The sequence below is a fragment of the Alexandromys fortis genome, unplaced genomic scaffold (assembly GCF_014885135.2).
Source record: "Alexandromys fortis isolate MF-2015 unplaced genomic scaffold, M_Fortis_MF-2015_v1.1 scaffold_28, whole genome shotgun sequence".
Lineage (NCBI taxonomy): Eukaryota > Metazoa > Chordata > Mammalia > Rodentia > Cricetidae > Alexandromys > Alexandromys fortis.
Window position 1 is genome coordinate 364,271 of NW_026067901.1, and position 62,953 is coordinate 427,223.

At 51.6% G+C, this 62,953-nt stretch overlaps 3 protein-coding genes across 8 annotated transcripts in view; 1 reads left to right on the top strand and 2 right to left on the bottom strand.

Moving 5' to 3' along the window:
* The first annotated feature begins 8,354 nt into the window (after positions 1-8,354).
* On the top strand, positions 8,355-37,211 carry Col2a1 (collagen type II alpha 1 chain). Of its 2 annotated transcripts, XM_050129458.1 has the most exons (54): positions 8,355-8,439; positions 12,174-12,377; positions 13,713-13,729; positions 14,110-14,142; positions 14,233-14,265; positions 14,369-14,422; positions 14,543-14,644; positions 15,566-15,643; positions 16,242-16,286; positions 16,389-16,442; positions 16,805-16,858; positions 17,537-17,590; positions 17,911-17,964; positions 18,090-18,143; positions 18,422-18,466; positions 19,001-19,054; positions 21,686-21,730; positions 22,106-22,159; positions 23,594-23,692; positions 23,993-24,037; positions 24,128-24,226; positions 24,381-24,434; positions 24,787-24,894; positions 25,263-25,316; positions 25,403-25,501; positions 25,650-25,703; positions 26,169-26,267; positions 26,638-26,691; positions 27,071-27,124; positions 27,406-27,459; positions 27,693-27,746; positions 27,949-27,993; positions 28,168-28,266; positions 28,512-28,619; positions 28,932-28,985; positions 29,318-29,371; positions 29,719-29,772; positions 30,090-30,143; positions 30,441-30,548; positions 31,048-31,101; positions 31,450-31,503; positions 32,153-32,314; positions 32,484-32,591; positions 32,826-32,933; positions 33,149-33,202; positions 33,336-33,443; positions 33,618-33,671; positions 33,776-33,883; positions 34,123-34,176; positions 34,623-34,730; positions 35,030-35,318; positions 35,657-35,844; positions 36,139-36,381; positions 36,843-37,211. In XM_050129458.1, the coding sequence occupies exons 1-54, from the start codon at positions 8,355-8,357 to the stop codon at positions 36,987-36,989; spliced, it is 4,461 nt and encodes a 1,486-aa protein (XP_049985415.1). In that variant the 3' UTR covers positions 36,990-37,211. The 2 variants fall into 2 exon arrangements, with proteins under 2 accessions (XP_049985415.1, XP_049985424.1); XM_050129467.1 differs by lacking the exon at positions 12,174-12,377.
* Positions 37,212-42,779: 5,568 nt separating this feature from the next.
* On the bottom strand, positions 42,780-50,873 carry Tmem106c (transmembrane protein 106C). 5 transcript variants are annotated; one of them, XM_050130855.1, is made up of 8 exons: positions 50,717-50,873; positions 47,731-47,924; positions 46,436-46,499; positions 45,708-45,867; positions 45,476-45,616; positions 45,008-45,057; positions 44,495-44,548; positions 42,780-43,499 (listed from the first exon to the last, which is right to left on the bottom strand). In XM_050130855.1, exons 2-8 carry the CDS (start codon positions 47,912-47,914, stop codon positions 43,403-43,405), a joined length of 750 nt encoding a protein of 249 aa, XP_049986812.1. In that variant the 5' UTR covers positions 47,915-47,924; positions 50,717-50,873; the 3' UTR covers positions 42,780-43,402. The 5 variants fall into 5 exon arrangements, with proteins under 5 accessions (XP_049986812.1, XP_049986790.1, XP_049986797.1 ...); XM_050130833.1 differs by lacking the exon at positions 50,717-50,873 and adding an exon at positions 48,411-48,563; XM_050130840.1 differs by lacking the exon at positions 50,717-50,873 and adding an exon at positions 48,422-48,511.
* A 164-nt stretch (positions 50,874-51,037) lies between these two features.
* LOC126494045 (uncharacterized) overlaps positions 51,038-62,953 on the bottom strand; it is a 15,316-nt gene continuing 3,400 nt past the window's right edge. The window contains exons 3-6 of the mRNA XM_050131251.1: positions 58,791-58,919; positions 57,430-57,509; positions 54,782-54,896; positions 51,038-54,001 (exon numbers count right to left, since the gene is read on the bottom strand). Coding sequence (XP_049987208.1) covers positions 53,927-54,001; positions 54,782-54,896; positions 57,430-57,509; positions 58,791-58,919 — 399 coding nt within the window. The 3' untranslated portion in view covers positions 51,038-53,926. The remainder of the gene's footprint in view (positions 54,002-54,781; positions 54,897-57,429; positions 57,510-58,790; positions 58,920-62,953) is intronic.

The following is a 62,953-nucleotide window of genomic DNA, read 5'->3' on the forward strand; positions in this document are numbered from 1 at the left end:
GTTTCAGAGAGGCTACTAGAGGAAAATCCCAAATTCGCTCAGAGGCTTGGGGAAAAAGAAAAGAAAGCCTAGCTGGGTGGGGCTGGGACCCCACATGCAACTCTGACCTGGACTGGTGGCTAAAAAGCCACAGGCAAATGGCTTTTTTGTGAATTTGTACCCCAAATGTTAGGCGCCTATTATAGAACAAATAATAAAACCCAGACACAGATATTGAGATTCAACCTGAAGATCAGAAAAGCAACCAAGCCACTAGAGAGAGTTCTTGCCTCCATGAAATTTCAGATTGAAAGAGAGAGCAAGTCCCTCTCTTATCCCGTCTTATATTCCTCTCCAGTGCTGGGATTAAAGGCATACACCACCACCACCTGGTCTTCATGGCTAACTATTGTGGCTGCTGGGATTAAAGGTGTGTGCCACCACTGCCTGGCCTATATGGCTGACAGGTGTGGCTGTTTTGTGTTCTAATTTTCAGGCAAATTTTCAATTTCAAAATTTCAAATTTCAAAATGTGGGAGTTGGTTGGTGTCTCAAAACAAAAGCCTGGTACAGGGTCTCTCTCTCTCTCTCTCTCTCTCTCTCTCTCTCTCTGTCTCTCTCTCTCTCTTACACACACACACACACACACACACACACACACACACACACACACACACAGGCATCCTGCCCCCCTCCTCCCCGCCAGCCACCTCTTCTATCCATGGAGAATTTGAGCCGTAGAAGAAGGCAGGTTGACCAAGATTACAGGGACAGTGTGAATGTTCTCTCTCCCTGTTGAATTGGGTCTTCCAGAGTCTCTTGCCAAACTAATGACCATGCAGATAGCTCTTCCCCACTATGAATCGTCCCGGTTTTATCCATCTTGTTTCAGGCTGGCAGCCACCGATTGCTGTTTGATCTTCTAGGCTGCTGGACAATCTTAAATGTTGTTATCCTTCCTGTGGGGGATCGTGTTGGAGTACTGACCAAAGAATGGGTTTTCATGACTCTAAACCTCTCTCTGAACCTCCTGGGTACAGCCCCGGGTGGAAACATCCCACTTGTTGCTTCTGCACCCATCATACATTGTCAGGGGAGGGAAGCGTGGTGCACAGTGTGCTTGGCTCTTAGCCTCATGAGAATGCAGTCCCGATACAACTGGATGAACATTACAGCGTAAGGTCCAGTCCCCCAAGAGATCGGGAGCAAAAGCCACCAAGGGGGCCTTGTTGGTACCCCAATATTTCACCCAGTGGGCAGCATGCTGAGAAGCAAGTCTCTGAAGGTTTTAGATATCGGTTATTTCAGAGGACAAATGCAAAAAAGTTGTGTGAGGAAGTTCAGCTCCCAGAGGCAGACAGGTTGTCATTGATGCTGTTCCATAGCAAAGCAGACTGCATCCCGCCGCCTCACAGACTGCATCCCGCCGCCTCACAGACTACATCCTGCCGCCTCACAGACTACATCCGCTGCCTCACAGAAAGATACATTACAACTTGTTTGCCACCGAGTTCGACTCCTGCGACTCTCTCCCCTCTCCTGAGAGGGCTATCAGCTTCCGGAAAGGATCCACTCGTAATAGATCACTTCTGTGTCCCATACTGCCACATGGCTGTACTCTTGTACAATGAAGCCTGGTGTGCATGGGGGAGTGTGTGTGTGGAGGAAGGAAGGCAGAGTGAAAGACACAGTCGAGGAGGGACAGACTCAGAACTAGTTGTGAGCACTAGCATGGGGTGTGGGGGCAAAGAGGACACATTGGCTGCCCCAAACAGGTGCCTGGAGTAACAACAGGCAAGGGCCCCTCCTGAGTTTGTGACACTGTGTCCTTCTGCTTCCTTTCTATGTTGTTTTTGGCAATAGAATCTACTAGACACTTACCAAATGTTCCCTTGAGCTTTTTAGGGACTTCCTGGAAGGCCAACCCCACCCTGGAGTAGGATGAACATGATTTGTAGGGAGCTGGCCACAGTGGGAAGGGGTACTGCAGGGAAATCTTGTCTCCTCCTCCTTCTTCCGTGACACTGAGGAATATACAAGTCAAGGCCTCATTCTGTGACAGTTTCTCTCCCAGCCTTGACCTCCCCTTTCCCACTGAAGAAATGGAGCACGGAAGTGACTTGTCACCCACTTGTAAAGGAGGGAATGTTGTGAGAGGTGTCAAAGCCATGCCTCCGAAATGGGCCTTGTCTTCAACACTCTCTGTCCATTCATTTTCTGTTGCTATAACAAATCGCTGAGATGTTCTCAGGAAAGCTGCTTTGGCTCACAGCTCTGAAGACTGGGAAGTCAGTGTGTGGTGCCAGCAAAAGCTTCCTATGACTGCTTAGCAGAGAAGAGGAAGACACGCAGGAATGGGAGACAGAACATGACAGGATTCCTCTCTTTGTGATGGCTTACTCCTGGGAGAACAAGCCCATTCCCTTACCGTGTCCTAAGGGGTCACCCCATTTCCAAACACTGCCGCAAGGGCGGGCTCCATGAGCTTTAGGTAAAGAAGTCATATTCAAACCACAGCACTCTCCCGAGCTCCTCTCTGCACTGTTAGCTCAGCACCCACGCTTACCCTCTGGCCCGTCTGCATCTGGGATGCATGAACCCGGGGATCTATCACACTGGTCATCCTGACCACACCTTAGCTGTTTCCAGGGCTACACATAGCTACCTAGCCTCCAGGATTTATTTCTCATGGTGTTAGTGTGTGTATGTGTGTGTGATTTTTTGAGACAGGGTTTCTCTGTAGCTTTGGAGCCTGTCCTGGAACTAGCTCTTGTAGACCAGGCTGGCCTCGAACTCACGGAGAATCACCTGCCTCTGCCTCCAGAGCGCTGGGTTTAAAGGTGTGAACCACCAACGCCCGGCTGTCAACCCAGCTTTTACATGGCTGCAGGGCACTGAGCTCAAGTCTTCATGCTGTGTAGCAAGCATTTTACTAACCTGAGCAGAGGGAGAGAGGCCGACTAAGGCACAGCACCATGGTGCTTGCCCGGCACAAGACATGAAGAGTTCAAAGGAGCTGGAGAGAAGGGAAGTAGATGCCTATTTAGTCCCTTCAGAGGTGTGTCCTGGATCCACCATGCTATGTGGTTGCTTGATGCTCTCTGGCTCTAGGAACCAACAGAATTTTATGCAGAGCCAATTCCTTCATGTCCAGCTTCTGTTGGGAGTCTCCTCTTTGAGACTTTTGCACTTTTCCGTGTACCCCTAGAACCATTGAGAGTCAATGAGAGATACATATTCCTAAAGCCAGAAGGCCACCTACTTCAAGAAAGTGCAATGTTTGGTATGGAAGGGTTTTGTTTAAAATAAACAAAAATAAGTAAATGAATAGCACGGGAAAATCCTTACAGATTAAAAAAAAAAAGTGCCAAAATGGCCTTCTTTCCCCCCAAAAAAGGAAGTCTAAAATACCAGACATCTTTATTTCCCCATCTTTATTCTCCCAACCCCATCCAAAGGTCTGGCTCTCACCAGATAAATAGAAGTGGGTAAAATAGAATTTCCTCCCTTATTTCTATGTCTTATTCCCCATCCTGTCCTTTGTAGTTTACACTGTTCTGGTCCCCCTGCCGTGTCCTCTGGCTCCCCCATCCTTCTGTGCTTCCACGCAGGACTTTACTGTATTCTCATCCGACATCTGCATTTCCAAGCCCAGGTATCCTCAAGCTCGCCTCCCCCAGGAGACTGGCTTCTGCTTATTCTTTGTTTCCTGCGACATTCCCCTTTCTTTGCCACCCCTGCACATCGTCACTGGGTGATGATGTTCCTTCCCACCTCCCCTCCCTTTGACACAGACCTTCTTTCCTATATTTTTAATCATCTTATTTCTCTTGTGTCCCCTTGGATTCAGAGGTAGCATCTAAATTTACTCTGCTTCTTTGTGTTGTGGAGAAATAGAGGTCTAGTGTCAGCCCTCTGCTGGATTTGTGTGGCACCGGGACAGACCTGAGTTTGGGTGGGATTCTTAATGCTATTTGCATCTGAGAACACATAGTAGCTCATTTATGCTCCTATGGAATGGAATGTTCGCCATAAATATGGAAAAACCCTATCCTGGACAGTCATGATCCTGTTACACTGGCCCAAAAATGCCAAAGGAAAACATAAACACGCCTTGAAAGGCTGTCTGAACGGAGCCCAACCAACAGAGGCTGAGTGTCGGGGGAGCCAGGCCCACTCCTCCTCCAAGGCAGTGTGAAGCCTGTCATTCACCACCTGCCATATTTGGGGCGGGCTTACCTCTGTGGAATGTGGGCCCTTCCTTACTTTATCACTATTTTTAAGTGGATTTAGGTAGAGGAAGAGAAAGGGATCTTTTCTTTACGGTATTCCTATTAATATCCCTCCCAATAAGGTAGTGTCTACATAAGTCTAAATTTGGTAGAAGAATATAGCTCAGTGCTAGCGTGCTTGTCTAGTACATGTGAGGCCCCAAGTTCAATCGCCAGCACCACAGAAAAGTCTAAATTAATGTCCTCATAAAAGAAATAAAAAATAGTTGCTTATTGTCTAAGCAACACAAAGCCACCGACTTGAGTATCTACTCCGTTGGGTTGTCTGAGTTAGAAGAGATACTAACTGTGTCTGTTTACTCTTTAACTTCTGGACTCCTATTGTGTGTACTCCTCCTAAAGGTGTGAGCAAATGATGACGTCACATGGAGCCCTCACTCTCTGACAATCAGGTCCTTTTTCCTCCTGGATGGGGAAGAAAGAAATTCTTTATTCCAGCTCTATCAAGAGACTGTGACGTCTCCTCATCTCTCTGATATTGGCATAAAAGTTTTTCATATTAAGAAAATGTGTGTAAAGTGCACATCTTTAATCCCAGCACTCTGGAGGAAGAGGCAGGCGGATCTCTATGAGTTTGAAGCCAGCCTGGTCTACAGAGTGAGTTCCAGGACAGCCAGGCTTACACAGAGAAACCCTGCCTCGAAAAACAAACAAACAGTGTGTGTATGTATTAGAAATACATAATTATAACTTGCTTAGTTTGTATAAGGTTACTTGCTTGTTATGTTTTTAGGGCTGGCTATTTGATTGAATAACCATTTGTGTGTCCTCTGGGGAAGACTATTTCTCCCACTCTCAAGATTCCTTATTGTTCTATAGTTTTTTGTGGGGGCTGAGGCTTCCTGGGCTCTGCCCCGCCCACCCACCCTCCCTCACCCTATGCCCACACTCTTGTTAGCCTGGCTATCATTGTTCTCTTTCAGCTCAACTTGAGTTAGCCATGTTGGTGAAACTTTTTGAGCTTAGCTTCTGACATTCTCAGGACACACAGTCTCACAGTCAACTCCCTAGTCCTCTGAGTCTTACAGTCTTTCAGGCCTCCTCTTCTGCAGTGATCTTAGGTGAGGCTTAGGTGAGTATAGTCTTAGGGAAGCTGTGTAGTAGATGTGTCCATTGGGAGTGGGCTCTACAGGTCTGCCCTTTGATTGATTGTGGTTTTCTGTAATGGACTCTGTCTCTTGCAAAGAGAAGTTTCCTCGATGAGGGGTGGAGACTGCACTTATCTCTGGGTATAAGGACAAATATTTAGAATGTAGTTAGGAATTACGCTAGTTTAGTGAAGTGGTGGTTGTAGGCTCTCCTCCAAGATCTATGATTTCATTAGCCCTAGGTAATGAAATCATACCTAGCTAAGTTTCCAGTACCAGGCATGATTTCCCTCTTTTTAAGAAGGTCTTAAATCCACTTAGCGGCTGGTTACTGACCGCCAAGGTGTTCTTGCCATATTGCACCCTTAGGGTTACCATGCCAACTGGTCATTGTGTTCATAGCCATCATAGCTGTGTTCAGGACTCTTGATTGCTCTCTTATCTGGAAACTTGCCCTGTGCCTTCTGTTACCATGAAAGCTTGCCCTCAGGAATGAGGCTTGAAGGTCAGTCTCCATCATAAGAAAATGCAGGAAGCTATACATCAGGATTTCTCTAGAGCCTTTGCCACTGTTGCTCCATAGACCCACTTCCTTGCTGGTCCTAGGAATTCATCTTTTATAATCTCCTTGTCAATGTCACATTGCTTCTCTGTCTGTCTCGGCTCCATTTACTGGGTGTTTTTGTTTGTTTGGTTTGTTTGTTTGTTTGTTTTTATCAGCAATGGTTCTTTCCACCTTCTAGTGTTAGGGATAGAACTCAGGACCTCAAGTATGCCAGGCAGACTCTACCTCTGAACCACATTCCCAACTCTCCTGCTGTATTCACTGTGTTGTCTAGAAAAAGTTTCTTTATTTGTGTGTATCAAATTGGTGAGGTCAGGTGACACCACCTTTGGTGCAATGTGTTAACATGAACCGATAGAAACCTAGTAAAAAGGATGCATAACTTCTCACTACTTAGGTGTTTGCATTTCCATTCTTTTTGGTCCCCTCGCTATCCTCTGTATAATGAGATTCTATAGCTGGCTGTGGAATTTAAATAATTTCTACTTATTCTGGCTTTATCCATTTAAACTTTAACTTGATTTTACTTTAATCAGTTCCCATTTCTGATAATTCTGTTTTTAATTAAAGGGAACAGAGAACTTGGTCCAGAGTTGTTGTTACATAGATGCTGCCCTTTGGTCAGAATGAATCAGAGTTAGAGGAGAAATCAAGAATATCCCACTTTTCTTTCTGACTGACCTAGATCGTTTTCATATAGGTTTCCGTTTTCTTCATCTGCTTTAGCATTTTCTTCAGAACTTTACTGTCGAGTTGTCTTGATCATGTGCATTGAGACCAGTTGTCTGAATGGCTACCTTTACTATGTGTTACTCTATCCTAAAATTCTGTTTTGCAGGGGCTGGTGAGATTGCTCAGGCATAAGGATCCTTCCCACCTTCCATCCTCGGAGCTCGTGTTTTAGTTAGAAGGAGAGAACCAGTATGTGCACACACGAAAATAAACATGTAAAATAAAGTCTGTGTTTTTAACTAAGCAATGTAGTCCACAACAGCTCACCAAAATTGTCTCCTTTGTGCAGAAAATTGTCCTTGGTCCAGTTGTGTTCTCAGACCTCCCAGGCTACTCGGTGAAGCAAATTCAGTGGAAATAGGGGAGAAAATGAAAATTATACAAAAGGAAATGGCTGGGTTGAGCTTAGGACCCTGGCAGTTCGGGCTAAGGTGGGGGAGGGGGCGGGGAGGGAAGGTGAGTGAGGCTGGAAGCCCTGGGGTGGGGTGGGGGGGGCTCCGTAGGGAGTGAGTGAGGTGGGGACAACTAGGAAACTCTGGCGCGTTCTCTGCCCATCACTAAACCGAGTCCAGCTGGAGCAGCTTCCAGACTCTTGGCTACCGCCTCAGAGTTGCCAACAGTCCCTGGCCAGCGCTGCTCCATCTAGGTTAAGAGCGCCCACTTCCCCAGAGATTCCTGGATCTGGGCCAGAAAGAGCCGACCTAGACAGTGTCTCCAATCCCGTTGCGAGCACCGTTTTGTCCCTGCCGCCTTGATTCTCTGCGGTTCCTTAAGTCCCTTCCCTGGCCTGCTCCGTCGTCCTCCCCCTCCACACAGGTCTCCCTCCGTGCAGGAATACACCAGACCCTGTCCTAGCCTCCCGCTCAGTCCCGTGTCTGCTTAGGCTACAGAGGAGGCCCTTTCGTAGCAACTTGAATGGGGGGAATGAGGGAATGGGTGAGGAAAAATGTCGTTGTGAGCCTCCAGGTGGGAGTCCAGGGTCAGGTACTCTGCAAAGGGGCTAGAAGGCAGATCTGGACAACCGTTCCCCAGATTTGGTATTCCTTCCGAACAACCTTCCCGGCTCATTCTAGGATCCCCCGACTCACTTCCCTGTCCCCTAAACGTTCCATCCCCACCTTCCTTGCCCCTTTCAGTCGCTCCGTCTTTTCCCCTGTCTTTGCAGACCCAGGTCTAGAGCTTCAGCCTCTGCAAACAACCCCCTCCCCTGTAACCCCAGCAGAACTTCGAGGGGAGGGGCCGGAGGCCCACCTTCCCGCCTGTGGTTGGAGGGGGCTGTCCAGCAGTCCCAATGGGGGCAACCGTACGGTCTCGGTGCCCCGCCCGATCAGGCCACTGGGCACATGGGGGGCGGGAAGCTGGGCTCACGAGAGGGGAGTCTGGTCTTGGCAGGTGTGGGCTCTGGTCCCGCCTGGGCGGGCTCCGGGGGCGGGGACTCAGGTTACAGCCCCGCGGGGGGCTGGGGGCGGCCCGCGGTTTGGGCCAGTTTGCCAGCCTTAGGAGCGACCGGGCGCATATAACCGGAGCCTCTGCAGGGAGAAGACGCAGAGAGCTGCTGGGCTGCCGGGTCTCCTGCCTCTTCATCCTGAACCTAGGGCCTCCTGCATGAGGGCACGGTAGAGACCCGGACCCACTCCGTGCTCTGCCGCCTCGTTGCGCTTCGCCCGGGCCAGGCTCTGCCAGGCCACGCGGTGAGCCATGATCCGCCTCGGGGCTCCCCAGTCGCTCGTACTGCTGACGCTGCTCATCGCCGCGGTCCTACGGTGTCAAGGCCAGGACGCTGGTAAGTCGCCCAAGTCCTCTACCTGTTTCCCCTGACGTGTGTCCCTTCTCCTCCTCCTTCCCAGCGCCGGTCCGGGTTAGGGCGCCGAGACCCAGGCGCGCAGTACACAGGAGTCCACTGAGCCGAATTCTGCGAGTGAGAAACTCTGTCGCAGCATCCTCCGTGAGAGTTGTGAGTGGAGACATTTGCAGGTCCCTGCGTTAAGGAAGGATATGAACTTGCAAAGTGTTGGATGCGACAAGTTTAAACACAGATGTAAACGCGACCCCTTTTACCAGCTTTGATCGAGAGGCAAAAGAAGCCCCATACTTAACAGGAGGAGAGAGATCGTGAGACGCCTACGGGTTGACTTCCCAGCCTAGTCTAGGGGTTAGAGGCTGCGGGGCTGAAAGAGGCACTAGACAAAGGACTAACTCTGACACTGATGGGTTGAAATCTGAGGCCACAAAGGAAAAGAGGTTCTCGGCAACCTCAGTGCCGCTCTCAGTTCCCTCCCCCTCCAGGCTGGCCCAGGGTAAAGTGCCACCAGCCGGCCTTTCTCTAAAACTACGCTCTCTCCTCGCTTCCCTTGGGCTGCAGGAACTTGACGTCTGAAAAACGTTGAGACTCCGAAAAACGTTGACACTCCAAACAGACCTGCTTTCCGAATGGTCCCCCAAGAGCACCCCCTCCACTGTCTAACCCCTACTTCCTGAGGGTCTACAATGAGTTACTTTACTGTGTGTGTAGCTGCGGATGGAGGGTGGTGATGTCAAAAAGCTGCTTATGGCTATAGCTGCAGCCTTACAGCCCTGGTCCAAGGGCGGTTCCCCGCACCTTTCCACCTCCTCCCTGGGTAAGATCCACTGTCTGGGATTATATTCAGGACAAACGAAGCCTGGAAAGTGTATTAGGTAGAGAGAATTTTCTTCCACGAGTTTGGGCACGTTTCCGACGGCTAGGATTCCAGCCTTGTCTTTTTATGTTACAGACTGTAAATCAATTGCAGGTGAAACTGGGTAGTGGGTGGGTATCAAAGACCTTCTGCCTCTGAGACTGTGCGCTTTCCCTGCCACTAGGCTGTCTCGAGGGATGCTTTGGAAGGCGGCGGGCCCTGGCGGACTTTCTTCTCCTTAGCCCGGCGGGCGCAGCGGGGACAGGGCTGGATCCGAGAGCACAGCAATGTGGAGCCCCAGGATAGCACATTCCGGGCCCCGCCGCTGCTCAGAGTGGCGAGCGAAGCCGGGGTCGTGCGCTGGAGCTCTAGGGGAATGTCGAATGTTCGTTCGCTCCGCCTGACTATATTTTTCTCCTAAATGTAAAAGCACACATCCACAAAGTTGTGGTATTGACTGGTGTTCTCTATAGCGAGCAATGGAGTGTACTGTCTAAACTACTTCCCTAATTCTCCAGCGGATAGTAAAGGTTCTCGCTTTAGTGGCGAAGAGCTCTCGGCGCATCCTTCTTGGCAGAGTGAATTCTGCCGCTTTGGAGGGAATCTAAAACTTCCAGTCTCCTCCTTCTAGGAGAAATAGATTCTGCAACCGACCGGTTGATTTTGCACCCCAGGCTGTCCCATCTTTGCAAACACCCCCACCCTCCATGGTTTCACAGGACCTGATGTCGGGAAAGGCGTAGCCTGCATGGACGTCAGCAATGTCAGAAACCTAGAGTCAACCACGCTCCTCCTCTCCATCTTTCCACGAGTTTGGGAAACTTTTAGGCCGCGGAGATTTTGACCCACATCTGCATTTCTCAGCCCTAGCTTCCAAAAGTGCTGCTGGCTGGCGACGGGGGTGGGGGGGTGTGGACCTCAGTCCTTCTTTGTGAAGCGTGTTTGCGTTGGGGGATTGGCAGCGATGGCTTCCAGATGGGCTGAAACCCTGCCCGTATTTATTTAAACTGGTTCCTCGCGGAGACCTGTGAATCGGGCTCTGTGTGCGCTCGAGAAAAGCACCATTCATGAGAGGCGAGGCCCGGTGGCTCCCCCCCCCCCCGCACTCCCCGACCCCCTCTCCCACAATGCCCCCCTGTGCCCGCCTGCCGCCACCTCCCGGGCTCCGGCCCCGCGCGCGCAGCGGCGACGAAGCAAAATAGTTCCCCGAAAGAGGTAGCTTTTTAATTGGCCAGCCACAAAGAATCACTTATGCCGCGCGGCGGTAACTAGGGGAACCCGATCGGGCGGCCAGGATGCTATCTGTAGTCCCTTACGTGCCACAATTAGGGTGGTGCTGGCTTCCTCCAACCGCACCTAGAGGATCTGGTTACGGTTGGCTCCTTTCTGGGGGCAGTTATTTAATCCCACTTTTTACTCTCTGGGTGTCTGTCTGCCGAAGGGCAGTGTCCCGAACCCCAGCCACAAAGAATCAGCCAGCGGCTCTCACACCCAGCGCGGCCCGCCCCTCCCCTGGTCCTCGCCGGCCCCGGGGTGCCCTTCCTGGGGAAGGCGATCAGCTTTCACGACGCACCCTCCTCCGGCCTTCCTCGGGCTCCTATAGGCAGTCTTGGGCGAGAGAGCGCTTTTTCTTAGTCAGGACTGGACATCATTAGCCGACTCTACGCACTCGTCACCTCCAGCTGTTTTAGTGCCTGCTGGGGAGGGGGCGGGGTAATCTATCAGCTTCGACATTTTTTTTCCCCTGGGATCCCCTCACCTTCCCCTTGATAGTCTTGCTTAAAGGATAGATGGGTTTCTTCCAGTGGAAAAGAACAGGGAGACTTTGATCTTTGGATTGTCGCTCTCCTGAAGAGCAGAAGGCAGGCCCGTTTCTCTCCACGCCCCTTGGGTTTGTGGCTCTTCGCTATTATTCCTCCTCAGCTTTTGCCATTGCTTTTGAGATTTTAATGAGAAAAACAGCGCCGGGCGCTGCCTAGCACGTGGTGCAGGCTCTTCAGGCCCTGGCTCTCTGAGAAGCTCTCTTGCTTGTCAGCAGAGTTTACAAGTGCAGGGCGAATTCCAGACGGCAGGGCACTGGTGGAGAGGGTCCAGTTCGAACTGTTCCTTTGCATTCTTGAAGGACGCAGGTCTAGACTGGCCGCTCTTAGCCAAGGCCAGGCATTTAGAGCCTCCTGCCCCTCGTATTTGAGTTGCCATCTTCAGACTAAGGCAAGACTTCTGGCAGCAGTATCACCGCAGGAGGAGGGCCCAGCTTGCCTTTTAAGTTATTGTTTATATACTGTTCGTGTCTCCTAAAGATTGTGGGTAGAATTTTCATGCACTTCCTCTGCTCTTTAGCTGCCAGCTGTATTTAGAAAAATCTCATTCCTAGAGGACGACAAAAAAAAAAAAAAAAAAAACCGATATGACTTTTTCTTCTTCAGCCAGAGTGTTTCCCCATTTTTTTTCTCTCCATCTTTACTGCCCCTAGGGTTCCTGCTCAGAATGTCACCTCCTCCTACCACCCACTTTCACTTCCAACTCACCCTCTCCATCTCCAGCCCCCCTCCTCCCATGCAGTTAAAAAGAGTACAGTAGATAACAGTCCTCCCTTATTGGTGGGTCATGATTCCCACCCCGCCCCCAACATACCCATCTTGCACAGTACAAGACACACAAGAGATATCCTAGAATACACAGAAAGGTGAATTAGATTTTCCAAAACCAAGGTGTAAGTTTAGCCTGTCTGGTGTGGTCTGACTGCCACCATCCCTTAGCATCTGAATCACGTCAAGTTGATGGCAACCTCTCTCTCTTTCTCCCCGGCTCCACTCCCTCCCTGCTCTGGCACTCGCCACTCCCACCCCTCTTGGTGCAGAGGATGCTGGCAGCTGCTTTCAGAATGGGCAAATGTATAAAGATAAGGATGTATGGAAGCCCACACCCTGCCGCATCTGTGTGTGCGACACTGGGACAATCCTCTGCGACGACATTCACTGTGAAGAAAAGGACTGCCTCGACGCCGAGGTCCCCTTCGGAGAGTGCTGTCCCATCTGCCCAGCTGACCTCACCCCTGCCAGTGGTCGTAATTTATTTATTTATTCTTCAACATAAATAAATTACTCGCAGCAGCTAGCTTTCCATGGATGGTGGTCTTCTCTTGAGAAGCTGCCCATCCATCTGATCCCATCAGCAGGGGCAGGAAGGCAAGGCTGCTTCTCGATTGCAGGCTGAAACCTGGTGAGACTGAGTCACCAGAGAGAGAAAGACTCTCCCGCACCTAACACCTCAGGAGTATGTCTCTGAGACTTTATGGAATTACAGATATGGTTCCACAAAAGTTTCCCCTCATGAGCCAAGCCTGCTCATCAGCAGACCCACACGGCGGAATCAGGCTCTGTCTAGCTACAGCACGAATTAATTCATCCAGTGTCACCCACATCCTGTCTTCTCTATAGAAAACCTTCAAGGACATGGTTGTCAATGTGGAGAAACCTCTGTCAGGAAGCAGGGGCACAGAGTGGGCTCCTACTTTGGAGTAGAGTAAAATGGTGGTATTCCCTCTATGCACTGACCTCCGCTTGGTGTTGACCACCACTTAAGAAGCAGAAAAACTGAAGGAGCCCCCTGGGCTCTGGGAGTTGATTCTTAAGCTAGTGACTGTTATTAACTCCCAGCTAGAACCAGTGCTGACCAGGAGCACAGGTGCCTGCTTCCCAGCACTCACACAGTGTCCCAGCCCCCAACAGGGAAGGTAGAACACGCACAGCCTTTTGGATGGCTCATTGTTGTTCCCTTCCTACTCAAGTAGAGGAGAGTTGAACAGAGAATCGAGAAGTTGCCTTTTCTGAATGCTTCCCCAACACTGATGCCTTGCACGGCAGCAGACTCTCAGACACCCTCAAGTGTCTGAGGGGCCCATGCCAGTACAGTGGTGATGGCCCAAAGGCCTTTGCTGCTAAGGTGGGGTAGGGACTTGTTAGTTTGGGATGGCCCTGGCTGCAATGCTCTTTGTAACTTCTGTGTCCTGCTCTTTTTTGTGCTTGCTTCAGGAGACTCCACGCTAATGTAAGGCTTCCTCAGCTGTAACTCTTCTTTGGGAGGGCATGGGTTGGGAAGGGGCCAGACTTCCGGGTCTTCTCTGCTTTGCCCCCGTGGTCTCTTTCTTGCTCTCAACCATTCCTCGACACTATGCATGCTTTTTGACTAATAAAGTTAGAGACACCTCCATTCCTTGTGAGTCCTCAGCAACAAAAGGGCTCTGGGACCCTAAGCCCCCCACAGAGGGATTGGGGGAGCAGCGGAGGAATCTGCTCCTGTCCTTGGTTGTGTTCCTTTCCTTTGTTTGATCCTCCAAAGAGAGTTTGAATGATAGAAATGGTTCCTGTCTCACCTTCTCCTCTGTTTTCCCTTGCAGGACAACTAGGGCCAAAGGTAAGCACACTGTTTTTAATTCAATTTAATTAAATCCCCCTCCCCCATATGATGTATGTGAGTGTGGCCACAGTTGTGCTATGGTGCACGTGTGGAGGCAGGAGGATAACCCTGTGGAGTTAGCTGGTTCTCTCCTTCCAACATAGGTCATCAGGCTGGAGCTGCAAGAGCTTCTAGCCACTGGGCCATTTCACTGGCTCTGTGTGTTTGCTTTCCCATGTTCTTCTTCAGAAACAGAGATGCCAATCTGGTCTGTGGCTCTTTAGATCTCAGAAGATGTCAGTCTAGAGGACAAGAGCAGGCTCAGGTGTCAGGGTGGGGTTTTTGTTGGGGCAAATCGGTTCCACTCAGCTTATTTCTGTCAACATTTCATGTTGCAGGGCCAGAAAGGAGAACCTGGAGACATCAAGGATGTAAGTATACATTATCCCCACCACAACCCATGCATCTGCTGTCTGAAATGTACCCCTCTAACCAACAGTCTGTGGCTCTCCCTCACACAGATCGTAGGACCCAAAGGACCACCAGGCCCTCAGGTAAGAAAGGGAAAGATCCCTTGCTCCGTTCTTCCCTTACTGCAACTGAGCCATCGTGGTTTCTGGCCTCATGGCATCACACCATGCTCCTCCTCACCTTCAGGGACCTGCTGGTGAACAAGGACCCAGAGGTGATCGTGGTGACAAGGGAGAAAAGGTGAGTCGTCGTCGAGATGAAACGTTCCTTCTGTATTCCCTGGTGGCCTCATGGGAGGTGCCTGGGGAGCATGGTTCTAAAAACATCCTTCCACTGATGCCTTTTTCTCTTCCTGGCAAGGGTGCACCTGGACCTCGTGGCCGAGATGGAGAGCCTGGTACCCCTGGAAATCCAGGTCCCCCTGGCCCTCCAGGCCCCCCTGGTCCCCCTGGCCTTATTGGAGTAAGTGTCCTTATTTCTCCTTTCTCCTGGCAGTCCCCTTAGAACTGTGGCTTCTAAATTGCTACTTTCACTTACCTGACTGGCCCCAGGACTGTCAGCAGTATGTACATAGTCTGTTCATAGGCTTTGCCTCAGGCCTGTAATTGAGTGTGATCACATATGAGGCTTGAGGCCGTGGCGCTAAAGGCTAGCTTTTCTTCTCATTGGGTTTCTCTAAAGAAGGCCTTCAGCTACCTGGCTTCCTGGCACCCATCATGCGGTTGAGTCTTGGGAGTGGGTGTAGGGGTGTGGGAAAAGAATGACTGGGCACTTGTATTTCTCTGGAAGAGCAGTGACCACTGTCCTTGGAAGACATTTGTCCATGGTCCTTGCCAAGTACATTCCAAGCAACTATTCATTCTCATGAAAGAGCCCCACTGAGTGAAGGTGTGTGGCTACTGTCGTGTTTGGAATCACACCAATCAACAAATTATAGGACTGCCCAGCTTTTGTAGGTGTGCCATTTGGAAGTTTGCTAAGTCTTAAATTCTTCAACCTAAGTGAGCTCACAGACGCCTACTACGGCCCCTCCTGAAATATTTCAAGACCAGGTTTCAGGCCTTTGCCAGACATCAACAATTTGAAGAACAAAGAATGCCTTTTAAATTTGACATTTTATTTATGTAGCATTTTAGAATATAAAAGTTTACAGAGTGTGATGGTCTTGGAGTACTACAAATAACACTTGATTCTCCAGGGAAGTGATTCCGCCACTGTGGCGAGAACACGGTCCTGAAACCTCGTCAGTGTCTCTTCGGTAATTCTGATCAAAACGCAGCTGGTCTCTGATAACTAGAGAGGATGTTGAATTCTTTCTCTCCCTGGCAAACAAGACTGACCCCAGGCCCCGCAGCCTCCTAACACTGTTGCCTTGGTTTGCAGAACTTCGCCGCCCAGATGGCTGGAGGCTTTGATGAGAAGGCTGGAGGTGCCCAGATGGGAGTGATGCAAGGTCCGATGGTAAGACAACCGTTCTCAGCTGCCCAGACGGGAGGAGGTCATCCTTGGTCCTCGGCCTGGTGGATAACTGTCCAGAGTATCTCCATCGGTTCTGTAAGACCTCTTATCTAGTTAGCCGAGGAGTTCGCCGGTTTTTAACGGTGATGGATGCCAGTTTGAAGGACGCTCTGAAGTGAGTAGGAAGGATGAGGATGGAGAGATGCATAGAAGGCCAGTTGCTATTGCTTTTGGATTGAGAACTGAAGAATGCAGACAGCAGCTACTGTTCTCCAGCATCCACAAGGCTTCCAGCAGGAACTCTCACCCTGCGGCGCTGGCTTGGCACATGCTAAATGAAATTCAGACTTTAGTAAACATGGCTGCCATCCAGGAGAAAGCAAGGCCAGCTTCTCGGTTCAAACGGTGCCTATAAATAAAAAATAGACGTTTGAGTGGGGAGTGGGAAAGAAGAGGGAGCAGCCACGGAGGCCTTTGGCCCCTGCCCCCACCGCATCTTCTTATCCTTTGTCTGGCTGCTGGGTGGGTGGAAGAAGAGCAATCCTGAAGCTGATGATACCGCAGACTCAGTAAGTCTCCCGTTTTTTCTGTTCCAATGCAGGGCCCCATGGGACCTCGAGGACCCCCAGGCCCTGCCGGTGCCCCTGTAAGTGTTCATTCCTTTCCTCTTGGCACCATTACAGATGCCCATCAAGCTTTGACAGCACAGTTTGGGGTGTCAACACGATGTCATTACTTTCCCTTCTAGGGCCCTCAAGGATTTCAAGGCAATCCTGGTGAACCTGGCGAGCCCGGTGTCTCTGTGAGTACCATAGGCTGCCCTCTCTCAGGGGTCTCTGGGGACGGTCTACCAACCCACTTTCCAAGCTCTGCCAGCTCTTTCCCACGATTGGAAGGTCATAGAAAATCCAGATGTAGATGTTATAACCCACCTTCGGAGCACCCTTCTAGAGAACCAGTGTGGCAGGAACTCCCATCATGACACTTCCCCCTCTGGGGACCACCAGCCTGTGCTGCCCCTCCCCCCACCATGATCTCCTTTACCATTTTGTCCTGACCTTTTTGCCTTTCTTCCTCGTAGGATAACTAGCTTCCAAAACTACCATCCTGATTTCTGTTCCTTGTGTTTCCCTTCCGACGATCTCTTAAATACTCTGTTTGCAGGGTCCCATGGGTCCCCGTGGTCCTCCAGGCCCTGCTGGAAAACCTGGCGATGATGTGAGTAGGCCTGAGAAGCCCCCCTACCTCAGGGAGGGTGTGTGCTGAGGCTTCTGGGTAGAGAGATTTCCTGAGGAGCAAGGCTGGCCAGTCCTAAATTCCAGCTGTCTACCACCCACACACCCGCTTGCGATTTAGCTTGCCAGGTCTCTGGGGACGGTTTCAGATCTTATGAAAAGAAGAATAATTAAAACATCATTAACTTCAAGAAGAGAAATTGAGAAGTCAGAGAAGGGACAGGAAAACGTAAGGCTTAAAGGCACAAAGCTGTAGAGTAGAAAAACAAAGAAAGAATCGTCCACCAAACACCCGCACATCATCTCCATTGGTGATGAGGTAGGAAAGCTCAGCCTGAGCCAAGATGTCTACAGAGGATGAAAAAAACGCAGAGACGGGAGCCGGCTTTCTTGAACTCTTTTCACGACTGGCATCGCACAGTAAAACCTCCTGCGGTCAGGACATACAGGCCAGCCCTCAGAGCTCTGGGCAGGAGAGCAAAAGCTTGCTGGAGAAGTTGGAGACTAGTGAGGACCTAGGAATGTGCCAGAGAATAAGCCGTGACCCGGAACAGGCATCCTGGGAGGGGGCACCTGCAGGAGGTGGGCGGATGCACGGCCGTGGAACACACCAGTTATGCTCATGGGGCTACCAAGAAAAACGAGATCTCTTTCTGTGCAGGGTGAAGCTGGGAAACCTGGAAAAGCTGGGGAAAGAGGCCTTCCTGGCCCTCAGGTAAAACTCCACCTTTCCTAACCACACACGCTTTTCCAGCCTCTCCCCATACAGTGACCATACAGCTCACTTAGTTTGATTAACTCAGTGTGAAACTGGGTACTAATGGTTCCTTCGTTTATCCTGCCTTCAAGTTGGCGAGCATAGTTGTGTGAGCACAAGGTGATGGTCTGGGTTTGGCTGAGGAAGCTGTGCAGATGCCTGGATGCCTACTTCTTACTGGTGGCCCGAGGGAGCTGTACCTGCGGGCTCTCCAGCAGCCAACAGCAGCCTTTGTCTGGTTTCTTCTTTCCCCTGAGTATTTCCCCTTTGCATTGCAGGGTGCTCGCGGATTCCCTGGAACCCCAGGCCTTCCTGGTGTCAAAGGTCACAGAGTAAGTATCAGGGGTAAGGGTGTTGGAGAGCAGGGGCTGACTAAAGAGGAAACATTTGGGGGTATGCATGTTATTTTCTGTGTGGGTTCCCAGATGTGTGATGGAAGCTTTCTCTTGTTTCCCAGGGTTACCCAGGGCTCGATGGTGCTAAGGGAGAAGCTGGTGCTCCAGGTGTGAAGGTAAAGAACCAGGAGACACACAGGGGTTGGCGATGAAGCAAAGGAGATGTTCTGTCCAGCCGAAGGGCTTAGGCAGTTGGAACGTAATTGGGAACGCCCAAGTCTACATCGTGGTAGATGAGCAGCGGCCTGGGAGCCTGGGAGGATTGACTCCCCTAGAGTTGAAACTGGCATGTTTCAGCCCTCACCGAATAACGCAGATCTCTCAATGACTTACTGGGAACTTTCTGGGAACTATGACTTCAAGCATTGACCCTATGTGTGTGTTTTTTCCCCAGGGCGAGAGTGGTTCTCCCGGTGAGAATGGTTCCCCTGGCCCAATGGTGAGTCTGAGTCGCCCATGGGAAAGTCACCACAAGCTCTTCAGACCCCCAACAGCTGTCAAAGGGCCACATCACAAACCATAGCATCCATCCCTTCATGCATTCGTGCAGAGCAGATACAGGGCTTTGCAGATTTATCTGATCATGAGCAAAACCAACTTGCAGGAGACAGGTTGTTCAGAATTTCACCTGCCTGCACTTCCTTGAAACAAGAGGTGTTAGACACACTTAAAGTATATTTCAGGTGTTTTTTTTTTTTAAATCTGTTTGTCTTCAGTGTTTTGGGGCACTCATCTATCTCAAGAAATGAGCCCAGTCAGCAACAGGAACACACATGGGTCTGCCTGCAGGAAGCTCTGTGCTTTGCTGTGCTCTGGGAACAGGACCCAGGGGCAGGACAGTACTACCAAGGTTGCTCAGCTTTGCTTCCTGGTGCAGCAGGCAGGGCCCCCGTGGGTGGGAAGGGCCATGCTGTCGAAGTCATCACGCAGCCCACCATTGTGTCAACTAATGCTGGAACCATGTTGGTTGCAGGGTCCCCGAGGCCTGCCTGGTGAGAGAGGACGGACTGGTCCTGCTGGTGCTGCTGTGAGTAACCTCCAAAGTCAGCTGCCCTTACACGTTGAACACTTTACAGATTACCAGTAGATTTCTCTTGACTCTCAGAACAACTCTGTGATAAGCTGGGCTAGGAGGTACAGCTCTATGATCCTAGTACCTGAGAAACCCAGGCAGGAGAATCGCAAGTTCGAGGCCAGCTTGGGTCACTCAGTGAGACCTTTCTCAACCCTCCCCAACTCCTAACAAAGAAAATCCAGCTTGGTGTGATATAGTGAGCATTGTTATACCAGGAGTTTCCATCCCAAGTCTTCCCACTCTCGAGCTTCAGGTGGGGTGGGGCCTGCAGAGCAGAAGGAGGGGTGGGGTGTAAGAGTAAGGTTCTCTTCAGCAGTCTGGATTCTTCAGGTCATCCACTTTAGTAGCCTTTACCTCTTCCCAATCCGTGCAGCTAGAGTTCAGGAACAGGCTTAGCTCATGGTAGCTGTCTAAGCTATGGATTCTGCCCTTTCTCTTGATTTGCATGACAGTACCCTAGAAAAAGAGAAAAGAGGCTAGCCTTGGCTCACAGGCCTCCATGCTTGATGTTGCCCTGAGTTGTGTCAATACAACACCAGTGGCCTCCATCTCGTGACCTTTTCTTGGTTGAGGACCTGGCATGCTTTTCTTTATCTAATCTTGCCCTCTTCCTGTGATGTAGGATCTGTTATTCTCATTTTAGAGAAGAGGGAATCGAGGCCCAGGAAAAATAAGCAGCTCACATTGAGGGTCCAGTCTCTGCTACCTCTAGTTAATGTGGGAAACCATGGGCTGGCAGACTGGCAGGCGATGGCGGGTATAGGGGCCAGATGAAGCAGTTAGCTCGGATCTCCAGGCAATAGAGAGGCCTTGTGGGTGCTTGGTCAGGCGAGTGATGTGATGAAAAGCGTGTTGAAGAAAGATTTCGGTTTTCTGTTGGTCTGCGCCCCGGTTAACCAAGCTCAGAGACCCCTCCTCCTAGGTCCTTGCAGGGCAGCTGAAATAAATCAGCTTCATTGCTTGCTGCTGCTTTCCAGAGGGGCGTCTCTCAGTAGCAGGTCTGTGAACAGAGCAGCCGTGACCCCTACTGCCAACAAGAGCTTCCCAAGGCCCTCGCCCCGGGGTCATTTTGTGTGAGGAGGAGGAGGCTTGGACCTGTTGCTTCTGCAGAGTCCCTAGCCTGGGACTTCTAATGAGACTCAGAACTAGAGGGGCTCCCTTGTGAAGAGGTCAAGAGAGCCGGCCCCCTCTTGCCCCTGACACAGCAGGTCCGGGTCTTGGTTCTCTTTGGTGGTTCTTGTCCACACAGCGGTCATGCTGGCAGCGTGATTATGAGATTCGGTTTAGAACATTCTCTGCATTGTGCTGATGCTTTCTCTGGCCCTCCTCACTCTGCCTTGGTCTCTCCAGGGGCCTTGTGAGCCTAGGAGTTCCTGCAGGCCTTGCTGCCTGACTCCTGAGGGAAGGTACTCTAAGGTTGCCAGAGCAGTTGGCTCAGTCAGGAAGCTCTGCCGGAGAGCAGACTCTGCCGTCCCTCTGCCATTTTGTCCACTGAGTCTTGCTTTTCTGCCCCCTTCCCCTGACTGTCAGGCTGGAGGCTCCACAGGAGAGGCAGCCCACACCAGGAAGGAGGCTGAGTCCCACAGAGCATCCATCCCTCAAGCTTCTGAGGAGAAACAGAGGCTTGTCAAAAGTCTCCCCCTTAGCCTAGTGGTTCTCAACCTGTGGGCCACAACCCCCGACAAATTTCTATCTCTAAAAGCTGTTATGATTCGTAACAGTAGCAACATTACAGTTATAAAGTAGCAACACAAATAATTTTATGGTTGGGGGCAACACAGCATGAGGAACTGTACTGAACAGTCGCAGCCTCAGGAAGGTTGAGAGTCACTGCCTCAGCCTTCTGGGTCCCCTGCCAGGTTCCAGGCCTGGCTGTACCCAATGTAATGGCTCCTGGAGTTAGAGTAGAATTCCTCATAGGCACCTGAGAGAGAACCTTTGAGGCCCCCAAACTAGTGGAACTCTCAAAGCCCAAGTTCTGCTGAGAAGGAACAGCTTTGATTGCTTGGCAAAGACAAGTCTCAGAGATAAGAGCTAGGTATGGTTGGTTACGCATCAGGGTTAGTGGCCTGTCCTCATCAGGGAGCAGCCTCCTAGCCCAGGAGTAGGCATCCTGTGGGTGTGGCTACTGTCCTGAACTGCAGTTGTCTGGGAGGGGCCAGAGGTCACCCAGGAGTTCATGGAGAGGAGGCTTTGCCTTAGCCCGAACCCAGGCTACCAGCACAGAAGCAGGTTGCTGCTTACCTCTGATGTTTTCCTTTTGCCCAGTTCATGGCTTTCTGAATGGTCACTCAGCTTCAAGTCAGGGACACTTGGGACCTAGCTGAAGTTTTAGAAGTGACAGGGCTACTGGGAAGTTGCCCAAGCTTCATTCCCCCAAGAACAAGACCCCTATTGTTTTCTGTTCACCAAGTCATGTGGCTGTCCCATAGGGAGTCCCCTGCTGCAGACACACACCTTGCTTGTGCCCAGCCCAGGGCACCCCAACACCATGTTCCCACATTTTATGTGAAGGTGGGCTGAAGTGGGCACAGCTGGATCTGTGGGCACCTCTTCCATTGGCTCCTTTTTTCTCATACACAGGGTGCTCGGGGCAAAGATGGCCAGCCAGGTCCTGCTGGGCCTCCGGTAAGTTCCCCTCATCCTTAGCAGGTGACGGTACCTGTGTAGCCCAAGGAGCAGCCCTGAGGTCTGTACTTGTCAGGAAGGAGGTGACAACTCCCTTAAGAGTTTTGGAAAGACCACAAGCAGCTTGCCCTCAGCAGTCTCTTCTGTGAAGAGGTTAAAGCCTTGTGACTTCTTATATGTAGACTTAGAAACTTACCAGGCAAAGCTAAGCATCTCTCTGGAGTTCCCTGGGGGCAGCAGCTGGGACAGTTTCTTCTAGTCACAATGGGCGAGAGCAAAAATTAAATTAATCCAAAGTGAGGAAGGAGTGTGAGATGGGGTGTCTCTCTTTGAGGTCTGGACAGTGTTCACCCTTTATCCTCTTCTTCTCTCCAGGGTCCTGTCGGTCCTGCAGGTGGTCCTGGCTTCCCTGGAGCTCCTGGTGCTAAGGTGCGTGCGTGCATGCATGCATGCATGCATGGTTGACTGAGTGTGGGATGTGCTGGTCAAACTGAAAATCTCAGAGAGTCAAGGCACTTTCTCACTCATAGCCCCTGCTAAGGTCCCTTGTTACACCTCCTTCCTAGCCTCTGTGGGTATTTCCAGAGTCTGTCTCTCTCTCTCTCTCTCTCTCTCTCTCTCTCTCTCTCTCTCTCTCTCTCTCTGACAGAGAAAGGTTTGACAATAGAGGCTGGAGGTCTGCCTTGTAGATAAAGAGGGGAACCTAGGGATCTGCGGGAGAAGACAGGGGAGGAAAGGAAAGAAAAAAATGAGCCTGGAGTGTCCAAATGTTTAAAGCTGACAAACCCAGAGGGAGCTTGAGGTAGAGAGGGGGGACAGAGGCAAGGGGACAGTTCAGTTCTGTGCACTCTACCCCCTTCCTATTTCTACTTCTCTTGGGTTCTGGGCCCTTGTTAATATGACTCTTCTAAGGATTAATAGAGGCCAGTGGGAGGCCAGCCAGTTCAGGGGAAGGCCCCCGTGGCCCAGGAGGGATTCCAGTGTGACCATTCCTGGGAATAAATAGGGAGCCTCCCTGTGTCACTGGCATCAGGTTGCTTTTCCACTCCTGGGGGTTTCCATGGCAACCAGACAGTGTCTGAGGCCTCTGGGAGCCTGGTGAAGGAGACCCATTGTGAGGAGGGACAGCGGAAGGTGAGAGGGCCTGACCTTTAGAAAATAATAATAACCAAAGTGCAGCAGGAATGCTGTGTGCAGAAACCGGAGGAGTTTCCGACCTCTCTCCAGGTCAGCAGCCTTCCCCAGGGACTCCAGTCCAGAGAACAGATCGTAGCACGCTGTGACTTTTAGGAAAAAATGAAAATAAAAAGAGAGGTTTTATATGGGAGAGGCCTGCCAGTTAACTTAGAGAAAAGTAGAACCGGGGAGCCTGCCCCAGCTTGCTTCTGCCCTGGCTTACTGGCACTTCAAACAAGCCAAGGCAGAATCCTGGAGCAGACAGAAATGAAGCCACTTCTGAGCTGAGATGCCGAAGGAAACAGAAGGCCTGGGAATCGCCCTCTGGCTTCTGTTCTTCCATCAGAGAGAAATCACAAAGGGAGCAGGGAAGGGACTTCCCATCTGTCCATCATCCCATGGCCCTAACATCCCCTAACCCAGGCTTCTCGAGAGAGGCTGCCTGTTGCACTAGGCATCTGCGTAGTTGCTTGGGGCTCACAGGGCAGAGGTGAGGGGCAGAGTAGAAAAGGCAGGTGTGGGGTGTTATCTCATCATGCTGGGCCGGGTGGGAGCAGAAATGACAGACTCCCAGGCGAGCAGGCCTGCCCATTTACAGGTGTGTGAGCACGTGCAAGAGTCGTGCACACAGCTGGCCGTGAACTGCTGCTGCCCTTCCCTCCCTTCACCCTCCCATTCTCTTCCCAGGGAGAAGCTGGCCCCACTGGTGCTCGTGGTCCTGAAGGTGCTCAAGGTCCTCGTGGCGAACCTGGCAACCCTGGGTCCCCTGGGCCAGCAGGTGCTTCTGTAAGTTCATCTCTTTAGCCTGGAAGGTCTGACATCTGTGCCCCTGGCCGTCTTGAGTGCGTGTGTCCCTTGAAGAGGTCCTGGGGCCCAACTGCTAAACCTTCATGCTGGCAAGGCCCCTCCCATTGGCCCCTAGATCTGTCTCCTTCCACCCAAAGTCCACCTGCTGAGACACACAGCGGGAATGATGCTTAGTGACAGCACTCGTCCCTGACGCCGAGATTGCGGCTGGCCTGGTGGGTGGGATGGTTGGGTTGGTTCTTGGCTGTTTATTTTATGGCAATATTGTTTCTTCACCAGGGTAACCCAGGAACGGATGGCATCCCCGGAGCCAAAGGATCTGCTGTAAGTACTGTCCCTAGGCTGAGTCCTCAGGATGCTCAGGTCCTCCTCATCCTCTCTCCTCACGCTCCTCTCTTCTGTTCATACTGACAGGGTGCTCCTGGAATTGCTGGTGCCCCTGGTTTCCCAGGGCCCCGTGGTCCTCCTGGTCCCCAAGGTGCAACTGGTCCTCTGGGCCCCAAAGGTCAGATGGTAAGAGCCTGAAATGATCTCCATGTCCTACCCACAGGTCCCCTTTTTCTGTGCCCTCAGGCCCTGGCTCACCACAGTAGATTCCGGGGGCGGGAGGAGTAGGCCAGCTCTTTGGAGAGAACCCAGTGTGAGCACTTTTATTTCTCTCATTTAGGGTGAGCCTGGCATTGCTGGCTTCAAAGGTGAACAAGGCCCCAAGGGAGAAACTGTGAGTATTTCCTTCAAGTCTGTCCTTACTGTAGTTCTGCCCAACAGATGACCCTTTTGGCCCACTGCCCCTTGCCCCAAGCCGTTCCCCATCCTAGTACTGGTATTCCTGGAGAAGGGAACAAAATACAGTAGAGGAGACCTTGCTATGGCTTTCTCTCCCAGTTAGAATAGCTTGAGTTCCACTTGGGACTTCTGCTCCTCTGTGGCTGATCCCATCTGGCCCCTCTTTGCCCAAGCCATCCCCCACACCAAAAGAACAATCCCAAGGCCACTTCCTCTGCACACTGGGCCAGTGCTTTTCTCAAGGTAAGGTGAAAACCTTACCCTGTTTCTCTTATGTTTGTTATCAGGGTCCTGCTGGGCCCCAGGGAGCCCCTGGTCCTGCTGGTGAGGAAGGTAAAAGAGGCGCTCGAGGAGAACCAGGCGGTGCTGGGCCCATCGGTCCCCCTGGAGAAAGAGTAAGTAAGCTAGGGGTCCCAGGTTCACAAGTCCAGTCCGGGGGCTCTCTGATTTGGCCATGCCCAATGACTTCTCTGGATAATGTTCTCTTCTCTGCTCCTTCCAATGCCAGGGGCACAGGCATCTTTAACCTGTCTGCGCCCCCTGTCCCGAGAGTGCCATAAAACAGTGAGCTTCTTCCTAGAGAGGCAGGAACAGATTCTAGATAGTAGGTTAGATTCTCAGGGTCTTGCAGGCTATGGCTACTGCCCCAAAGATAGTGTGGAGGGAAGTGGATAGATGGCCCCTTGGAGCCTGGTGGGACACCTTTCAGGCATGCTGGTGAGCTGCCATCCTCACCCTCTGCCTCTTGCCTACTTCTCCCTAGGGTGCCCCTGGCAACCGTGGTTTCCCCGGTCAAGATGGTCTGGCAGGTCCCAAGGTGAGTAGAGAGAGAGGGGAGCTTGGTCTCTCCCCATTTCCCTGGTTATGAAGCATTCCACTGACTTTCTCCCTCTTCTTGTGTAGGGTGCTCCTGGAGAACGAGGGCCTAGTGGCCTGGCTGGTCCCAAGGGAGCCAATGGTGACCCTGGTCGTCCTGGAGAACCTGGCCTTCCTGGAGCCCGGGTAAGAGGAGGGCACTGCTGTTGTCCTTGACTTTGGATGCTATACAGACCATCATACCCCCCCCCCATCATCTAAGTTGTGCTGCTAGAATTGGAGATTTGGGGCCTGCCCCTGACTTATATCAGTCTCTTCTCTTTCCCATATGAAGGGTCTTACGGGTCGTCCTGGTGATGCTGGTCCTCAAGGCAAAGTCGGTCCTTCTGTAAGTCAATCATCCTGAGTGGGGTTTCTGGGAGAGTAGGGGATATCCTTCAGGAGACGATGGGAAGAAAGGAGTCGGGGGGAGGCAGCTAGGATTCAGTACATTTTGAGAATGGCAGGAGTAGGTTTTATGGCCAGATGAGACTTGTACTATGAGCTCTGAAAATCACACACACACATGCACACACACACACACACACACACACACACACACAGCATGCATACATGCACACATAATGCATTTGAGCATCTTCTAGGAGGAAGAGTGGGGACAAAGATTCAGGGAAGACTTCTGAGCTTGAGCACCTTCCAGTAGATGGGTCCATCTGTGTGGGGTTGGTCAACCCTAGATATCTGTACATGGCTAGTACTTTGTTCCATGTCTGCCACCCAGCAGGCACTTAGATACTGATGGGGAAAGATGATTGGAGGGACAATGTTCAGAGAATGGCATCCTGTCTTTCAGGGAGCCCCTGGTGAAGACGGTCGTCCTGGACCTCCTGGTCCTCAGGGAGCTCGTGGGCAGCCTGGTGTCATGGGTTTCCCTGGCCCCAAAGGTGCCAATGTAAGTAACAGTTTTCTCTGTCATCTCCTTTGTCTTCTCTATCCTTTGGAGAAAGGGCTGGTTTCTGAACAGTTAACTCAGGGAAGGACTCTCAGTGTCATGGACAGCTCTGTCTTCCATGCCCTACCATGGATGTGTGTGATCTGGGAGAGAGTTGTGTGCCTTAGAACCTCAGGACATCATCTCTCTGACATTATGTCATAGAACCTGGTGGCCTGGATGCCTCTGAATATAAGAGAAGGGGCTGATGTTTGATGTTCCTTCTGTGGTGCACTGGGATGAGGCTTTAGACCCCAGGCTCCTCGATCTACTCTATGCCTCACTCCACCCTTAACCGTCCACCTCACATTTTTTCCTCCCCTTCTTTTAGGGCGAGCCTGGCAAAGCTGGTGAGAAGGGATTGGCTGGTGCTCCTGGTCTGAGAGTAAGTGTTCTCCTTATTGCCTATGGCTTGATGTTGGTGGAATACCTATCAGGAATGGGAGGGGTGAGCCCCAGACATGGTCCTCAGAGCCTTGGTTATCAAGAGTTGATTCCTGTGGCTGAGCATGTGCTAGGTTACACCTTCTGGGATCCTCCCAGAGAAACTACTGGCTGCTGAGTGCTTACAGAAGCAAGGCTCAGGTACAGAAGTAGATGTCTGTGTAGAGAAAGGCAAGGAAAGTAGCGGTTGCAACAAGAGGTGCAGGGAGGGGGGTAAAAGTGGAGTTTCATTGGGGACCTTAACCCAAAAGCACATCTGCTGGTCTTAGGTGACATCACAGGACGTAAGTCATTACAATTCCTTTTCCTCTGCTCTGTAGGGTCTGCCAGGCAAAGATGGTGAGACAGGTGCCGCGGGACCCCCTGGCCCTGCCGTAAGTACCTACCCAGTTTCTCCGGGTGTCTTTGTTGGGAGCTAAAACAGAGAACCTAACATCCATTGAGTAATGGAGGTGACAGACATGGACCCAGATGAGAGAGGATGTCCTGGAGGCAGTGGGGCCTGCCAAGAAGAGGGCAGTGGGGGTAGACGAGGGAGGTGAAGTGTCCAGCCACATTTCGGCTGGTCAGTCCAGGAAGACTTCTCTAATCTACTCCCCAGGGCCTGAGGTTCTCCAGACTCCTGACTTAACTCACCTTCTCTTTCTTTCTGCAGGGACCTGCTGGTGAACGAGGCGAGCAGGGTGCTCCTGGGCCATCAGGGTTCCAGGTAGGTGGCTGGTGGCTGGACCAGACTGTCTATGTAATCCATCCCCATGACTAGAGCTCTCTGGGCATGCACTGTGGGTAGCAAGTTCACTCTCCTCATGGGAAGCCAGGAGATGAGGCTTCCCCGCCTGGCCCTCATTGCTATCTCCTTAGGGTTTGTCCCGTGCTGCGCCTCCCTGGAGGCTGAGGCAGCAAACTTAACTCTTTGCTAATCCATGTCACTTTGGCTTCCAGGGACTTCCTGGCCCTCCCGGTCCCCCAGGTGAAGGTGGAAAACAAGGTGACCAGGTGAGTGTGCAGCTCTTTGACTCTGTTTAGCTGACATCCAGGAACCAAAGGGATGGGTGCATGAAAAGCCCCTCTGTGAGTGTCCCAGGCCTGGGTCCCGGCTCTCCCAACAACCGTCTAAGCTATTGCAGCCACCGTGGAAGGGCTGTCCTGGGGTCTGGGGCAGGCAGTCTTCACTCTTCCATACTTTTTTGTTCTCAAGGGTATTCCTGGTGAAGCTGGAGCTCCTGGCCTTGTGGGTCCCAGGGTGAGTGTCCTGCCAGCCATTGCTGGGGTCGTCTTGGGCCTGCCTTCTCCCCCATTCAGTTGTCCTTGCCTCTCAGCTCTGCAGCCTGCCTAGGGTTTTGGGGGATATGCACCCCTCCCCATCTCATATTCCCCACGGCTTTGGCCTGAGTGCTGCCTGGTGTCCCTCTCACAGGGTGAACGAGGTTTCCCAGGTGAACGTGGATCTCCTGGTGCACAAGGCCTCCAGGGTGCTCGTGGTCTCCCTGGTACTCCTGGTACTGATGGTCCCAAAGTAAGTGATGCCAAGTCCTGCAGGGGTCTTCCATCCAGCCCTGGGGAGACATGCTGAGAGGAGGGAGGGAGGGAGTGGAGGGAGCACAGAAGGAAGGAGGACCAGGAGGGATTTGAGGGAGGTGATGCCGGGAAGGAGATGGAAGAAAGGGAAAGGTGTTTGGGATACTGGTTTCCCAGGCTGTGCACAGTGGGGCCATGAGAGAGGTCTTGCTCACTACAGACTCATCTTGTCTTCCACTCTAGGGTGCACCTGGCCCAGATGGCCCCCCTGGGGCTCAGGGTCCTCCCGGTCTACAAGGAATGCCTGGTGAGAGGGGAGCAGCTGGTATTGCTGGACCCAAGGGAGACAGAGTAAGTACTGGGCTTACCCAAAGCCACAATTGCCACACTTCTTCTGCTCCTCACACTCATTCCTTGTCCTGAAGACGAGGGTCCTGGCTGCTCTTTGAGAAACTAGAAGTCCCCCCCCACACACACAAACCCATCTGCCAAGGTGACAGCCATTTCTGTGTTCTTTCACTACTTGTTACTTTGTCACCAGCCCTAAAGCCACAGAAAACAACTCTTAGGCAAAGACTGGGTTCCAGAACCTCAGCCAGGTAGGGCTGAACTGGCAGCTGGTCCCAAAGGGCCCCCTAAAATACTTGATTTTCTTTCCCACAGGGCGACGTTGGTGAGAAAGGCCCAGAGGGGGCTCCTGGAAAGGACGGTGGACGAGTAAGTGAATGCTGGATTAGGAGCCGGCATGGGGGCTTAGGAGCCAGCATGGGGACTTAGGAGCTGGCATGGGGACCAATACAGGCATTCCCATCAGTCTCTAGCACTCAAAAAAGGGGGTTCTGGGAAACCATGGAGACTTCCTTTTCTTACTTCCTGGTGAAGCTGGAGCTCCTGGCCTTGTTGGGGACCAGGCAGTGAGTGGGAGGCTCTGAGACCATGGAAAGGTCCACCAAAGTCTATTGGGCATGGGGTCCCCAGAATCCTTGAGGAACCTCACAATACTGGCCTGACCCTGCCTGCCTCCCTTACCTCATTTTTTCTCTCTCCAGGGTCTGACTGGGCCCATCGGGCCCCCAGGCCCGGCAGGTGCCAATGGCGAGAAGGTGAGTTGTCATTGACCTTCCTCCCTCTCTCCACCTCTTTCCGACCTTCTTCTTACCTCCTCCCAGACACAGCCAAATCTTCCTCATAAACCATCACCTTCCTCAATGGAGTGAAGTGGGGGTGGGGAGTCCTGTTAGCGTATGTCTTTAACATGGGGTGGCCAGCCTGGTAGAAGAGGACCCTCAGCCAAGGCCTTGAAGAGGCAGATGGGGCAGCTGAGCCCAGAAGAGAGCTGGATGTGGGGGAAGGGTTCTAGGAACCCAGAGTGCCCTTCTCAACATCAGGGCTTCCTCAGTGCACTTGGTACCTCGGGGCCCACCCTGACCTTTGCCTTCTCAACTCCTAGGGAGAAGTTGGACCTCCTGGCCCTTCAGGAAGTACTGGTGCTCGCGGCGCTCCGGTGAGCATGCCCCTCTTGATCAGGCTCTCCCTGGACCCAGCAGTGAGGAAGCCAGGCATGCCCAGCCACCTGGCCCTGTGCTGTGGGGTTAGGGGTGAGAGGAGAGAAGAGACCCAAGGGAAAGTCACAGAGGCCCAGGCACAGCCAGTTCTCAGGACCTTTGAGCCAAGAGAGACTTCCTGTTCTGGGTCCCTGGGCCTCAGACACCTCTGTCTGGGAGAGGCTGGCCATGAAGCTGGGCTGTGCAGTGGGCTCTGGCTCTAAGAAGAGCACATGGGCAGGGCAACAGGACCTGACACCTCCTGGTCCCCTCACAGGGTGAACGTGGAGAAACTGGGCCACCTGGACCTGCTGGATTCGCTGGGCCACCTGTGAGTACCTCTGTCTACCCTACTCCCTACTGACTGCATACAGTCTGGCTCTATGCCAGAAATCAGGGGCATCTTCTGATGGGGGAGAGAGGAAGGGAGGGCAAGAAGGTAATAGAGGAAGAAATGGACTTTTTCTTCTCCTCCCTTCATTTTTCCTTGGCAACATAACAACACCATATTAAACCCAGTTTTCAGGCCCCTGCTAGGTAGGTGCGTGCATGCGTCCTGTCTAACCTGTGGCAGAACCTGGAGCAGTCAGCTTGCCTCTCCTTCATCTATCCCTTCTTCCCATTACAGGGTGCTGATGGCCAGCCTGGTGCCAAGGGTGACCAAGGAGAGGCCGGACAGAAAGGAGATGCTGGTGCCCCCGGCCCCCAAGGCCCCTCTGGAGCTCCTGGGCCACAGGTGAGTATTGCTGAGTTCATGAAGCGGAGGCTGCCAGGCCAGGAGAAGGGCCCTGGTAGATGGGGCAGGCAGAGTCTGGAGCTAGGAGAGCACTGGGAGCCTGGAGGAAGTCAGCTGTGTAGGGAGGGGCTTTTGTTAGGTTAGGTGCAGGGTGGGGGGGGCACACAGGTGGGGTATTGGGTCACCAGCACCAAGTATAGGCTGTGTTCCCTGACCACAGGCGACAAAGCAGCTGCTTCCCTGGGGGAGCAGAGAGCAGGTTTCCCAGGGGCTGGAGCTCCGGGGCTGTCTCTAAGAGCCTTGCCGAGTCAGGCCCTGGAGTCTCCCTGTGCTGTGGCACACAGAACTGCCTATGATAGCTTTTGTAGACTGGGTTCCTAGTGTTGAGAAACTGAACTCTGACAGCCTGGCTCTCAGGAGTCCTGTATTAAAGTTCAGAAAAGGCTGACTGCCTTCCCCAGGTCCACCAGACCCCACCATTGCCTTCTTTTCTTCCCAGGGTCCTACTGGAGTGACTGGTCCGAAGGGAGCCCGAGGCGCACAAGGCCCCCCAGTGAGTGAATCCTTTGTAAAAGAGTTCTGGCCCAGGATTTCTGCAGTGGGTTACCTTCAGGAACCTCCATATCCTCCTCCCCAGCCCTAACCAGGCCTGAGTCTAAGCCTGGCAGGAGAGGGCATCTCACGCTGCTGTGTGCTTAGTCCTCCCAAAGTCCCCAACTCTCAGCTCTGCCACTCAGCTCCCTGAAGGCTGGAAGGCTCCAGCTCAGGCCTGATTATGTGGCCACTTGCTACTTTGTAGCCCCTGATCCTTCCTTGGCTCCCTACCTGAGACATATGCTCTAGCCCTACCAACTTGATTCTCCTCCTTGCTAAGAGCCTCCCCACCCCTCCGTGCCCACAGGGAGCCACCGGATTCCCAGGAGCTGCTGGCCGTGTTGGACCACCAGGCTCTAATGTAAGTGCCATTCCTGGTTTAGATCTGTCTTCTTCCTGGCATGGGAGGCCCAGCTAGGATCAGCCCCATCTGGAGTAGTCCACCAAACACAGGCGTCAGAAGCCTATAGCCCTGACCCCTCTTCTCCATTCCTGCCAATGGGAGGCACAGCTGACTGACCCCTGGCAGCTGGGAGCAATGGGGGGACCACTTGGCATGCTGGGAGGGTTGGCATGATGCCTTTTTTATTTTTTGGTCTGGGACCCATGTCCTAAGCATGTTCGACTCACACTCTATAGAGAAGCCCACAAGCCCCAGACCAGATACTTGGGGATGGGGGGGGTCTTCAGTGAGGGGGGAAATAAGGAAAAACTCCATTCGCCATCACTGGGGTGCTGGGCAAACAGAAGGCTAGGGTCAGAGGGGCAATGTTGGAGCTGTTTCTGGAGGAACCCGTTATACAGGGTGCAGATGATCCAGCAGGAGGAACCCCACATGGGTGAGCAAAGGCAAAGCAGGGTGACAGAGCCACAATTTCCTGCCCAGATCTGTCAAGGGAGAGAAAAGCACAACTGGGCAGTTTGGAATGCCTGGCCCCCGAGCCACATGGCTTCCATAGCTTGAATGAGGATGGTGACAAGTCACCACCTTCCATATCTGCTCCTCCTAGGGCAACCCTGGACCCCCAGGTCCCCCTGGTCCTTCTGGAAAAGATGGCCCCAAAGGTGCTCGAGGAGACACAGGTTCCCCTGGCCGAGCTGGTGACCCTGGACTTCAAGGCCCTGCAGGACCTTCTGGCGAGAAAGGAGAACCTGGAGATGACGGTCCCCCTGTAAGTACCCTACCCGGCCCATGAGAGGCGCCTGAGCTCCTTTAAACAGGAGGAAGAAGGTGAGGTGCTGTGGGAATTGTGGGAAGGGAGCCACACAGAATCCACACAGTGGGTGAGAAGGGCCAGGGCCAGGGCAAGCCTCTGTGTCAGTTCTTTCTTCTTCTTCTAGGGTTCTGACGGTCCTCCAGGTCCCCAGGGGCTGGCTGGTCAAAGGGGCATTGTTGGTCTTCCTGGACAGCGTGGTGAGAGAGGATTCCCTGGCCTTCCCGGCCCATCGGTGAGTGAAGAACACTTTCCCCTTCAGCCCTGCTAGGCCAGGCCTGGTTCAGGCTCAGGCTCAGTCCCAAAACTCTTAACTAAGTGTTCTTGTCACAGTGGCACCCCAAGTCTTCCTCTGACTCAGTGTCCTTGGAAACATCCCTCTGTCCGCTGTACCCTCTGAAGGGGATGGTAGAATCTTGGCAGGGGTGCCTAGCATGGACACTCATGGTCCTTGTCTATATCCTTTCAGGGTGAGCCTGGCAAGCAGGGTGCACCTGGTGCATCTGGAGACAGAGGTCCTCCTGGCCCCGTGGGGCCTCCTGGCCTGACAGGTCCTGCAGGTGAACCTGGACGAGAGGTGAGCCCCAGAGCTTGGTGTCACCGGTGGGAGGATCTGGAGGGAAGGACACACGCAGAGCCTAGGAAGTGTACAAGGAGAAGGGAGTGGAAGCTCACAGGGGATGGATGAGCCCCAAAGCCTTAGCTAGGCAGACGTGAATAAGCCTAGGCTTCAGATCAGAGTGAGAGAGCAAACGGAGAAGATCTAAGTGAATTCTTATGTCCCTTGTCCAGGGCAGCCCTGGTGCTGATGGACCCCCTGGCAGAGATGGTGCAGCTGGAGTCAAGGTGAGTGACAGGTGTCTATCCTGGGACGGGGGCTGGGGGACTGTGCTAACGTGCCAGTCTGAGTAGTAATGGAACTCCCCCCCCCACCTCTTCTGAAATCTTCTTGGCTGAACCTGATACCTTGCTCCTACAGGGTGATCGCGGAGAGACTGGTGCACTGGGCGCTCCTGGAGCTCCTGGGCCCCCAGGTTCTCCTGGCCCTGCTGGCCCAACTGGCAAACAAGGAGACAGAGGAGAGTCTGTGAGTATACAGAGTTCAGAGGTGGCAGGGGGTATTTCATGTTTGCTTTCCCCTGTGTTGAGCTACCTAGAGGTAGCGCCTGGCTCTGGGGGCCTCGGGGCCCCTAGGCAGGTGTGAAGAAGAGCCTTCATGTCCTGATCTTTCCCTGATGTTGTCCGCTCTCTCCCCTCACAGGGTGCACAAGGTCCTATGGGCCCCTCAGGACCTGCTGGAGCCCGTGGAATCCCAGTGAGTATTGGAGCATCTTGAACTGAGTCCCTACAGAGAAGGGACACTGGGTGAGATACACACGAGCCCAGACTTGACTGAATGCATGTTTTCCTTGTTCATAGGGCCCTCAAGGCCCCCGAGGTGACAAAGGAGAATCTGGAGAGCCTGGCGAGAGGGGACTGAAGGGACACCGAGGCTTCACTGGACTTCAGGGTCTGCCTGGCCCTCCGGTGGGTATCACTGCATGTCATTGTCCCTGAGGGGATGGCCCAAGGTCTCCCATTATTCAGTCCATTGAGCCTCCCTTGTTACTAAAAAGGCTTGGGGTCTTCCTCAGAAGCCCCTAGGCTCTGTCAGGTGGAAGGGGTGAGACAAAGGGGCAGGGGGCACATGCTTGCTTCCCATTCTGAAGGAGACAGATTTCTATATCCAGCTGTGTTGACATCAACTATGTTCTTCTTATCCACAGGGTCCCTCTGGAGATCAAGGTGCTTCTGGCCCAGCTGGTCCCTCTGGCCCTAGAGTAAGTGAGATGCTTCAAGGGATGGAGTAAGCCTTTCTGCTGGCAGGCCAAGGCCTTGGTTGGGGGATGGGTGGGGGTGTCCATTGCTTCTGTGGGGAGTCTTGGACTGAGCCGTCCTCACTCAAGAGGTACCCTGAGAAAAGTAGGACTTTCTTACGATGACCATGAACACAAGCACCTGAAGTCACAGTGACCGGAAGACAAACTGATAAAAAAAAAAAAAGATCTCATAAACATGACTTAGGAGGGTCAGAGAAACATGGAGATGCCTGCTGGTTCTTGGCTAAATGGAGATGGATTTAGGGCGCATGGCCGAGCATTTCATAGGACCCCAGCAGAGTGGCATGACCAGTGTTGCTTGATGGCCGCCTGTACAGTCGTGGCTGGTCTGCAGCTGCTCCTGGGATGGACGGTTTTCTCACGGTCTCCTCTTTCTTGGACTGCAGGGTCCACCTGGCCCCGTTGGTCCTTCCGGCAAAGATGGCTCTAATGGAATCCCTGGCCCCATTGGGCCTCCTGGTCCCCGTGGACGTTCAGGCGAAACGGGCCCTGCTGTAAGTTTCCTCACCCCTCCCTGCCACTGGAAGTATTCCTAGCATGTTATAGGTGCTCAGGACACCTTTGAGGCATCAGCATGCAGCTAGTAGTGATGGCGTCCTGGAGGCTGGGGGCCCTTTAGAGGGTCACACGGCTCATGGTGGATTCTGGGAAGTAGGAAAGAAGGGTCAGGAAGGAAAGGGGAAGCTGCTGTGGGTTTCTTGGTCCTGCTGCCCTTTGTCCCTATCACAAGGTCGGATACGAGGGAAGACCTCTCCCCACAGTTCCTTGCTTACGTCTCTGCTTCCTGCTGCAGGGTCCTCCTGGAAATCCTGGTCCCCCTGGCCCTCCAGGTCCTCCTGGTCCCGGCATCGACATGTCAGCCTTTGCTGGCTTAGGCCAGAGAGAGAAGGGCCCTGACCCCCTGCAGTACATGCGAGCCGACGAGGCAGGCAGCTCCCTGAGACAGCACGATGTGGAGGTGGATGCCACCCTCAAGTCACTCAATAACCAGATTGAGAGCATCCGCAGCCCTGACGGCTCCCGCAAGAATCCAGCTCGAACCTGCCAGGACCTGAAACTGTGCCATCCAGAGTGGAAGAGCGGTGAGCCTGGAGCACAGGTCCCCTGCCCCAGAGAGCAGGGAGTTACATATAAAGCCCACCTTTGGTAGCCAGGCAGACCCAACCCATTGTATCTTAGTGCGGGGCAGGATCAGATCTGGAAGGTTCTGCTGAATGAACGTGACAGAAGTGACTCCAGGCGAACACTGCTTCTGTCCCCATTTCTTGGCCCCCTCTTTGGCACTAGGTTCCCCATACAGATTTGTCCCTGGTCCTTCGGTCTCCCCTGACCTAGCTTCCCAGTAGGCTCCCTGCTGTTAGCAGCCAGCCTGGCCCTCAGCTTTGAATTTCCTGATGGGTGCCGCCTCCGTTCCCCGCAGGAGACTACTGGATTGACCCCAACCAGGGCTGCACCTTGGACGCTATGAAAGTGTTCTGCAACATGGAGACAGGCGAGACTTGCGTCTACCCCAACCCAGCGACGGTGCCTAAGAAGAACTGGTGGAGCAGCAAGGGCAAGGAGAAGAAGCATGTCTGGTTTGGAGAAACCATGAACGGCGGCTTCCATGTGAGTGCCCGGTGCTTGCCCGGCTGTCCCCCCTCACCTTTGCCCTTCTTTCTCCTCAGACATTTTAGAGCCTTCCCCACATTCTCCACCAGTGTTCTCCAGGCTTTAGAGGAAAGAGGGGAAAAAAGAGCATTCCCCCATTGTAGCTGGAGAAGTGGCCCTCTGAGCTTGCTCCACTCCCTAGAGTCCTCCACGCCACCCTAGCACCCCCAACAGTTGGAGTCTCATTAGCCCCCCCATCCCAGCAAATGCCAGTCCTCAGATCTCATACCCGGACCCCTCTGCCTACTACAGTTCAGCTACGGTGATGGCAACCTGGCTCCCAACACCGCTAACGTCCAGATGACCTTCCTTCGTCTACTGTCCACCGAGGGCTCTCAGAACATCACTTACCACTGTAAGAACAGCATCGCCTACCTGGATGAAGCTGCCGGCAACCTCAAGAAGGCCCTGCTCATCCAGGGCTCCAATGATGTGGAGATGAGGGCTGAGGGCAACAGCAGGTTCACGTACACGGCCATGAAGGACGGCTGCACGGTGAGTGGGGCCGAGGCTGTGGCAAGTGTCATGTGCCCAGAGGGATGGGTCAGCAGGGGCTTGAGTCGAGGGGACATGTGAGGGGACACGCTGAGCGGCAGATGAGGAAGAGGTATATATCGTATCAGCTTGTCCACTTCCTCATTCAGAGGGAATAAAGACTTGCATGCCCAGGGACACTTAGCAAAGTATTCCTAAAAAAAGTGTATGAGAGTACCAGCAAGAGGGAAGAGGCTATCACAGGTGGGAAACCCTTTGTGGAAATGGGAGACGGGGGGCAAGAAGGGAGAGGAGGGCTCTGCCATTAAGGAAAGAACTGGAGAGGGCTTGGGCAACCAGGAAAAGTCTTAAGGAGCCCCCCTAGCATAGTTCACACTGTGGTTGTTTGGTTTGGGGGTATTGGGCAACTGGCCTTGGTTGCAAGACATCCACTGAATAACATCTCCCCCCTTCCTCCCTAGAAACACACCGGTAAGTGGGGCAAGACTGTCATCGAATACCGGTCACAGAAGACGTCACGCCTTCCCATTGTTGACATTGCACCCATGGACATAGGAGGCCCTGAGCAGGAGTTTGGTGTGGACATAGGGCCTGTCTGCTTCTTGTAAAACCCTGAACCCAAAAAACAACACAATCCATTGCGAACCCAAAGGACCCAAGGACCTTCCAACCCCAGTCACTCTAGAATCTGCACTGAATGGCTGACCTGACCTGACGTCCATTCATCCGACCCTCGCAGCTCGGACTGTTTTCCCCTTTCTGAGAGACCTGAACTGGGCAGACTGCAAAATAAAATCTCGGTGTTCTATTTATTTATTGTCTTCCTGTAAGACCTTTGGGTCAAGGCAGAGGCAGGGAACTAACTGGTGTGAGTCAAACGCCCCCTGAGTGACTGCCCCCAGCCCAGCCAGAAGACCCCCACAGGTGCTGGGCGTAGGAACTGTGCGTCCTACACAATGGTGCTATTCTGTGTCAAACACCTCTGTATTTTTTAAAACATCAATTGATATTAAAAAACCAAAAAATTATTGGAAAGGACACGTTGCCTTGTGATTTGTTCTTCTGTTTGTTTCTATTAATCCTTGATCCTGCAGGCATGCAGAAATATAGTCCCAGGATTGTCTGTTGACCTTTCAATACAGGTTGCTGACGCCACACTGTGTGGTTTGGTGAACACACACTTAACACACGCGCGCACACACACACCTCTTTTGTAAACTTTGGCACTTTGTGGAATCCAGGGTGACCTGAGACCAGAGATGAAACTGAATTAGTTAGCCCCATGCTACTGAAATAAAATTAACATGGTCTGCCCAAGAAATAAAGCAAGGTTCATTTTGGCTCACTGTTTTGAGGCTCAAAATGATAAAAATACAATGTAGGATTAGAAAATGATTCACTTGTTAGGTTTGTTTACAAAATCAGGTAATCATATTGATTTTGGCAGAGTGTCATAGCAGGGTACAATCAAAGCCATTACTCATGCCTTCTGCTTCAGGAAGCAGAGTAAGGAAAAGAGATCCCACAGAGCCCTTTGAGAGGCTCTACCCAGTGACCTGAGGACCTCCACTAGGCCCTACTTCTCAAGGTTCCACCCAAGAGCACCACCCTGAGGACCAAAGCTCAGCACACAGAACTCTCAGGGACACTGTGCTCGAACTTTAGATCCACTGTTGAGAAGTTTGGGGAACCAGAGGGATGACCTTGTTCTTAAACACGGCCCACATCGCTCCAGCATGCTGGAGCAAAGCTAAGGTGCGCTGGGATCTTAGTGGGTGTGGTTACGCCCTGCTGGATGGGAGATGTAGGAAGTGGGGTGGACAGGGGGAACAGTAGGCAGGAGGGCAAACCCCCCGGGGCCACTGATGCAAATGGTCTAGATGGCTACCTGCATCTGTCCTAAGATTCTGGGGCAAGCTGAGCGGAAAATACAGTTCTCTGTCCCCATCCCCCTCACTCCGTCCCCATTCTCCATTCTCCAGACCTGCACTGGAAGCGTCTACAGACCTCTGAATTCCAGATGAGGAGGGAAGAGCCTTGCCCTACAGGCCGGGCATCGTTTGCTTTCCAATGCCTTGGGCGTGCACAGCAGCAATGAGCACGCTGTTCCCTTCTCCACTAGAGGGCCATGATGGCGGCCATGGGTGAAGTGGGCAGGAGATAAATTCCATGACGGCAGGATTTGTGAAACAAATTTCAAAACATCTCATGAACACCACAGCCACGCTCTTCTCTGATCCTTTTACCCATCTTGGTCTCTTTGGCAGCTTTTCTTTTAGAGAAATAAGAAAAATAAATCAGAGAATTGGGTGGGGGGAATTATTTGTATTAATATCCAACTTGTAACATAACTTGTGAACAGGGCTAACTCATGGCAACCAAGGAAGCAAAACGACAACCTGATACTTAAAAACACACGATTGGTGCTGGGAGTGTAGCTCAGGGGTAGAATGTTTCCCTAGCATGATGCAAACCTGCCTGGGTTTGATTCCCAATATCATGCACACCCTCCCAAGTAAGGAAAAATTAGCAACTCCCATCAATGAAAAGCTTAGTGACGGCTACTGGGCACATGTGAAACTTGTCTCCGACAGCAGGTGGCAGTGAAGAGCTGCCCTGAATTGAGAATCAGAATTTCCCTGCTCACTGTACTACCCTCAACAGTGACCACTTTGAATAAAATGTCCAGCAGACCCTGAGGGCTGGCTTAAAGCTCTAGGGGAAGTCATGGAGTACCTGGGTCAGTTAATGTAGCCCAGGGAAACTCAGACATAAATACAACTGCTTCCTAGGAATGGAGAGAAGCAGCTAGGGGCTAGGTAGGGAGCGGAGTGAGGATCAAAAGCCAAGGGAAAAGGTCCTGCTTGGCCTTGTTCTGCATCCCAATCTGGCCCAGGGAGGAAAGAGAGGACAAGTGGGCTTATTATTAAGTCCTGGATCCCTGATGTCCCAGGGAAAGCAGGAGGTCTCTCCAGACAGAATAATGCACCAATAAGTCCCCTAGCCAGCAGGGCTGGGCAGAGTGACCCACTGTGACCAGGGCTCCATCGGGTTATTTTTCCATCTTGCAGTTCTTCTCTCTGGAAGCGCCTGCCATTAGAAGACTTTGAAGCTACTTTAAGTTCCTCGGTTCTTACTTCCTGGAAGACACTTCCTGGAGAGTTTCCCCTCTAGATAGCCAAAGGAACATGGCATCTTCAAAGTAGAGAAGAGTTTTATTTATAAAGAGAAAGAGAGATTATTCTGTTCTGGGGGAAACAACCTGTGGCTCGTTGATTCTTAAGCAGGCAGATTCTTGTAATGCTCGATTACATGTTTGGCCCTAGAATCCCCCGGGTTGTTGACAGAGATCTTGAAGGTCCTAAGGTGGGGTGACTAGGATGGCAGAATAACTCCTGGAGATAAACCGTGGCCTATATGGAGCCTGGTGAGCATAAATGACCTGCAATAGTTAGAAATTCCTATCTGCGGTTGGTAAAATGTGTCAGACATTGCAAGGCATGCATACAGCAGCCCTCAACACTTTGGGAGAATGTGTGGGTATATAATAAGTGGAGACCTCCATATGTAGTGGGTCCTCAGATGGTTTCATCAATAGTGTGAGGTCAAGGGAGAGGACAGTGAAGGCTGAGACGAGCTGCAGGGAGTAAGGTCCTTGGTCTGCAAGGGCGAAGATTTCAACCCCCAGAAGCCACAATTAAAACCTTACCAGGCCAGAGAGATGGCTCAGGTTCCAGAGGACTCACACAGATTCAAGTCCCAGCAACCACACACCAGTTCATGATCATCTGTAACACCAGTCATAGGGGACCCTCCAGGGCAGTGCATACAGATGGCAGACAAATTCACATGCACATAAAATAAAAAAAATAATAAAGCCCTGGTGGTGCGGGAGAATTGTCTATATTTTGTCAATCATGTTTTAAATAAACGCTGATTGGCCAGGCAGGAAGTATAGGCGGGAAAACCAGACAGAAAGTAAAAACGACACAATGAGAACAGGAAAATTCTGGAAAGGAGAAAGTTGATTTCTCCCAGTCCTGTGCAGACCACCAAGGAAACAGGATGTGACCTGCCAGCTAAAAAAGATACCCAGCCATATGGCAAAAATAGATCAGAATAATGGGTTAATATAAGTCATAAAAAACTAATACGAAGCCTGAGCTGATGGGTCAATCAGTTTTATAATCTTATGGAGTCCTCTGTGTGATTTTCTTTGGGGCTTGCTGGCTATGGGGTACCGGGCGGGACAGAAACCCCAACAAGCAAGCCAGGCCCCGTTCGTGTTACAAATGGTGCCCAAACCCCTGGTATAATGGCGCTGGAGGAGACAGGCTGATCCAGGGCCCACTGGTCACCCAGCCTGTCCCATTTCATGAACACCATGAGACCATGCCTCGAAAACACAAGGATGGTGCCTGAAGAACACCAGAGGTTGGCCTCTGGCCTCCACTGCATGAACACACATGTATGCGCGTACAATTGACAACAGCATGCTGAACCATGCAGGCATCCTAATGTGAAGCTTAGGATGCTGAGAATATGAGTAGATGTGAGAATATGCAGCATTGGGAGACCAGAATCAACTGTGCCTGTTTAAAAACTTCAATTGCTCTCATCTGCTATTAACTGGATTTTATAGTAATATCAAGCAGCAGATGCTACTGAGGCGTGTGATCACAAAAAATGATCCGATACTAAGTACCAAAATGAGTAGCCTTTTAAAAACCGTATAGAGAACATTTCAGGAGGCTATTTTTCTAAATGGAAACAAACAAACACAAAACGAGGGGTGCGTAGCTGGTCAGCTGGTGAAGTGCCTGTCACAGAAGCACGAGAACCTGAGTTCAGGTCCACATGACCCAAGTAAAAACTGGGCATGGTGGTGCTCATCTACGGTCGTAGCCACACATTGGGGCCACATCTGTGGGGTTCAGCCTCGACAGGGTTTGCACATTCCAGGGTAGGGGTGTGTGGATTAGAAAAATCAGGTAGGAGAAGCAGAGAGGCAAAAGAAATGCAGAGACATAGGATAGAACCAGGAGGGCTATCCAGTGAATACTGAATCTGCCTGCGTTTATTCCCCATGTGCTTATACACCACAATCCAAAGGGGGGAGAAGGCAACAGACTGCTTTACCATGACACAAGGGACAAACAGAGCAATTACCTCTTTGATACCTGAAGCATCAAGCAACTATATCCTTCAGCTAGGTGTTCTGTTTAGGCAGGACATGAAACGACCACAACTTAGACCAAGCATTTTGTAGGCAGTTACTCCCTGGGTCAAACCTCCTGTCATATCCTTGAAGGAGCAGGAATAGGCTTGAATTCTCCGACCTTCAGTCACAGTGGAGCAGCCCACTATAACCCAGCACTAGGACGCAGAAACAGGTGGATGCCTGGGGCTTTCTGGCCAGGCAGTCTAGGCAACTGTGATTTCCAGAGTCAGTGAGAAATTCTGTCCCAAAAAAATAAGGTAGAAAGCAGCTGAGGAAGGCACCTGAGATCCTTTGGCCTCTACACACACACACACACACACACACACACACACACACACACACACACACGTTCAGACAGATAGACACACGCACACACATATGTACAGACAGACAGCGAGACACATGCAATCTAGAAATGGAAATGGCGTGAACGTTTTCTTATACACGGGGCACGTTCTGTTTAAGGATGTCATTTTGAGGGCATCGGTTTTGAAAACAGTGTGCTCGCTCTTTAGGTCACTGTCGGCAGCACCGCGGACGTGCCGGCAACCTAATTAGCACAACTGCAGTTGTTCACTAGATCGTGGCTATTAGCAAACTAGTTATCGTAGTCTGAAGATTCAAAGGTGAGGGTGATTAGCTGAAAATGTGGCCAAGAGAAGGGGGGCAGAACCTAGTATGAAGCCCCGTCGCCCTCTGCTGCTTAGCTGGTGTGCAGCAGGAGGCTGGAGTTCACCTTAGCTGAGCTTCCGGCCTGGCCACCTCCTGCCCCAAGCTATCCAGGCCATTACCATCTGGGACTAGATGGAGAAACCTCCAACCTCAAACCAGGTCTTCATACTAGGTCCGAGGAGGAGTCTGGAAAAGTGCCCCCCCCCCATGTCCCGCTCCCGAGGTCCCCCCCCCAGCTTCATTTCTCAGGCATCACTGCCTGTCATTTCCAACCTCCAGAGGGCGCTGTGTGTTCTGATCTGAAAGTGCAACCTGCCTCTCTGCACACAGAAGGGTGACTGACGCTGCTCTGAAGGCACTCCTCGGGCCAAGGAGGACACACAATTGAGGTGCCTTCTCTTTCCTGCCCTCAGCAAACCCTGTGGTGTCCCCTCAGGAAACAACTCTTCCACGTTTCTCTCTTGGGAGCCTGCAAAGGCACACAGGCAATCAGAGACAGTGCACATCAATTAAAAGCATGGTTTATTTTTCTATCAAATCCCCAATCCATGTCCAACCAGTGGATCAAAGGTACATCAAGCCCTAAAATAGACCAGGGTGGGGGTGGGGACATAAAAACTTTGTCAGGGAAAGGGGGGAACCACTAAAACCTTTCTGCAAAGCCCCTGGGCATTAGGGAGCAGATGGAAATAGATGTAGCCACTAAGGGGCTCCTTGAAGGTCCTCTGGACGCCCCTCTTGCTGGTGCTTCTGTGTACATGAAGGCAGCATCCATACGTTTACAGCTGCACCAACACCCTACCTTCATGTCACTCTGGTCTGAACAGCTAGAACCCTGGCTCATCAACAGCCCAAAATATCTGTATGCAATTCTTCAAACTGTGATTGAGTGCCATTTGCTAGGCACAGACTAGGCACTGGGTAGTGATTTTGCTGATTCCAAGAGAAGCTCACGGTGCTGCTGCGAAGATGGCTCTCCCCTAAGTGCGGAAGGATGCTTTAGTGGGTTAAGAGAACCGCTCCCTTCACTGACACCATGCAGGGTCAAGCTCGGACAGACGCTGGGCTGTGAGGACAGATGTTAGCTTCCCTCTACAGGCGCAGCCACAGGAGAACCAACAGCAGGCTCTAAACAGCCGTGGAATTCGCCCCGCAGTCCACATAGTGTTGTGTTTCCACGGCGCTCTGGGACGTGTGGCCAATGTATGAAATCTGCACAGAAGTCCTAGCAAGAAGAAAACCACGAAGAGACCGACTAAACAGGAAAAACTTTTCTTCCAGGTCATCTGGGTCCCAGGCACTATCTCCATGGTTATGTAACGAGGCGGCCAGCGGACCTACGTCCAAATATGCTGTGTCATGAGGTCACTTTCCGGATCGGCAGCTATTAACCGGGGATGGTTTACCCCACGGGGCTTTTGGCAACATCTGGGTATCTCTGGGTAGTTACAGCTGAGTGAGGTGGAGGGGGTGAGCGCTCCCAGCAGCACACAGAGACAGGGATGCCGCTGCTAAGCACCCACAGTCACTGATAAGGAAGAACTCCCCGGCCCGAATGTCAACTGTGTCAAAGCTGAGAAACCTCACTTAAATCCCCGGATTTCAGATGTCTGTCACCGTTACATTTAACAGTTACAGTTTCAAGACTGGTAACTCTGTCACCAGAGACGAAACTGGTCAAATACATAGTACTCACACTTTGAGAAAGCTGGTCTGTTCTTTACTCCCTAGGATTCTGACGGGACTAGACACTTAGTGAAACCAGACCCCATTTCAGGAAACATTTCTTTTAATTTTCAAAAAATTTCTTATTTTATGTATATAGGTGTTTGGCCTACATGTATGTCTGTGCACTACATGTATGTGTGGTGCCCACAGAGGCTAGAAGAACATATCGGGTCCCCAGAAACTGGAGACACAGACAATTGTGAGCGGCCATGTGGACCCTGGGAATCAAACCTGGATCCTCAGGAAGAGCAGCCAGAGCTCGACAGATGAGCCCTCTCTCCAGCCCCCAGCACATTATCTTTAACTATTGGCCAGGAACCTGGCAACCTGTGCGGGGGTTCTGGACCCTACCTCTAGAGGACATCAGCGTCTGCTGGGTCTGTGCTGCGAGGCAGGTGAAGGCTCTCTTAGCCACGTGCCTCTAGAGAGTGCTGGAAGCTCCCAGGAGGCTTGGTGACACCAAGCCAGCAGGAGAGAGGAAAGGGGACATACCTCATGAAGATCATGATGTTGTGCACCAGGATGGCAGGTACCGTGCAGAAGAAGCTGCAACCACAAATACGGACAAGGTCACTTGGCTGGAAACAGTCAATCAGGAGCAACACAATCTCCCAGGAGAGCCAGCAGGACAGTGTGGAGTTACACTGTCAAACCATTTGGGGGTACCTTCTCTTCCCTTAGGCTTCCCCTTCAAACCGAAGTGCTGCCCAGGACCACTAGTTCTGAGACCCTCCAAGTGTCATTCTCACCGTCCCAGACCATGCTCCTTGTTTTCCGAAGCCATCGCGTATTTAAATGCTAGAGTTGCTAATGTTTCTCTTTAGAAATCCCAGCCCTTCAGGCACACATCAACTGATTATCTCCTCCCCCAAGCTCTCCAGAAAGCCAGAGCTCAGGAGTTCGCAGGGCAAAACTGGGGCTTAAGGCAGAGCTAGGGAAAGACCCAACCAAGGACGACTCCGCATCCCTCCAGGCAGACAGCACAGTAGAGAACTCTGTCCTTACTACAAGTACGAAGATGGTCCTCCCACCTCGGCCTTCACTGTAAAATTCACCTGAAAATGAGACAAGACCTGGCATCAGTCTGGGATAAGCAAGCTTGACATCACAGCATGAGTGCTAGCGACCTACTGACGCTGGACCATTCTTCCACCACATCCAAAGCACCTTCCCTAGACAGGGAGCCGAGGAAGCACTTCCGACCCCATCCCTTTCCAAGCCTCTGAGCTTCAGGCTGTAATTCCACCTCTTCTTGACTTGGTACCTGTCTCTCTCTCAGCAATTACCTTACTGCCCATGTACTTAAATGCTAGCTGTTTCTGTCTCTTTCCGATTGTTCATCATTCTAGATCCAACCAGGCCTTCCTCAGGTGGAAACGAGAGAAGAAAAGGAGCCCAGCCTTCTCGCAGTGTTCCCACAGCACCTACTCTCCTCTGTAGTGTGTGAGCAGAGGCCCGTGAAGAACAACGTACCAGGTGCTCACTCCGAGGGGGAATGACCGAGACGTTTGTGGTCATGTATGTGCCAGCCACGGCTTTCATGTACTGAACCTGGCTGAACAGGTTCGTCACTGCCACGGAGTAGAAGTTAGAGTTTCTGATTTTCAGGGTGGCCTGGAAGGGGCAAGAGAGGAGCTGAATGTTGAGCTTCCTGGTCTCGAGGCTGGCGAATGCACAACCCAGGAAGTGAGGCCCGATGTCTTACCGTGACATGGAGCACTACCAGGGAATCCTGCTTATTAAATGTGACCTTCACCACTTTGATGCCGCTATCATCCACGAGGACTGAATGTGGAAACAGGAAGAAGGAGACCAAGCCAGATGCCAGCAGACAGAGCAGGACCGACAGGAGGACATACTGTTTACTGTAAATGATAGCACGGGGCAACGCTGGAAAGTCAGACATCAGACTCTAAACGGAGGGGGTGAAGGGGAAGCGCAAAGAACCCAGAACCACTCACTAGGCAAGAAAGAAGAATGCAGGAGAAGACTTTTAATCCATTTCAACACCGTTTACTCTGAGAAGAGGAACAGGTCCTTTTACTTCCTAAGGCTCCTCTCCCAGGACACCCTGCTTCCCCGATTCCTTCCAATCCCCTCCTTCCATTTGACCCTCAACAAATTTCTAGACTCACATTTCTTTCCCCAGACTGTAACAGAGACAGGGACAGTTCACTTAAGCAAAAGCACCAAAGGAAATGGGGGGAAGGGAGCACTGGCCGCTAGGGTACAGTGCAGAGGAAGACTGCTCGTCTAGCAACCAGTCTGGATTCAAGTCCCAGCATGGCGCGCACGCACACACATAAGTAGTAACAGTAAATAAGCAGATGATACAAGGACAGACATCTTTTTCAAATAATTAGCTGGTAGCCTTTCCTAAAAAGAAGTCAGGGACAGAAGGAGGTGCTAGCGGACAAGAGCAGGTCAACTCACGTTCTCTGAGGACGCAGCCTCTGGTCACTGTGCGGGATCAGAGCCACCAACTCATTGAGTTGCTCTAGAAAGGCAGCAAAGACTCATTCTGTAAAGCCCACATAGTGGAAGCCCTTCCTTCACATTTGCCTCAGACGGCCACAGCAAAGGCTCGTCTGGGACCCGACACTAAAAAGTATATTTTTGATGGCAGGAACAAGAAAATGATAAATGTAGAAATAAAAAAAAAGGAAAAAGGAAAGAATGCTGGGGAAAAATAAACATAAACCTATAGGTAACAGTACACATTATAACACTTTAATCAGAGCTGTCAGGGCTGTGGCACTGAGGTCGGGAAACCTGGATCGTATTCTGGCCTTACGTATTCTGTCTTTGGCAGTCACAGAATGTCCTAAACCGCCATTTCTTCACTTTTCATTTGGCTCTGGAGTACACGGCTTCCAAGGGTCTTAATAGATCTAACTCTGAGACTCTTAACCTCTCAGTCAATTTAGTAATAGTTGTTCCTAGAGATAACCTAGGCTCCACTCCTGAGCCTGTCCTCTCTCCCCTCCTCCTGGTATTCTGTTGACCTCAGGCAACTGAGCAACCCGTGCCTCTTTTTTGTAAAGAAGCTTCCAGGACTGTTCCTCCACAATGCTGTACCACTCCTTATGAACAAGAGCAATAGAAAAACAGCCTTGTCAACACAGCCCACAGCAGAGAAGTAAATGTTTGAAACCAGAGAGGGGTCAGTGTTGATCTGTGTTAGGAACCTGGGAAGTCTCAGGGAGGCACTGCCTAGATTAGATCAGGTTGGCCAGCAGGCGCGTCTGTGAGCGATTTTCTTAACGGGGTTACCGAAATTGGAAGGACCCTCCTTAAATGTGGGTGGCACCCGTTTCACGGGCTGGATCTTCCACGGGATGAAAAGGAAGGGGGAAACTGAGTACAAGCATTCCTTGTTGTCGGCTTCCTATGACTACAATGTGACCCGCAATCTTAAATTCCGCTGTTCTGACTTCCCCTCCGTGATGGACTATGACCTGGAGCTGTGAAGCAGAAAAAACCCTTCCTCTTCTAAACTGCTCTGTTAGGGCATTTTATCACGGTTACCGGAAAAGAAACCAAGGAAGCAATTATACAGTAGAAGTGACGAATGTTCCAAATATATGATCAAGAGAAGCCTGCAATCTGCCCAAGAGTATCAGGTCAGTCGGGCTGGCTGGCGACAATTCAGGGCAGTCTTGTGACTACAGAGGGAGGGCTGGCCGAAGCAGACACCAGAGCTCTCCAGGACAGTTGACAGGTCTCACCTGCTGGGACGTAGCCCGCTCCTTGGCAGGTGTGACAGGTGACGCTATTTCTCCCCGTGAATTCCACATAGGGGAACTGAGCGATGGCTTCCTCCTGCTCTCTCTCAGCCTGCAAGTCCTCCGGATTGCCATCCTTCTTTCGGTGACAAAATGTACGGGCAGAAGAGGAATGCTGAGACCCCATGTGTCATTTCCTACACGGGAAGGGGGAGCAATAAATGAGCGTGTGTTAGTGTCTATACCGGCCACTATAGGAAAAAAAAATCACTTCTACAAGAAATGTAAAATACTAAGTGACAAGTTGCTATTCTAAGTGTGGCCTGTAATTTCTACTGCGGCCCTCATTTTGCAAGTGTCCCGTGCCATCCACCCACCTCCCGCGCAGGTAGCTAGGAACTGGGACCGGCCCTCACTGGATCAGGCCACCCCTCACTGCCTGGGAAACCCAGCTCCCCAGTGGTCCAGCCTCGCCGCCTTCCTCCCTGTTTGCAAACTCTGAAGGGCGAACAGGCTGCATTCCGGGTAAACAAACAACAGACACCAAATTAATAAAAGGCCCCAGCGATCCCTCTCCTCCACTCCCAGCTGAGGAGGTAGGCTCAGGTCACGCCCCCCGCAAAAAGCCACGTTCCGAACGCGTTCACGTCTCCCGAGCCGGGGGAAGGCGGGCGCCCCCGGACCTGAGGCGCACCAACTCCGGGCAGTTACTGTCGGGACCACTCCTCCCTCCACCTGCCCGCTCCAGCAACTCTTCCGCACGCCTCCCGGTGCGCAGGCGCACAATGGCAAAGCTGGTGGCAGGAGGACGCGGGCGAGCGCCTGCGCCTGCACGCAGAGCTCTGGTGCGCCCCCTCCTGCCGCGCAGCTGCAGTACACCTAGCTGCCGGTAGAGAGCGGCAGAGAGCAGTGGAGTCGCTCGTGGGCAGGCGGGGGAGGGGCGAGCTCCTCTGCACCCGAGAAACGCTAGGGAAGGCTTGCTGGAGCTTCCGGATACGAGCGCTTCTATACAGGCGGAGGACGGCGTCTCCTGTGGCCAAAGCCATTCCCACAGCACAGGGACTCGGAAAGTAAAGAAACCTAACACCCAGATCCTGCCCTAGGTTCCGTTCAGGTTCTGGCGAGGATCTCAATGCTAAGAGCGTATGCAGACCCACTGTAACAGGGGCCCCAGTCACGGGAATGAAGCCCAAAGCTCAGTATTGCAAGCTGGTCCGATTTTAGGACTACCATCCACAAAAAAAGGTGTGATGGACATAAAGGGTTCGAGAGAGCCTCCCAAAGCTAAAATGCCATAGCAGCGAATGAAACAGGTGAAGAGGGCTAAACTTGAGGCAGGATCACCACAAGTTCAAGACTAGCTTGCCACAGAGTTTGAGGCCACGCAGTCAAGTGAGACCCCTTTTAAACCAAAACATAGAAAGAAAGAGAAGACTTGTTTTGATATCCTAAAACTGGATGAATGAGAGACCCCGTCTCCCATACCTCCTTATGTCACTGTGGGAATTATGGGTGGTTCCTGTAACTCAGTAGACCTTATCTGTGGACCACCGTTAGTATGAACCTGTAGTGTGAAAACAACAGCCACCATCCCACTTCCACCTTTGGTCCTCAGCCATTCTCTGAAATGTCTTTACACAGCTCTTTCTTTGAAATTTTTATGCCACTATATGTTTCTGACTTCAGTAAGTCTGATGATGTTGGGAGAAATGAACACTCAGCTCAGTTCCCATTTGCAGTTGGCTGATCGTGTATTGCTGTTCTGGCCAATGAGGGGTAAGAGTATAGAATTTAGGAGACACCCTTAAAGGAGGTGGAGACTCAAGGGATCCTCTGACAGTTCCTAATTGCACTTGGAGCTTGATATTAGACATTAGAGCAGCTGTATTGTGACCATGAGGCCGTGAGGAGTGTCAGACAGAAGGATAAAAGAAGTCTAGTCCCTGAAAGAATACCTGGCTACTGGGGTCTTCATGCCTTCACAGTGGGACGGAATCCGAACAAATGCAGAAGCTTTGCAAATAAAGAGCAAAGTCTTGTTTTGTTTGGATGGCTGGTTTTGGTTTTCAGGGTTTTTTTGTTCGTTTGTTTTGTTCTATTCTGTTTTGTTTGCTGTTTTGTTTTTCCAGACAGGATTTCTCTTATACCTCTGGCTGTCCTGGAACTTGTTCTGTAGACCAGACAGGCCTCAAACTCAGAGATCCTCCTGCCTCTGCCTCCCTAGTGCTGGGGCTAAAGGTATGTGCCACCATACCCAGCCAAAGTCTGGGTATGTACAAACTGCCTTAGCCACACAGTATAGGCCACATAGTTCCTAAGCTCTGCCAGCTTCTGCTCTTAGAACACCTTCTTCAAGAGAGAGGAATCCAGACCTGCCTGGCCTAGGCTTTCCTACATGAAGAAGACTCTGGTAAGTAATTCACTGTAGAATAACCCTGTTCTCTACCAAGAGATCAAATGGCCTCTAAGAAGCCCGTCCTCACAACGGTGTCCCCATGTGTAGCCTCTACTAGACATCCTGCTGATGCTAAGCTGCAAATAAACCTGACGTCCACACCATGGACGGGCATTATGGTGAGAACAGGGCGAAGCAGACGGTAGCAACTGGACCTGCCAGCTAGAGAGGAAGAAGAACCTGCTCCACAATGGGGGAGAAAGGCTGAGAACACAAAACCTATGGTCAGATAGAGGCGGGGCTTGGATTAGTGGGCAAGAAAGGTATCTTGGGGAATCACCAGTAGAACCCGGAGGCTCTTGACTGTCTGCTACTAAAAGTGGGGCTTGGGCAGACAGACCACACACCTGGGTCAATGGTAACTCACACCTGGAATCCAGGTGTGCAGGAGGCCCTCAGTAAATCCTTGCACAACTACCCAGCCTGGAGGCTGGCCAGCGTGGCCTGAGGGAATAGTCCCTGTATCTTCTTGAGCCCTCTGTGAAAGTCTTAATTGGCCAGCACATTCCTGAGGAGACAGCCATCGCTTCTCACCTGTGTCTAGCTTCCAGATTTGTCTCACCATCTGATCGATTTATGAGTAGCGGAGTCGCTGTAGACGTGAGCTCACTGGGGCTCTCGGGTGGCCAGGGCTGAGTGGAGCCACCCGAGCATCTCTGAGCTCCCAGCCTTCCCAGTTTCTCCACAACCATGATGGGACCTAGCCCTACAGACTGAGGATAGCACGAGTCCATAATGCTGCTCTTTCTGGAGGCCCTAGAAGAGGGAGAGCACAGCCTTAACCCCCCTCCCCCTCCCCCACTCCCGCTACTCAAGCAGGATGCTGCAGAGTTCTAAGCTGTTAATGTTCCCCTTGCACTGAAGGAAGCTAAGGACTTTCACTCAGAAGCATCCTTCAGGGCACTTCATTCTGCCCCTCTTGTTTATCCGTAGATGGGAAACCTGTGGAAGATTAAATGACAGTCAGAGAAAACAATAGGACCACTGCTTCCTCGCGGGTGGGCTTTACTGAGGGGCCTGCCTACTCGGCAGCCTTAGCGTCTCTGCTGAAGCCACTGTGGCACACACAGACTGAAGGGGCACGCGACTCCTTTGAAATTGTTTGTGTGTCGTTTTTCTCACAAGAACCTGAACTCTCTGAGGCCTGGGCTCATGTGTCTCCATAGTGAAGGCCAAGGGCAGTTCTGTAAGGCAAGGGAGGGAGAGAGAGAGCGCATGAAGAACTCTGCAGCCTTAGACGTGGGGTGGGAAGCAACTGAGGAACAGGGAAGCTGACAGCCACAGCTGCAGTGGTAGGAAAGGAAGGAACGCTGTCAAGGAACTGATACACATCCAAGCCCCCACCTAAGCCAAGCTCTGTCAGTCTGCCGCCGGTTCGCAGCCTCTAGACAGCTCTCGCAGAGCTGCCGGCTGCACTAAGAAGGAGGCCCCACTTGCAAATGCCATCACAGATCTAGCTCAGGGGTGTCCCATGAGTATCCTAACTGCAAGGGGTGTTAGAAATCCCTCCCCAACCTTGGGAACCCAGCAGAAATCGCATTTAACTAGAAGTCCAATTTAGAACCACCCCCAAGTGTAGCCTGGGGTTTAAAACTCCTTGATTGTTTGCGGTCAACTCTCCTTTCCCAAGGTCACTAAAATTCTGAGCCTTTTTTTTTAGACCCCAGGAAGCAGGCCACAGGAAGACCCCTCTTGTTTAGCCTGGGGCACACTGAGCTTTCCGTCCAGGGTTGCTGTTGTGATATCTGGTCAGTCCGCATTGGATGGTGGCCTTCCAGGAACTTTAGCTCTGTGGCATCCTGTTAGTCGGCCAGGCTGTGTGTCTTTAAGGCCTGGGATGATGGCCCTCGAATCTCCTGAAGAGTGTGGCAAACAATAGAAATGAATAAGTCAGTGCACGTGTGTGTGTGTGTGTGTGTGTGTGTGTGTGTGTGCATGTGTGTGCGTGTAAGAGAATCTTGGAATATAGACAGTGTCACGCTTACACACAGCATCCCTGTCGCATTTGTGTTCTTGGAAGCCACTGAACAGGAAGTAAATCAAGGGTAACTGAATGGAAGTAAAAAGAGATGGGACTGAGGGCTGAAGGGAGTCCTGGAAGATTAGACTCAAGACTGCAGAGAAGAGGACCCGTCGTTCCTTGTTGCTTCCACCAGGGGGCGCAGGAGGCTAGTAGACTGCACCTTGAGACTCTTCCCACAAAATCCTCAAGAGGACAGGCAGTGTACCCCTCCACAGAAAGGAAGCTGCGTAGTCGGAGAGAGGAAGCACACAACACAGACTTGCCTGCAGCTGCAGGTCGCAGGCTGGCTTCGTCTGTCTGGCACAGTGGGGTAGGAAGGGATTTTGGTGCCGCTGGCAAGTCTACCTTGAAACAGGTTGATTCTTGCAGCTGGAGGCTACTGCTGGGGTCTAGTCAATCCAGAACTGGAAAACTGCTCAAATTCCTTTACCCATGATGTCATGAGCCATGGGGAGGTTATTTGCACAGAGTCCTGGACGCGAGCGATTCTGTAAATCCACCCCTACCACTTAGACCTTCTACCTTGAACTAGTCAAGGCCAACTCTGTCTGCCAGGGGCCCGAGAGCTCTGGCTCTTGTACTGAGAACCAGCCTTAGGTTAGGCCCTGGGACACAGTGAGGAACAGGACACATCCAGGCACCTCACTCAAAAGGCAACAGACGTGCCTGGCAGTGATGGCACACACCTTTAATCCCTGAATTCAGGCAGAGGCAGGTGGATATCTGTGATTTCAAGTCCAGCCTGGTCTACAGAGATAGTTCCAGGACAGCTACACAGAGTACAGTTACACAGAGAAACCCTGTCTCAAAAAAAAAAAAAAAAAACAAAACAAAACCCCCCAAAACCAAATAGGACTGGCTCCATAGCTACTGGGAAACCCTGTCTTGGAAAACAAAACAAAGCAAAAACAACAGCAACAACAAAAAGGCAGCAGACAGAACTCTGCCAGCATCAAAAGTGCAGGCTCCCAAGCCTGAAGACCTAGATGTGAGTGCTGGCCCAGCAAGCCACCAGCTGCATGACCCTCACTGTCCTTAACCCTTTCCATACCTTGATATCCTCTTGGGGACAATTGTTGAAACCATAAAAAATTAATCCACAAAAGCTTTTAGAGCAGTGCCTGCCCCGCAGTAGGCATGAAAGAAAGGCCAACTATTTTCACTCGGTTAATTGTCCACCAACAGGTCCATAGAAACTCGCATCTAAGGCACCCACAGAGTCAGCCAGGCTAGCATCCTGACAGTTCTGCCACAATTTGGGGGTTAGTCTTGGGTATCCATCAGGTAGAGCACTTGCAGCTGGCTCCCAGATGTCTCAGGACATGGCCCATCCAGAGTCCTGGAGGTTTCAGATCTAAAAGGCTATGTGTGCAGAGGTTCTAGAGATCCCAAGAAAGGTCACGGGGAACAGAAGAGGACTACTTGTGTGGGTGTGGGTGTGCTCCTAGCCCAGTACACTCTCTTCTGAGTCCTGAGGTTTAGAGCTGTATGGCTATCCTGCTGGCCCAACCATCCCAAACAAGACAAGAAAAGACCAGGACACCAGAGAAAGGGGATACAAATCCCAGGGGTTGCACTGCCACGACTGGGCTCCACTTGCCTGGGCATCTTCCTTGGACCAGCATCCTTCATGGGCCTTGGGGCGTTGTGAGGATGGCGTTCCTAGTGCTGGCACCATACATTGGAAGATTCCCTTTGGGTCCTGTCTCCGCTTCATCTCTCTAAATCTGCCTGTGGGTAGAGCTCAGAAGACTGGCTGTGCGGCCAGATGCAGCTGTTACTTTCTCCATGAAGACCTAGGGAAAGATGCTGACCCTATTGTGGAATATTATTTTAATTGGGCAAAGATGTGTTAAATTTGTTTATGCTGCAGAATATGGCTTTAACTGTGTAAAGATGTGTTATTTTTGTTTATGCTGCAATTGTTTAACGACGCAAGGATGCGTGTTTAATTATGTAAAAAGCCTTGCATTTGTTTCACCTTGCCTGCCTAAGGCAGCTGATTGGTCTAATAAAGAGATGAATGGCCAATAGCTAGGCAGAAGAAAGGATAGGCAAGACTGGTAGGCAGAGAGAATAAATAGAAGGAGAAATCTAGGGTTGGAAGGAAGAGCAAGAGGAGGAGGAGAGAATGAGAGATGTACCCACTGCAAGAAGTCAGGCAGTCTGACTTCTGGATGGGCCATGTCCAGAGAAGCGGTGAAAGATATACAGAAGAAAGGTAAAAAGCCCAGAGGCAGAAGATAGATAAAGAGAAACAGGTTAATTTAAGTTAAAAACAACTAGCCAGAAAGAGCCTAAGCTAGGCAGAGCATTCAAAACTAATAAGAAGTCTCCATGTCAAGCCAGGTGGTGATGGTGCACGCCTTTAATCCCAGCACTCAGGAGGCGGAGGCAGGCAGATCTCTGTGAGTTCAAAACAAACCTGGTCTACAAGAGCTAGTTCCAGGACAGGCTCCAAAGCTACAGAGAAACCCTGTTTCAGAAAACAAAAACAAACAAACAAACAAAAAAAGAGGTGTCCAAGTCATGAATTGGGATCTGGTTGACGGCCCAAAAGAAAGTCTGGTACAGACCTTTCCTGGGGATCTTTCACTCGGAGATCTCCAGGGCTGTTTGTACAGCAGGCCCTCAGCATGCTCAGGGGTGGTATCTGGATTGCAGGCAGCCAAACTCAAGGATGCTCGTGTCCTAAAGGTAAAATGTAAAATGGTATGGTTATTGCATATAGCCCATGCGTATCCTATGCATACTTATAACTATCTCTAGACTGTACATAATATATAGTGCAATATAAGTAATTGTTACACTGTATTGCTTGGGGGAATAATAATAAGAACTTTGTTTCAGATGTGGTTGATCCTCAAGTCCAGTGGGTTTGAGGATCCGACCAGCCATAGATAAGGTTTTATTATTTCCTTGTATGTGTCATTGTCCAAGCACATGAGTAGGTGTGAACTGTGAGTGACAGAGGTCAACAGAGGTCAATATTGGTATCCTTCTCTACCATATTGTATTTATTTCTAAGGATAGAGACTTCATTGACCTTGTAGCTCACTGATTGGCTAGATTGGCTGGCCAATGAGCTCAGAGGATTTGCCTGTCTCTACCACACTAGGACTTAAAATGAACCATTATATTTAGAAATGCTTAGGCCAAGGTCCCCTGGGTTGTGAACACACCCTAATGCAAGCTGCCATCGAAGAGTCTGCTGCTAAGCCCTAACCTCCTTGTTATGCCCATTACTCTTTTATGAAGCCAGCTGTGTCCTCTGCAGCCTGGTACAGGGCCTGTCGCCTGGCATCTCTGCTGGCTGTTTGTGGAACTGGAGGTGGGTCTTTTGCCCTCTCTGGCCTGGGTACCACCTGCCCAGCCCTACAGGAGGCCTGTCTCCAAGGCAGAGGCCCTTCCTCCCACAGCCAGCTAAAGCCCAGGGCAACTTGGCTTGCCAGCTCCCACGTTCCAGACTAACTTTGGGGCTTGTTTCCAGCTGCGGTTAGATTTTTCTATTTGAGAAATATTTTAAGCAGCTGGTGGAGAAGGGAATCATAAATGAGCATGTGAAAGGAAGGTTGTCTGCATGGCTCGAGCGGTCTCTGCCCACAGCTTGGTCCCTGGTGGTGATAGAGGGGACACTGGTGACTTCCCCGGACAGGAGAAAGACTCTGGGCCCTCGGCAAGCACTTCGTGGGGTTGCTTGTGAAACGAAGTGCTTGCACTTGGAGTATGTGAGGGAAAAGGTAGACGAGACTGAGGTTAAACACCAGGGAGAACTGATTGTCAGAATCTAGGCCTCAAACCACAGGTATTTACCCAAGACCCTGTCTTTCCCCAGAACGCAACTTCCTTGTCTACTCTCATTCTGTAAGGCCTCAGGCAACCCCCACCTGGCCCAGTGGCTCTTCATGCAGCTAACAGCGTAAGTAAAACTTTCCCTCAGCTTCCCCTCCTCCCCATCCTCCTCCCTCAGGTTTATCGGCTTCTTCTTCCCTCTTTACCTTGCTCTTCATAGCAGCGCTGGACTTTGGGGTTGTCTGAGGAAACCTTCTCCTCAGTCACTTTCTAAGGGACAGACTTAATGAACCGGCAGGGACACAGGCCAAGGGCCTGGATCAGAATCTCTGGCCACCCTACAGGAGGATGGCTGGGATGGATGGTGGACACAGAGCTCTATAGAAAAACTCAGGATGGGAGAGAAACCAAATCACATAGTCAAACAGAAGCAGAGTCAGGGAGAGACAGAAGGAGGAGTCAGCTGTGGGGGAAGGAGAGGACAGTCACCAAGCAGGCCCTGGCTGGCCCGCATGGACATTCCTGTGGCCTCTGATGGCAGGGTGGGCTCAGCCCTGAGGGCTCCTTGGTGCCAGTGTGGGGGGCCCAGCATGGGGTCTCTGGCCAGGGTGGCAGGAGGGCCTGCCCTCCACATTTCGAGTCTTCTAGGGACAGCCTCCCTTGGCTGGAGAAAGCCTGTTGGCTAGGGTGGAGAAAGTGGGTGTGGACCTTGTACAACCAAACTTTAGAAGCCTTGAGACGCTGTGAGTCTTGAGTTCTTCACAGTCTAGGGCAACCTAATATGGGGGGGCTGGGGATCTTCATCTGAGGACCCCTGGCAAAAAGAGGGGAGGCCAGTGCAGTAAGAAGTGGACAGATCAGGGGTAGCTGACCCTGAGGACAGAGCGGGGGCTATTGGAAGATCTGGGGTGGTGATCAGGTAGTGGGCAGCAGGACAAGCTCAGCCAGCCAGTCAGGGGGAAGAGGGATGCCCAGCAGTCTGCCCTGGGGACTAGCCCTGGGGAAAGTGACACAAATTTGAGCAGACTGACAACCTTCTTAGTCTCTCTCCACGTGCTCTATACCCCTTAAGCCCCACTACCTTGCCAGGCAAGACCCAGCAAGGGAAACAACAGCCTTTGAATTTGAAACAGCTTCACTCAGCCGACCCTTGCCACTCAGCTAATCAGGCTACAACCCTGTGACTCTCCACCCTGGGAAGCTGGGCAAAAATCAAGCATCCTAGAAACTCCCAGAGGTAACAAACAAGGGACTGTTTGCTTCCTGATACTATTTTGCACTTAGACCTCACGTGTGAAGTTTCCAAAGAAAGTACGTTTTCTTGTTCACCGTGAAAACAGAACACGTGTGTATAAAATATATATGTATAGTTTGAAAAGCATCACAAATGAAACACCTATGCTCTACCACCCAGGTCGAGATCAACCATTACCTCATCCCGGAAGTCCTTGTCTTCATTCCTCTTATCCCATATGCACACTCTGACTGGAGATTGTCATTTCCTTGTTTATCCTACAAAACATTTAGAGTTTCTTAGATATTGTCATCTTTGGGTTTCACAATGGCCTTATTATTCCCATCTTATAGATGAGGAATCTGAGGCTTAAATTAAAATAAGGCCACCAACAAGTATGTGGCAGGAGCGAGTCATAGTTGGCATTGACTTGTGTCCTAGGACGCCTTGTCTGTCAAACAAAAGTCTATAGTTAGCTCCAGGGCAGGCCGGGCTCCGGACACAGTTACCCTTAGCTCACCTCAAACTGCCATCTCTCCTGCTTGGTGAGCACCTAGTCAGAAAGGGTGGAGGCCTAGGGAAGAGACAATGGAGGCTAGGAAACAAGAGAAGTTGGGGTTGATCAGGAATGGGATTGGTACCTGAGAGTGCTTTGGGTATAGGCTGAAACAGCTAAGAATGCACAGGGCTGTGGGTGTGCACTGAGCTCCCAGGTCACTGAGTGCCCAGGGCTGTGTGTGTGCACTGGGTGCCCGGGGCTGTGTGTGTGCACTGGGTGCCCGGGGCTGTGTGTGTGCACTGGGTGCCCGGGGCTGTGTGTGTGCACTGGGTGCCCAGGGCTGTGAGTGTGCACTGACCACTCAGGGTTGTGGATGTGCACTGAGCACCCCCCCCCCGGGGCTGTGTGTGTGTGCACTGAGCGCCCAGGACTGATAAAAGATTCAAGTATAAAATCCTCTCTTCTAATCTGAATCTGCATCTCCGCTACAAGACTTTACCATTTATCTTTCTGCATTTCTTCCTCTGCTATTTAGAGCTATGGTTACATTGCTTGGGAACATATAACCAAATGTAGTAGAATTAGGGTTATTTATTTGTATTTATTTGTGGTGTGTGTGTGTGTGTGTGTGTGTGTGAGAGAGAGAGAGAGAGAGAGAGAGAGAGAGAGAGAGAGAGAGAGAGAGAGAGATTCTCTGTGTAGCCATGGCTGTCCTGGAACTTACTCCACAGATGAGGCCTTGAACTCAAAGAGATTCCCCTGCCTCTGCCTCCCGGGTACTGGAATTAAAGGCCTGCGCCACCACACCTGACTCAGTGTGTTCTTCTATTGGTTAAACCTTGTTGACAAAAGGGTTTGTCTCACTCTGAAGAGTGTCACTAATGGACGTGGCACCGTGTGCTTTTGGCAGGGAGGGTACGCCTCCCTGTGCCTGAGAGAGGACCAGTAGATTGACTTCAGAGTGTGAACCGCACCCCAGAAGCAGTCTTGTTCTAGCTGCCCTTTGACCTCTTACAGAGTCCAGTTCTGCCTTTCTTAATATTCTTACAACTCCACCTACCCAAAGTCCATGCCTCCTCCCCCTGTCCTGGGTCTTCTGTTCTCTTCCTTCTCCCCTCTTGATTCTTGACCTCTGCACCCCACTGCCTGTAGGGGTCTTCTGGGCGGGCTCCCTGGCCCCTGCACCTGACTTCAAAGAGACAGAAGGAATTGGGGCTGAGTGACCTTGAAATAGGAAGATCCATTCAGAAGTCTAGGGCACACACTTCCTTCCAGGTCGTCCTGGGGGGAGGCAGGCATGGCCACGTGCGCATGACAGTTTCCTGTTTCCCAGAAGGCACCGGGGGTGGGGACCGTGCCAGGTAGGCATGGTGTCCCCGCCCCTGTGCCAATGTCATGGAAAATCTGAAGCCTTGATCTTTGTTCTTGATTGTTCTCTCCGGTTTTTATAGCTGGAAACTTTCTCGGCATCTTTGTTCCCATCGGCTTGGGAGGGAGGAGTGCAGGGGGAAGGAGGGAGGGAGGAGGCTGAATGGGCAGCTGGTGGAGGAACTTGGTACTTCCTTGGACCAGCATGACCCCTTCTCTCTCACACATCCACAACTCATACAGTTCACCTACCAACAGCCTGCCTTTCCATGCCAGAGGCAGGGATGGGTACCGTACAGTCCTGGCTGCCCTTCCTAGGCAAGCTGGCTTCTCGTGCCCTGGGTTGACCCCTTGTTACCAGGGCTGCCGCCTATCTCTCTAACACCTGGCGACAATAGGTTCCCAGCCCTTCTCCTCCTTCTGGGCAGTTCTGGCTTCTGTTGACTACAGGATTTAATTTCGAGTTTATGGCTAAGAAGCTGCTTTGTGAGGGAGCTCACTCCCTCTGCCTCTCACCGGTTTGCTCCTTCATGCTCCACTTTGATGGAAACTTCTTGGGTCAGTAGCTCTCACCTTTCTTCCCTCCTTCAGGCTGGTACCTCCTTTCCCTCACAACCCTGTCCAGAAGACATAAATGCAGCCGGGACTGAACCCGGAACAGGGCCTTGCTCTGGCTCCTGGCGTGACCTGGAGAGACTTGCTGAAGTAGAGTCTCTGGTCCCTGCCGTCTGTACTACTTTAGGAGGCTGAAGCAAGAGCACCACAGGCTTCAAGGCCAGCCAGAGCTGTAGAGCTAGTTCAAGGGTATCCTGGGACCTCAGGGAGACCCTTGTGTTGTCTTGGAATATAAAGTAAAAAAAAAAAAAAAAAAAAAGACTAAGTGGTAGAGAGTACTTGCCAAGCAGAGACGTTAGGTTCAATTCCTACCCACACCTCCACACCACACGCACAATTAGCAATGTTCAGTCGATGACTCAAACTCTTAAGTTTTGTGAGAAAACCGAACTCAGGCTCACTGGTTAAAAGTGCTTACTGCCAAGGCTGACAGCCAGAGGTTGATTCCCGGAACCTTCGTGGTAGAGGCAGAGAGAAGTCACTTCCTGCAAATTGCTCTCTGACCTTCACGTGTGGGCTGTGTCATGCTTACATGCAATGATAATAGGATAAGGTATATTTAAAAAAAATTCTAAAAACTGACATTTCAGGGCAGAGGGGCCTGCGATGTAGAGTGTGGGGTGTGCGTGTTGGGGTCGGTGTGCTTCAAGCCTTCAAGCCTTGGGAGAGACGTTAGAGGAGCTGGAGTGGCCAGGACCTGCTGGGCAGGCTGGGAGTAAGGGAGACTGCCTGGTGGGTGTGGTCAGAGTTGGAAGGGACATGGGGTTAAGGAGTTGGGAAGTTGCTTCTGGATCTTGGTGTATAGGCCTGCTCTGTCTCTCTCGGGCTAGCTGGGGCCTGGCCCCATTCTGCCACCTGCCTGTCTGTGTATTGTGGGCTTGGCTGCAGTTTGGAGCAAGTACTAGCTATGATCTTGCTGGCCTTGGGCCACTGATGGTTTTCCATCAAGGTGGGATCATGTCCAGAGCTCCAACACTGAACACTTGAGGACAAGTGTCCCTCGTCCCTGTACCTCACCTCATCAGCCTGTTGTAGAGCTTCCAATAAGCCCACGCTGAAATGAACTACACTTAACAGAAGGTCATGGAGAAGGTAGCGTCTGGCAGCTTCCTCTGTGACCTTACAAGGACAGGGACCTCAGTTCCCAGCCCCAGGGCCAAGCTCCCTGCTCCATACCCAGGTCTGTGGCTCTGAGTGCCAGCTTCCCCATGGCAATGCCTTGTACCTTCTGGGAATCATTGCTGTTGTCTAGCGGGTGAGTGAGACTGCGAAGCTCCCTGCTTGGCCCTGCAGACCAGGCCTCCACCCCCACCTCCCATCTACCTCTCTCCCCAAGCAGGATAGATTATTTTCCTTACTGCAGATCCTGCCAATGCCTTGCCCTCTTCTCCAGAAGTTACTCAGTTACAGTGCCGGATTTCTATTTCCAGAGCAAAGGCAGGTTCCTCCTCCACACACCCTCCTGATGCTTACCCTCCATTCAGTCTGGGGAGGGGCAGGACCAAAGGCTGGGACCAAGTCCAGGTCCAAGGTGAGCAGGGCATGCAGGGGAGAGGGTGAACTCCGTTCTCCTTTATGTCACCACGATCCTGCTGCCTCCCAGCCATCTTTAGCAGCATGCAGCAAGCTCTACCCTTTGTCTTAAAAGTCACCCCCTCCAAGGCCTGTGCCAGCCCTGTCTGCATTGCCCTGGACATTCACTGATGTCTCCTGATGAAGGAGAGTGTCCTTGCTGCTTTTTGTTTTGTTTTTGTTTTCTCAGCCATCTTTCCCCAGACCCCGTGCTGGATTCTGTTCCCAGAAACCACTCTGCCTCACTTAACCCTCCTCCCCCCATCCTGAGGTACCCCCTCCCCAGCTCCAAGCTATCCTCCCTTCCGAGGTCCCTCATCCCCTGGCTCTCAGCTTAAACTTGGCACTCTGAGGATGTGTCCAGCCCACGAGAAGTGAGGGAAGAGAAATGGGTCACCTTCACTGTCAGTTTGACTGGATTTAAAATCATCTGGGAGAGACACCTCAGCGTGTGTCTGTGAGGATGCTTCCAGAGGGATGTAACCTCAGGTGGGAGGACCCAACCTGCCTGTGAGTGGTACCATCCCATGGGCTGGGATTAAAAAGAGAAAGCCAGCTGAGCATTAGGGTTCATCCCTCCCCCCCCACCTCTCTCTCTCTCTGCTTTCAGATTGGAGGAAGACACATAGACCAGCTGCCTCCCACTCCTCACCTTTCCCTCCCCAAACTGTGGGGCAAAATAAACACACCCTTCCCTAAACCATTTTTTACAGGTATTTGGTCACAGGAAAAGGAACTAACACAAGCAAGCTCTGAGAGCCATAGACCTGGGTATGGAGCAGGGAGCCTGATCCTGGGGCTGGGAACTAAGGTCCCTGTCCTTGTAAGGTCACAGAGGAAGCTGCCAGATGCCACCTTCCCATGGTCTTCTAATAAGGGTAGTTTATTTCAGAACAGGCTTATTGGAGGCTCTACTACAGGGTGATGTTACCATACTGGTACAGAGAGGAGTGACACTTGTCACTGTCCTCAAGTGTTCAGTGTTGGAGCTCTGGACATGACCCCATTACTGACTCCACGGCCCCCAGACACAAAGTTGGGTACCTCCTATGACTTAATCTCTATTAGCCCCAGAACAACCCTATGATAGAAATTATAACCAACGCTCCCTAAAGGAGGAAATGGATGCATAGGTGAACTGTAACTTAGCAATGGTTGGCTAGGTAGTCAACAGAAGAGCTGGGATGGCGAGCTCTTTCTGTTCCTAGGCTCACAACTGTCATTTTCTGGTGGGGACAGAGGCACCAAATGGGGGAAAGATTGTCGTCACATCTGGCAGAGCTCCACAGACATTTGGTAGATGAGGGCATCAGCACACATCTGACATAAACATTTTCTGTGGTGACCTTTGTTCCGGGAGGTGTCAGCCTTGGAGGGAGACGGGACTAGTGAAATGGCAGCAGTGGCCTAGCAGCTCTCCACCCTAAGGGCTCTGTCCTTCTGCCTCCTGGGCTACAACTGGCTGCAGTCCCTTTTCCCTGTCAATCTCTGGAGTCATCCTCAACTTCTTCCCACTCTAGAAAGGCCAGGTCCCTCTTCTGTTGCCTGCATCCTCAGGGGAGGCACATGGTTCTTCTTCCACCTTCCCTAGGGTCTCCCATACTGAAGTATAAAACCTCCATCAGGCTTTGTGTTCCCACCCCTTAGTGACATTTGTAGCAAGGTGTC

Excerpts from the sequence above, each read along its gene's own strand:
- Col2a1 (XM_050129458.1), top strand. The coding sequence starts at position 8,355 with ATGATCCGCCTCGGGGCTCCCCAGTCGCTCGTACTGCTGACGCTGCTC. Across the intron at positions 24,038-24,127 it reads CCGGAGCCAAAGGATCTGCT|GGTGCTCCTGGAATTGCTGG; the intron begins GTAAGTACTGTC and ends TCATACTGACAG. Across the intron at positions 24,895-25,262 it reads TCGGTCCCCCTGGAGAAAGA|GGTGCCCCTGGCAACCGTGG; the intron begins GTAAGTAAGCTA and ends ACTTCTCCCTAG.
- Tmem106c (XM_050130855.1), bottom strand. The coding sequence starts at position 47,914 with ATGGGGTCTCAGCATTCCTCTTCTGCCCGTACATTTTGTCACCGAAAG. Across the intron at positions 45,617-45,707 it reads TGGTAGTGCTCCATGTCACG|GCCACCCTGAAAATCAGAAA; the intron begins GTAAGACATCGG and ends TGCCCCTTCCAG. Across the intron at positions 43,500-44,494 it reads AACATCATGATCTTCATGAG|GACTTCTGTGCAGATTTCAT; the intron begins GTATGTCCCCTT and ends TCTTCTTGCTAG.